Source organism: Lacerta agilis, chromosome 8 (genome assembly GCF_009819535.1).
Source record: "Lacerta agilis isolate rLacAgi1 chromosome 8, rLacAgi1.pri, whole genome shotgun sequence".
Classification (NCBI taxonomy): domain Eukaryota; kingdom Metazoa; phylum Chordata; class Lepidosauria; order Squamata; family Lacertidae; genus Lacerta; species Lacerta agilis.
The window spans coordinates 2,725,700-2,786,647 of NC_046319.1; the positions used below are offsets into that span (position 1 = coordinate 2,725,700).

Genomic DNA, 60,948 nt, shown 5'->3' on the forward strand with positions numbered 1-60,948 from the left:
TATGGGGTCACGAAGAGTCGGACATGACTAGACAACAACAACTGTTCCCAGGATTCTTGGGGGTGGGGAGTCATGTGCTTTCCACGTATGGTGTGTATTTGCAGCCCAAGTCTAACTTCCAAGCAAATAAGGATGAATAAACAAGTGCTAAGAATTTAGTAAAATACCCATAAAATTAGTGATTTCACATTCGTGCCATGAAAAACAAGTAACTACAGATTACGTACAGAGATCTTCCTCGTATCTCATTCAGTGTTTTTATTTCTCTCCCAGCTGTGCCCCCTTTTGGCCATTAGAGGAAGCCAAAGAGCTACAGATGGAGTAACTGGAAAAGCAGCCGCCCAGGTCTTTTAAGGTTGGTTCCAAAAATGGACGGCAGGGGAAATGGATTCTCATTCCGTGCCACAGAAATAGCAAAGCAGTGAGGCAGAAACACACTATAGCAATCTAGTTTAATGTTTCAGAGCACAATGAGAAACACCTAAACAACAACAGATCATGAAGTAGCAGGAGACTATCGTTGATTGAAGCCATTTGCAAGGGTAACGGGGCTGGTCTGACAAGGCCAAAGGATTTCAACAACACAAGTGTCAAATTAATTAGCATTTTAATAAACATTTCTTGGTAGCTCTGCATTAACAGCCCCCACTGTGTGTGGATAGCATTTTCCTTCTCTCCCCCACCCTCCAAGCTGCATTCTGAACCAGATAATAGATGCCAGTCTGCTGATGCAGCAGTGATAAGAACATGAGAAGAGCCTAACTGCTGGATTAGGCCCAAGGGTGCCCATCTAGATCAGCATCCTGTTCTCACAGTGGTCAGTCAGAGGTCCAAGTGGAACACCCACCTCCCCACCCACCCCTACGGCCACATGTGAATCCTCGCAAACTGGTATCCCGAGGCAGGCTGCCTCCAACAGTGCCTAGAATGTGTACCAGCCCTGGCCAGAAATGATCAGTTTGTGGAGGTTTTCTGCTGATTCTTAATTATCAATAGCAGAACTAGGACACAAATTTGGGAAATCTTGCTGTGAGCTTCCAGCTTTAGATGTACTTCAGATCTCTCTATCTCTCTACACATATGGGGAGGAGGAAATATTAGCTCTTGTGCTCTCTGTGGTATATATAGTAAGATGCAATGCCTTTGCTATTAAGGAGAAATGTTGGAGGGTATGGAGTAATGCGACTCCCAAGCCAAGGAGATAAGTAACTATGCAACCTTTAGAAGATGTCTGAAGGCAAGGTTTTACCATATGTAGTGGACGTGTCCAAAGGTAAAAGACTTCTGGGGAAAGATATATAATGAGATGAAAAAAGTATTTAAAAACCAGAAGCCTTTTTACTTGGAATAATAGGGGAAGAAATGCCCCCCAAAAACAGAAGATTCTTTTTGTATGCTACAACAGCTGCGAGGTTACTGCTTGCCAAAAATCGGAAAACACAGGACATTCCAATGATAGAAGAATGGCAGATGAAGATGTTGGACTATATGGAACTGGCTGAGATGACTGGACGGGTCTGAGACCAGATGGAGGAGATGGTGGAGGAAGACTGGAGTATATTTTAAAAATATTGTAATATTTGAAAAACAGAAAAGATTTTGGAAGTAAATAAAGGCATAGGTTTATAGTTAAAGATGTATGATTGAGAAAATTAAGGTTGGAAAGATAGGTGGTAAAAAGGAGGTTAATTCTGATGAATATTAAAGTTTAATAATGAATTTGGAAGACTGCTAAAGATGTAATACAATGAAATTCAGTAAAAAGGGATTTAGAATCATAGAATCCTAGAGTTGGAACAGACCACAAGGGCCATCCAGTCCAACCCCCTGCCAAGCAGGAAGCACCATCAAAGCATTCCTGACAGATGGCTGTCAAGCCTCCGCTTAAAGACCTCCAAAGGAGACTCCACCACACTCCTTGGCAGCAAATTCCACTGTCCAACAGCTCTTACTGTCAGGAAGTTCTTCCTAATGTTTAGGTGGAATCTTCTTTCTTGTAGTTTGAATCCATTGCCCCTTGTCCGCTTCTCTGGAGCAGCAGAAAACAACCTTTCACCCTCCTCTATATGACATCCTTTGATATATTTGAACATGGCTATCATATCACCCCTCAACCTTCTGTTCTCCAGGCTAAACATACCCAGTTCCCTAAGCCAGGCATAGGCAACCTTCGGCTCTCCAGATGTTTTGGCCTACAACTCCCATGATCCCTAGCTAACAGGACCAGTGGTCAGGGATGATGGGAATTGTAGTCCGAAACATCTGGAGAGCCGAAGGTTGCTGACCCCTGCCCTAAGCCGTTCCTCATAAGGCATCGTTTCCAGGCCTTTGACCATTTTGGTTGCCCTCTTCTGGACACGTTCCAGCTTGTCAGTATCCTTCTTGAACTGTGGTGCCCAGAACTGGACACAGTATTCCAGGTGAGGTCTGACCAGAGCAGAATACAGTGGTACTATTACTTCCCTTGATCGAGATGCTATACTCCTATTGATGCAGCCCAGAATTGCATTGGCTTTTTTAGCTGCTGCATCACACTGTTGACTCATGTCAAGTTTATGGTCTACCTACCAAGACTCCTAGATCCTTTTCACATGTACTGCTCTCAAGCCAGGTGTCACCCATACTGTATTTGTGCCTTTCATTTTTTTTGCCCAAGTGTAGTACTTTACATTTCTCCCTGTTAAAATTCATCTTGTTTGCTTTGGCCCAGTTCTCTAATCTGTTAAGTGTGATCCTGTCCTCAGGGGTATTAGCCACCCCTCCCAATTTGGTGTCATCTGCAAACTTGATCAGGATGCCCTCAAGCCCATCATCCAAGTCATTGATAAAGATTTGAGGAAGTCATATTATTAAGTGAGGAAAGATATGACTATAAAAAGTTTCTTTGTGTGTTAGTGTATTCGGTTATGTATTTTTAACTTTGTCACTGTAAGTATGTTTTAACTGTTCTGATTTGTTGAAAATGAATAATAATTTTTTTTTAATAAACAAGATGTCTGAAGGCAGCCCTGTATAGGGAAGTTTTAAAATGCTTCATGTTTTATTATGTTTTCAAATATGTTGGAAGCTACTCAGAGTGGCTGGGGCAACCCAGTTAAATGAGTGAGGTATAATTATTATTATTATTATTATTATTATTATTATTATTATTATATTGGATGTCCCTATTTTCATCGGAGAAATGTTGAAGGGAATGCTGATCTGGTACTTGTGGGTTGCAATTTGAACCCTTCTGGCTGTTGCTACAGCTCAACACAGCAGGAGATGCAGAACAGACACTTTGCTCTAAGGAGGAGGTCAGAGACCACCTTGGCCATGTGTCCTGGAGAACCTGCTCTCTGCCTTTTTTCTTTTCTTTTTTAAATAATTTTTTATTGTTTTATACTATACTACAACAAGAAAATCAAATGCTATTAGGTAATACCTAATAGGTATCTAAAGCAATTTGCCACTGTTGCTGAATGTAGGTTTTATTTTATTTGTTTTTATCTTATATTTTGGAAATGTACATCCAGTGTTTTTTTTCTTTAAATTTTTTTGGGGGCCCCAAGAGAGTGGGGCCCAAAGCTATAGCTTGTTTAGCTTATATGTAAATCTGACACTGGCCCTGACTGACTCCAGCTACAAATGCTGATCGGGGCAGCCCCAATAGCTGTGGTTCTGGGCAAGAGGAGGCATACGGTTGGGCAGGCTGGATAAGGGGCACGGACCACAGGCAGTTAGTGACTGTGAGTGTGTCAGCCCCTTCTCCAACAAGAGGAATTACTGTTGTCCTATCAACCAGCCTTTGGGTCTGTGGCTGCTGTTGCTGAATACCAGGTTGGCTCAAAGTAAGACCTCCCTCATCCATGATCTGATTACGGATGAGGAGGCCAATCTGGTCTATATCAATGGGTACTCAATGGGGCATCAGGGCAGACTTGAGGGCAGGAGATGGGGAGTTGTCGTGGTCCATAGAGGTTCCCCCTCTCTCTCCAGGCTCGCTGTCCAGTTGAGTGGGGGATCTAGAGTGTGTGTTCCTGGCATTGAGCAATTGGAACGTTTTAGGGATTCTGCTGGCATACCATCCACCTCGCTGCCCAGCGGTCTTCCACCCTGAGCTGACAGCTGGTCTTACTTTGAGCCAACCATCTTCCAACTACCTCCAGGCACTCACACAGGACCTTCACCGCCTTCACTGGTTCTGATTTAAAAGAGAGATAGAGCTGGGTGTCATCTGCATACTGATGAACACCCAGCCCAAACCGCCTGATAATCCCTCCCAATGGCTTCATCTAGATATTAAAAAGCATGGGGGAGAGGATGGAACCCTGAGGCACGCCACAAGTGAGAGCCCACCACCACTTTCTGAACATGGCCCAGGAGGAAGGAGCGGAACCACTGTATAACAGTGCCCCCAGCTCCCAGCCCCTCCAGACAGTCCAGAAGGATGTTGTGGTCAATGGTGTCAATTGATACTGACTATCATCAGTAAGAAAAAAATTAATTTTAATTTTTATCATCTACAATACAGTGGACGCTCGGGTTGCGAACGCGCTCCGTGCGGGAGGTGCGTTCGCAACCCATGGCATTCGCAACCCACGCTGCTGTGTCTGCGCATGCGCGTGATGCAATTCGGCGCTTCTGCGCACGCACGAGTGCCGAAACCTGGAAGTAACCCGTTCCGTTACTTCCGGGTTTGGCGCGGTGCGCAACCCAAAATCGCACAACCTGAAGTGGCCGTAACCCGATGTATGACTGTACTGTTTTATTTATTTTATGCTTTCATTTTATGGATTAATGGTCTCGTTAGTAAAATTCATGTTAAATTGCTGCTTTAGGGCTTGTTTTTAAAAGTCTGGAACGGATTAATCCGTTTTGCATTACTTTCTATGGGAAAGTGCGCCTTCGTGTTGTAACGCTTTGGTTTTGGAACAGACTTCCAGAACGGATTAAGAAGCAAGGCACCACTGTATATGAATTATTATTATTACTATTAGCCACTGATTTCATACCCTCCAACATTTCTCCAATGAGAAAAGGGATGTCCCATTTCATAATGTTCATTTTGCTATTTATATCCCACACATCTTATTGGATTGTAACTCTGGGCAACTTCCAACATATATAAAACATAATTTATTTATTTTTTTAAAAAACCTTCCCTATACAGGATTGCCTTCAAATGGCTCAGGGGTCAGATAACTCCATACCCTCCAACATTTCTCCAATAAAAATAGGGGTATCCTAAGGGAAAGTGGGACATTCTGGGATCAAATCAGAAACCAGGACGGCTTCTCTAAATCAGGGACACCCTTGGAAAATAGGGACATTGAGGGTCTGTGATTTCAGGGCTCCCACATGGTAATAGCCAGAACACTGTTGCCAAAAGCATTGAATGAGACTCAATGCTTGGCAAAGATCCATGATGAAACTGTCTGGGCAGGCCCTCTGCCGGCGGCCTCCGTTCCGAAGAACCAGCAAGTCTGTGCTGGTCTTCAGGAATGCTGGAGTCTCACCTGCATTTTCTTACCCAGCTGCTGCACGACACCAAAGTTTACACTAATAGGCTGCAGTGGAACTGGGCTATCCCACTTTGAATGTGCAAGAAATTTCTTTTATTTTTCTCACTTGCTTGGACTATCCAGCGATACACAGGCTTGAGGAATCCTGGCCCCTAATTAAAAATATAACACCTATTTTCCTAAGGAAGGCACATTTTGAAGGTAAATTCTTCAAACGTTTCAAACAGGTTTGTCTAGTGAAACTGACTCTCCAGCTTCTAGCTCTCTAATAATTCTAGGTTAATTTATGAATTGGTGAAAATAGTATTTGAAACCTGCATGCATGAACAGCACCGAGTCCACAATAAACTGCTGTGTTATGGTCCCCAGGCTCTGCTCATTGTCTCAGCAAGTTTAATGGTTGTCTTTTCATACACAGGGTTCCTCCCGACAACCTGATATGGAGCACTCTGATTTGCTTGCACAAAGTTAGGTTAGGTTGAGTCTTTACTGAGCATTCATTCCATTCTGTTTGCAGGAAGGCTATATGACAATAAGCATTCATCCTTAGTCCATCCTGATTTGCTTGCAGGTTGTTTATATGTCTTTTTCATCACACCCGCACCATATATTTAAAGCACTTTTATATGAGTCAACAGTCATGGCTCTCCCTGCCCCCCAGGAATCATGGGAACTGTAGCCTAGTTCATTAAGGGTGCTGACCTCTCAAACCCACAGCAAACTACAGTTTCCATGATTCCCTGTGACTGTGTGCTTTAAATGTACGAATAGTGTGGATGTGATCCATTAAGCATTTCAGTGCATTTCCTTCTCAGTTTCCTAAATGCATAAATTTATTTTTGTTTATTTAGGGATTTGTTCCACTAGGGTGACAGAGCGCTGAAATCCACAAACCTAAACTTCTGGTATACACTTAAATCCCTCCTGCAAGCTGCTAGCAGCCTGGAAGCGACCACACTGGTGTGCCCCCCCCCCAAGGCAACCATTAAACTTGCTGAGACAACGAGCAGAGCCTGGGGACCATAACACAGCAGTTTATTGTAGACTCAGTGCTGTCCATGCATGCAGGTTTCAAATATCATTTTCACCAATTCATAGATCAACCTGGAATTATTAGAGAGCTAGCTAGAAGTTGGAGAGTCAGTTTCACCAGAAAAACCTGCTTGAAATGTTTGAAGAATACAGTATACCTTCAAAATATACCTTCCTTAGGAAAATAGGTGTTATATTTCTAATTAGGGGCCAGGATGCAGCTACCTGCCTCTACAGTTGTGGCAACCAAGGGCGTGTGACCAGCTGACTCAGTGCAGTGGGTGAACAATCATAAGGTTTGGGGATAAGTCCTTGAATGTCTCCTGGGAAAAGCTCCTCATTTCCTTCCCCTCCACCCAGCGCAGCAGCCGCACCCTGCCCCATCCCACTAGCTGGGAAGCAGCGAGAAGCCTGCGAGGATCAAACTCGTCTGGCAGGTTTGGGGTTGTTGCTTGCTTCCCCCCCCCCTTTGTAAGCCTTTCAGCTGCAGACAGAGATGATCAGCTGAAGAGGGAGAAGTGGCCATGCCTCCTTCATGCCCTCTGCTTTGCAAGCCGGGCTTGGGAGAACTGATGGACAGCTGAGGACATCTGACTGCAAGAAAAGAGGCCGCTCCCCTTGCTGGTCCAAGGGAAGAAGAGTGTCACTGGGGAGATCAATCCCCTCCCATAGCTCTGGATCTTACCATCCACCTCTCTACTGTCATAATTTCTGGGGCTGAGACCCATCTCTGAGCCATGCAGGACGCAGCACTTTCAGGAGGCACCCATGGCTTTGGGACGCGATGTTCGCTGCTCCTGCTTTTGGCCTTTGCTGTCATTCTCCTGGATCCTGTCCACTCTCAGCAATGCTCCTTGGGAAGCCCTTCGCCCATCCTTCAGTTTGCTGATGTGGGTGCTGAGCAGCGGATTCCTGCCCACCATCGAGTCCCTGGATCTATGGATCACCTCTATGCCCTTGTCCACAGCTACCTTGAAGTTGTTCAGCAGAACCCATTCCCGACAGGTAAGAAAGCCGACTTCTCCCAGCCGTGGGAGCCGGGTGCAGTTGCCAGCAGAGCGAGAAACAAACGAGAACAAGCTGTAGCCTGACCAGGCCTTGCAGCTTCAAGATGTGCAAGAATCAGCAGATAAAACTTCTAATAGCACGAGGGTGAAACATTTGTCACCTGCTCAGATCTGCTGGCTAGGCTAGTTCTAAATCCACAGGAGGAGGAACTGGTTAAAAGAAAAGAAAGGGAAAAAAAGCAACCAGAGAGCCAAGGCAACAGAACGGCCTTGAGACCTTTGAGAGAAATGTGGGACCCAAGGAAAGACACACATTAAAGAAACTCCAGGCATTACTGCCACTGCAGGCTCTTAACAGCAGGTTCATTCTTCTCTGCTGGGGTGGCTAAAATGCCACACACACACACACACACACACACACACACACACACACACACCACCAGTGGTAGGTGCCTATCCAGCAAATTCAGGTTGTGTAATTAAAGTGGATTTGGCGCTGTGCAGCAAACCTGCTTCGTCCAAAAATGCAACTTTTTGCAGTAAGGAAAGTGACAAGAAAGTGCACTGAAAGTGTGGGATAACGATTGATGTGACATTGTGTAACTTCCCTGTAAGCAAATCAAAATGAATGCACAATAAAGAGGTCACCTGGAGGTGTCCTGAGGGTCCCTGCAGCCTGATCCAACATGTAGCAACTTCTGTGGGTGTTTCCCTTCTTTCCCCTCATCAAAACCCACCAGCACGCCTAGTCTGTTCTGTAGCCTACCTTAGGCAGACCCCAGCCTTATAGGAATCTGGTAGGGTGTTCATCTGGCAAAGGCAGATTCAGAGGAGTGTGACCAGTTCGCCCACACTGGGCATTAAAGGGGGTGCTGCAAACATGAAAGAATGGAAGGCAAGAGGCAAATCAATTCCTTCCACACGGCCAAGAAACACACTTTGATATTCATTCTCAACATTGCTCCTGACAGCAACATACAGTAATTGTTTTAACTATACAATTTCTTTTAAATTGCACCCTCACTTTCCCCCTAAATACCTTCTAGTTCAGCATACATTTCTCACATTGATTGATTGATTGTACTTCTATGTCATGTTTCATTCAAATGAATCTTTTGTTTTTCAAGCAATGAAAAACAATAACATAATAAAACATACTAGAACATCAGAAATACAGCATAAATCATATAAAATAATTAACAAATCATCAATAAAACAATTACAAACTATAAAACACTATTTACAAAACAGATGCTTCTTCTGGGAAGCTCATAAGCAGAACCCGAGTGCAACACCAGCAGTCTCCCCAGCTGGTATTCAGGGGCACATTACCTTTGACAGTGGATTTAGGATAGAATGGGATAGGATTGTAATGCAGATATTTCTCATATGAGGAGGACTGGGGTGCCTGAATCTCAGCTCTTTGGATTCAAGGCATATGTGGCAAAGCAGAGGAGGGAGTCCACCAATGTCTCTCATATTACATTGAAAAGCAATGGGCCCCTGGGGGTCCCGTCCCCCCTGCTGGCCATGTGCACATCGGCAAAAAGGAGGAAATGAATCACCAAAGAAGGGGGCACTGATTTGCATAAATTGCATGGAACAGATGCAAATTTAGAAATTATTAATTTAAATTAAAATAAGAGACATCTGACCCTAGCCAGGAAGATTGTGACCAGGTGATTGGTGTAAAAGGACACATGACCATCCTCTCTACCTGGATTCCTTTTAATAAATCAACTTGCCTGGGCAAGTAGCAAAGCTTTGTTTGTTCCACAAACGGAAGTTGACTGGGAGTTACCGGTAATTGCAAACTTGTATCTACTGACTGGGAGTTGAGTGGGAACAGGACTGAAGGAAGGGTGTGACAGGATTCAGTCCACAGGTAGCCAGCATGGTGCTGCCCAGATGCTGTGAACTTAGGGATGGACAAATATGTAAATTTCAGTTTCCCTCCCAGTTCTCCACATTTCCACATTAGTTGGTTTTTTTTTGTCCTCATTAAAATTCACCAGCATTTTAGTGTGAATTTTTCCAGTTCCCCCCCTTATGCAATTTTGCATTTTCTACACATTTTCACGGTGCAATTTCCACCAAGAGAGCACATTCTTGTATGTCATCTTCACTAACTTTTGCAGTTTCCTGCACACTTCCCACTTTCTTTGTACACATTTACTTGGCTGGAGAATTGCACTGCGAGATTCAGAAAAGTGTGCATTTCATAGGATGGCTGTGTTTTGGTCGGTGTATTGTTTCAGAAAGTGCGGATTAGGTTGGTTCACCATTAAATGCAAGCTGAGATGGATTTCTCTTCCTTCTCTATGTAAGCTACAGCTCACATAAACCTGGCCAGTGTTGAAGGGTTATGGAAGCTGTAATCCCCAATGTCTGGATACACCATATTGACTACCCCTGATTTAGACCCTCTGAGGTCCTGAACAAGGCCTAGTTCTCAAGGCCAAAGTATGTGAGAAGAAGGTGATGCACAACCGGATTGCCCTTTACCTTTCTTTGCAGCTATGGTGAGGAGCTGCCAGGTTGCTCAGGCAACACTGAGGGGTTAATCTCTTCTCCAAAACTATTTTTCAGAGCTAACTGCCCTCTCCTACATATTAAGGTAGATGCTAACACCCTAGTGGGTCAAAACAAAATAAAATATATATAAATCCTTCCAATAGCACCTTAGAGACCAACTAAGTTTGTTCTTGGTATGAGCTTTTGTGTGCATGCACACTTCTTCAGATACACTGAAACAGACGTCACCAGACCCTTATGTGAGAGAGTGGGGAGGGCTATTACTCAGAAGGGTGGTGGGAATGGGTGATTGGCTGATAGGTGATAGGTGTGGAAAACCTATTGACGGACTGTTAACGACTGCAATTGGTCTTACAGGAAAAAGCAAGGGGTGAGATGGCTAAAGATAGCTTTGTCATGTATAATGAGATAAGAATCCAATGTCTTTGTTCAGACCAGGTCTCTCCATGGTTTTAAGTTTGGTAATTAGTTGCAATTCAGCAATTTCTCTTTCCAGTCAATTTCTGAAATTCCTTTGTAGTAAGAGGTACTTTGAGATCTTGTATAGAATATCCTGGGATACTGAAGTGCTCTCCTACTGGTTTCTCTGTTTTGTGATTCCTGATATCAGATTTATGCCCATTTATCCTTTATATCAGATTTATGTCCATTTATCTCATTATACATGACAAAGCTATCTTTAGCCATCTCACCCCTTGCTTTTTCCTGTAAGACCAATTGCAGTCGTTAACAGTTGTCAACAGGTTTTCCACACCTATCAGCCAATCACCCATTCCCACCACCCTTCTAAGTAATACCCCTCCTCACTCTCTCACTATATATAAGGGCCTGGTGACTTCTGTTTCAGTGTATCTGAAGAAGTGTGCATGCACATGAAAGCTCATACCAAGAACAAACTTAGTTGGTCTCTAAGGTGCTACTGGAAGGATTTTTTTTTAATTTTTAATTTTCTTTTGACTATGGCAGATCAACACGGCTACCTACCTGTAACCCTAGTGGGTGTGGGGAATTGAGGAATACAGAGATGAGTTGCACCACTTAGCACTGTGGGTCGGGGTGGCTAATGCGCAGCACCTCAAATGTTGTTGGGCTATGACTCCCATCATCCACAGGCCACTGGTCATCTTGGCTTGGGCTCAGGGTCGGATTTAGGTTTCATGAGGCCCTAAGCTACTGAAGGTAATGGGGTCCTTTATATGTCTAGCTCTCCTTTGTCAACAACAAATTGTCTCTTTTTGTGTTGAATATATGCTATATGGTAATTTATGGACCTAATAATAATAATAATAATAAATTTTTATTTATACCCCGCCCTTCCCAGCTAAAAACTGGGCTCAGGGTGGCTAACACTAATTAAAATCACAGCAAAAACATAAACACAATCAATTTAAAATAACAGATTAAAATACAAATTTAAAAATTCAATATTAAAACTGCAGTCTCATTTTCAAATAACCCACCAATAAAAGAATGAAGCATAACTATCAAACAGAAACCAACCCAAAGGCCAGGTGGAACAGCTCCGTCTTGCAGGCCCTGCGGAAAGATGCCAAATCCCGCAGGGCCCTGGTCTCTTGTAATAGACTGTTCCACCAAGTCGGGGCCAATACTGAGAAGGCCCTGGCCCTAGTTGAGGCCAACCTAGCATCTTTGTTGCTCGGGACCTCCAAAAGATTATTATTTGAGGACCTTAAGGTCCTACATGGGACATACCAGGAGAGGCGGTCCCTTAGGTCCGAGGGTCCTAAGCCGCATAGGGCTTTAAAGGTCAAAACCAGCACCTTATATAGGTATCTAAAGCCATTTTATTTGTTTTTTATCTTATGTTTTGGAAATGTACATCCAGTGTTTTTTTTCCCTTTAAATTTTTTTGGGGGCCCAAGAGAGTGGGACCCTAAGCTATAGCTTGTTAAGTTTGTAAGTAAATCCGGCACTGCTTGGGCTGCTGAGAGCTGCAGTGAAGCACATCTGAAGGGCAGCACAATGGTTACTCCTGCTATAGGTGAATGATCATGTGACCGACTGCTCCTCCCTATGAAAATGTTCCTCTCATCTTGCACCTAGAAAGTTAGGTAGGCTAGATCCTGACATGCTAGTTTACCATATGAATGGTCCTGGTATGGAGGAACAACCCCTCATGTAAGCCAATGTAGTCACTGCTTGGGAGACAGGACTGCAAACTTGCACCTACTTGCCTGCATTCAGGAACTTACTTATGAGTAGACATGTTTAAGCTTGAACTGTTGAGCTCTAGTCCTATTCACACTTACTGGGGTTTGAAATCTGTACAAATTACTTCTGAGTAAATATTATCAGGATTATGGTGTGTGAGTGCAATTACAGTATATGCACACTTCCTTGTGAGTAAGCCTCACAGAACTTAGTGAGTGAATGGGTCAACAGCCTCTGTTGACAGAGTTGCTGTCTACATTTCCATGTCATTTCCATGCAAAAGGAGAGAGGCTCTAATAACCAAAAGGAACAGGCCCTTTCTCAAAGTGTGTACAATAAAAAGACAAATAATAGGTACCCACAATTAACCATAGTCACAGGAAGCTCCTCAGTGATTATGCTAATAAAAGAAAAACCAACAATTTGCTCTATTGATGTTATGAATGGTTGGGCTTCCCATTGCTTGTCAAGTTTAAAGATGGCAACTCTTAACCAGCAGCCTGGCAGGTTGACTGTATTCATGTTTCTTTTGGAATAAGGTACAGAATGCCAAGAAAACAATTTTTCAAAGAGAAGAAAGGGCAATGAAGTGGCTTGTCAATTTTGTAGGAAACGTGGTTGCCTTGATACTGTTCCGCATTTCTGGGGAGACGTTTGAAAGGCTAGATAAACACACTCCTACTGTTGCAATGGAAGGAAGTTATAATTAGTGTTAAGAATTTTATTTTTAAAGGTTTTTATTTTAAAAATAAGGTTTTAGACGTAAACAAAACTGGTGCCGAAGTGGATCTTCCCTTTACGGAGAGAAGCACAGGCCGTGGGCAAAGGTGTTGAGGGCTGGGTTGCTATGGCAGTGTTTGAAAATTCTGCACCTAATGTGTCTTATTCCACAGAGTTGCTGAGGGATGCCCTAAATGACCCACCGTCTGCCAAGACTCCACAGGTAAGGAAAAATAGGGGAGGGAAGTCCACTTAGAGGGGAGGAAGTCCACCATTTTGTGAGCTCAGAATCCATGTTGGATACCACAGTTTAGTTTCTTAGGTCTTTTCTTATTTATGTGCCCAGCTACAGTTCTGAGGCTTATGCACGCATGGCTTCCACAAGAAGGTTTTCTGAGACATGGGCTCAAGTGGAGGTATATTGTAGTTGGGGAATGACGTTTGGAGGCTCTGTAGGCAGCTGAAAGAGATTTGACATTAGCAGATATTTAAGAAATGGCGAGGACTTGGAGTTGGTGGGCAGTAAATCTGAGGATGTTGTAATAGAAGACATGGGAATCCTTCCCATCTCAACTAATCTAGGGTTGCCATATTCCAGGGATCAAAAACCCAGACCCCCACCATCAGGGCACACCCCCCCCCACCTGTCTTACCTTTGCTGTCTTCGGCCTCCGGCTCACGATGGGAGGCTGAGCAGCCCCAGGATGGTCACGCAAGGCCTGGCGACGGCCAGGAACAACACCAGGCCTAGCACGACCTGCAGCAGGCCACTCCAGGCCACCCGATGCCTGCTTCCTGTTCCGGGGCACTGTGTCTTTGAGCATACACGTGCCGGACAAACCAAAAACATAAACATAAAAATATAAAACAACACCCCCCACAAACCCGGACATTTAATTCAAAAATCTACCCAGATTGGGGAGGGGGGCTGCCCCCCCCAAACCAGACATGTCTGAGAAATTCCAGACTTATGGCAGCCCTAAATTAATTCCTTCCTAGGTGGACCTCCTCAAGTGCCACCCTCTAACCCAGGGGTCTGATGAAGTGGGCTGTAACCCACAACAGCTAATACCAAGGCTCTCCCTTGGTTTTGCTGCAAAAAAGCTATCATGGCGGACTACTCTGGAAATTTCTTCTCCTTAGTTCTCCATTGATAACATGACATATTCCAGCATAGAAGGAGTCCACATGTCCCCTCTCCAACCTGATCCTTCTTAACAATGGACATTTTTCAATTAAAATGAGAATCATAACTATGGCTACATTCACAACATACATCTAAAGCACTGTAATACCACTTTAAACTACCCCCGGTGAGTTCTGGGAGCTGTAGTTTGTTAGGGGTGCTGAGACTTTTTAGGAAAACCCCATTACTCTCCACAGACCTAGAATTCCCAGAGTTCCCTAGGAAGAGAGATTGATTGTTAAACCACTGTGGGAATTGTAGTTCTGAGATGGGACTTGGGGGTATCCTAACCACTTTCAGCACCCTTAACTGACTACAGCTCCCAGAATCCTTTGGGAAAAGCCACAAGTGTTTAAAGTGATATGATAGTACTTTAAATGTATGGTGTAAATATGGCCTCAGGGGTCACAGAAGCCAAGCAAGGGTGGGGGTGGGGGGGTAAGAGAGACCAGCGATCATTCTCTGAAGGACTCTTGCTTTCCTCTCCAGATCCTCCAGTATCAAACCGGATATATCATCTGTGCCACAATTGCTGTCATCTATTTTGTGGCGGTGCCCATGACCGGGTTGTGCCTCTGCTGCTGCCGGAAGCGCAGGCGCTGTGGCGGGCGGATCAAGGCATACCGCCGCTCCCTTCTCTGCCAGCGCAACCTCCTCATGTTCTGCCTGCTCCTGACCACACTTGTCATCCTGTAAGTGAGGACCTGAGCTAGTCCACGACATCCATGCAGTGGCAGGGTGGGGGCTGCTTGTGGGACTGACAGTTACATGGAGGGGGGAGGAGATGAAACCTGCATTGGCTTTCCCATTTCCTACCAGGCATATTTAGAGGTTCTGGGTGGTTGTTGTTTTGCCTACATAGCTTTAAATAAGGAATTAGTCCTTCCTGATTGTGTTGGGCTTCCATCAGCCCCAGCCAGCATGGCCAATGGTCAGGGCCAGGGAAGATGGGAGTTATAGTCTCAAACTGCCTAACTCTTGCCCACCAGTGCCTTAAGAACATAGGAGCATAAGAAGGATAAGAACTGGCCTGAATCAGACCAGTGGCCCATCTGGTCCACCATCTTTTTGTCTCCTCCTCCTTCCAGTTCTGTCCCACCTTTCCTCTGAGGAGCTGAAGGTGGTGTACACAGTTCTTCCCTGCTCCCCATTTTATCCTCACAGCAACCCTGTGCAGTAGACTAGCTTGAAAGACAGTGCCTGGCCCAAGGTCACTCACTCACTGGGCTTCATGGTTGACCAAACTCATTTGGCTCTTTAATGCGCCTTAAAAGCTTCACAGGTGGGGCTCCCTATAACCCACAGAGCAGCGTTCCCATAAGCCCCATTCCTTCTTCCCTTCCTTCCTTTCACAAACCATTTCCCCCCAGGTTTCTGTGCATCCTGATTTGTTGTGGACCAGTTATGCCAGCACTGTCAGTGGTTCAAGATGTTTGCAGAGACATTGTAGGCAGTGTTCCTCGTGCTTCATGTTAATTTAGCATTTTGGCCTTTGGCTAGTGAGTCAGGACTCTCAAGTGGACGATGCTGCAATTTCATGTGGATTTTAGAGCCAGCACCACCCTTGCCCTTTTTGTTGTGTAGGCTTTATTTTTAAAGGAGAAAAGATGTGTGGAATGGAGAAAGAAAAGACTAATGAGAAAATTGAAGCGCAAATGAGAAAGAAATGTCAGATCTGCCAAGCAGAGAATTGTCCCATATTGCAGGCTGGGGTTGGAGATGGTCCTCAGTCTGAGAAGGTTAAAGGCAGGCTTGGACCAACAGAGCTCTGTGGTGTAGTGGTTAGAATGCTGGACTGGGGAGATCAGAGTTCAGATCCCCACTTGGCCATGAAGCTCATCAAGGGACCTTGAGCGAGTCAGTGTAACCACAGGGCTGTTATGATGCTAAAACAGGAGTTAAGCATGTTTGCCACCATGAGCTCCTTGGAGGAAAGGGAGGGAAGTAAGTCAGTAACGTTGGAAGTACAGAAAACAGGCATGACATGAAAACTACCTGGGAGGCAGATTGCAGGTCCATCACCTGATGGCTGCAAATCAATGTGTGAATGAGCAATCACTCTGCCTGATAGTATTTCCACTCCACTATGTATACATGGATGCAGGTGGCGCTGTGGGTTAAACCACAGAGCCTAGGGCTTGCTGATCAGAAGGTCGGCGGTTCGAATCCCTGCGACGGGGTGAGCTCCCATTGCTCAGTCCCTGCTCCTGCCCACCTAGCAGTTCGAAAGCACGTCAAAGTGCAAGCAGATAAATAGGTACCGCTCCGGCGGGAAGGTAAATGGTGTTTCCGTGCGCTGCTCTGGTTCGCCAGAAGCAGCTTAGTCATGCTGGCCACATGACCTGGAAGTTGTACACCGGCTCCCTCGGCCAGTAAAGCGAGATGAGCGCCGCAACCCCAGAGTCGGACATGACTGGACCTTACGCCCAGGGGTCCCTTTATCTTTACCTTTATGTATACATGGAGACAGATCCCACACATTCAATTGCTTGCTAGTCATCCAGTATTCAGTAACCAAAACAAGAGACGTGCATAGTAGTCAGACAGAGGAGATCACTACTTATACTATGCTTGTACCACTTTTCCTGCAGAGGTGGTGTTATCTGTGGTTTTGCTGCCAATCAGAAGGTGAAAGAAGAGTTGGAGCCTGGCACCCGGGATGCACTAAACACCCTGCAGGTTTTGAGGCACCACATGAACTGGGTCCCCCGAGTAAGTTGGCAACACCTCTTGTCTCCTTCTCTGCCCATCTGCCTTTGCTATGAGTCATTATTGCAAGGAAATTTTGTCTCTTAACAAAAAACGTGTCTTAAAATGTGTATATTAGGGGAATGTGTGAATAAACTCTTTTTTAAAAATGCAGATTGATGTGAAAATGTGGCAGACTGAAATTAAGATGGCAAAATATGAGAAACTGAGCAAAACTGCTCTCTGTGAGAACAGCAGGTGATCACTGTGGGCAGATCCACACCATACATTTAAACCACATGAATCACCCCCAAAACAGAATCCTGGGAATTGTAGCTTGTTATAGGTACTGAGAAATGTCGTCCTGTGAGGGATAAATTCCCATAATTCTTTGGGGGAAGCTATGTGCTTGAAATTTGCATTTGGTGTGTTTTTAATGTATGTTTTGGAGCTGCCTTAAGACTAGAATTCGAATCTGCCATGGTGAAGTTGGATGTTGCATGGCATCTGTGTGTGTCAGCCACTGGTTCAGATGCAGAGACGTTCCCCCCCCCCAGCCCGTCCCACCCACCCACCCACCGGCTGCTTCTGCTGCTTCCACTCTGAGAAAGTGGAAGGATAAGGCAGCCTCTGCATAAGATACAGTAGGTTGGCTTGCTGGCCACCATCGTGCCTGGCAGCTGGCTGCTGCTGCAGCAGCAGCAAGGCTCCTTAACTGCTTGTGTGCTAATGTGAGCTGGCAAGCGGGTGTCCTTGGAGACACAAATCCAGGGCACTCTGAATGTGCCACAATCTTCTTCTGCAGCTTACAGTGACATGTCCCCTTTGCAAGCCCAGAGCAGAGAAAAGGCTGAGAAATTGCTCTGCAGGCTGAGAGAGATATCTGTGGCACCATGGGGTGGTCCAAAGGGTGACAAGGGGTTGCTGAGCAGTGGGGCAAGCTGCAGAGGATAAGCTTCATTAACCAGAAGTGGGTGATGAGCCATTTGGGAGAGGAGTGGTAGGGGAAGATTTAGCTGGCCGAGAGTCATTTTAAGTTGCTGTTCATACACAGCATTAAATCTTAATGGGTATTTTATTGTTTCACCTTGTTATTGGGAGTTTTAAAAAGATGTTACTTCCCTGACTGGGAGGAGTTGAACTAGAAATCAGATAAGCCTGCACCGAACATTTTCTACTTAGATGCCACAAACCTACAAGCTTTTCATGGTGTCATTTAAATCTGGCACCTACCACATAGCAGGAAAGAGAAAATGTGTATTTGCAGGGGGGGGGGAGAGAATGCATTTTTAGGATGGTGTAAACAACAAAATGCTTCTAGTTTAGCCTTGCTCAATATGATGCCCTCCAAATGTTTTGGACTCCAACTCCCATGAGTCCCAGCTAGCCTACCTTGAGCTGACTGGGGCTGATGGGAATTGGGGTCTAAAACATTTGGAGGGCATCGTATTGCGCAATGACCCACCCCAGTCCACAATAGAAAGAAATGCAGAGAGGAGAAACTTGAACTCCAAAGTGTGCTGGAACTAAGAGGGTTTTGTTACAGCTTAATGCATTTTGGAATGCGGATGCGGGTAGCGCTGTGGTCTAAACCACAGAGCCTAGGCCCTAGGGCTTGCCGATCAGAAGTTCGGCAGTTTGATTCCCCGCGATGGGGTGAGCTCCCATTGCTCGGTCCCTGCTCCTGCCAACCTAGCAGTCCGAAAACACGTCAAAGTGCAAGTAGTAAATAGGTACCGCTCCAGCAGGAAGGTAAACGGCATTTCCATGCGCTGCTCTGGTTCACCAGAAGCGGCTTAGTCATGCTGGCCACATGACCCAGAAGCTGTACGCCGGCTCCCTTGGCCAGTAACGCGAGATGAGCGCTGCAACCCCAGAGTTGTCCACGACTGGACATAATGGTCAGGGGTACCTTTACCTTTACCTAATGCATTTTGGAAGACAGGATCTTTCCTTTGCAGCGATCTTAAACTTTAAAACTCTGTAGAATAACTGAAACAGCTTGCACAAATATCCCTGCCTATCCTGAAGAAGGAAGCTGTGCCCCTAATGCGGTGAACTATAATAATTCCTTTTGGTGGGCACTTTTGAAAGTATGCTTGTCTTTTTTGCATACTTGCTGGTTTCTATGCCTTTCTCCTGGCTTTTGGTGTTACATTTCAGTCAGTCCCACCCTCTGTTGCTTGTAGGAGAAATAACACTGGAAGCAGTAATCACAGATTTCCCACGTAATGACCAGTTAGTTCTCAGATGCATGAATATGACAAAGCCATCTTTCTCTGTGAAAGCTACTGCAGTGATTGATTTGTTTGTCTTCAAGGTGCTGCAATATTCTTTGTCATTAAGAAGGAGGGGGTCCCATCAGTCAGCCTACGTAAGGCTAAAGAAAATATGATGTGGCAAATCCACAGTCAGGAGCCCCTACGTTCCCCACCACTTCCACATGCAAAACAGCAAGTTTGCCTCCAGACTATTTTGCAAGTGCAATTCAAACACATAACAGAACTTTAAGTGGCGGCTAAATGTACAGAAGAGTGTGGGATGGACAAATGATTAACCGTAAGGCAAGCTAAGGATGGAGGAGAAATTTAATTCAGTTTGTACTTAAAGGCAAACATCTAATTCATACTTTCTGAAACAATAACTTCTCTGAATTTTGCAGTGCACTTCTCCAGCCAAGTAATGTTCAAAAGAGCATATTGGGTGTGTGTGCATAAAAATGCATGTATCTGTGAGAACAACGTACAAAAATACATTATATTGGGGAAATTTGCATTGCAAACATATGCATATTAGGCAAAATCACATTGCAAAAAAGTGTATAATAAGCAAAACTGCATGAATTTTCATGACGACTAAGAAAAAGCTCACATTCTGATGTGCAAATGTGGAGAACTGAACTTACCGGTAACATTGGAAAGATGAGAAACTGACATATTCACTCATCCCGACCACAAGCAAATCAACATGAATGCTCCTTGTCATGTGACCTCTCTGCAAACATTCTCCAAGCAAGGAGCCACCACAGAAAAGGCCCGCTCTTGTGTTTCCACCCTCTGGGCCTCTCGTGGAGGAGGCACATGAAGAAGGGCCTCAGCCTTTCCCCATCAAGTGACTTGATAAATGCTAAGAAAACTACCAAAGCCACATTTATGTTCTTGTATAACTATCCTGGGCTGGGGAGCAGTGGTAAACTTAAGATACTCCCAGACAGTGCAACACAACTACTGGTAGGTCTGTGTGTGCACACATTGTTTTTTCAAAGAACAAATTCTGCATGAAATTCAGCTACTGACACCACACTACTGCCTACAAATAACAAAACAAAATAAAAATCTATCCCACTTGACAGACTGAAAATGGACTGTCGCCAATTTCATTACCAAGTCAAAAAGTCAGCATCCCTGTTGTATTTCTTGACATTCTCATTCTGCAGAGGTTCTGACTTCCACAAAGAGACTGGGAAGTTTCCTGTGAATACAGCCACCTCTCTGCCACCTTTCTAGTTGTCACTTTGCCCTCTGGGTTGAGTTTTGAAGTCACAGAAGCATTTGTACCTCATCTGTGTTTTCTACTGGGGCACATGCAGCCTGGCTTCGAAATGTGTGTCGTGGCAGCATGCTGGCTCCTGCTCTGCCAAGGAAGCAAAGAGGCAGCGATGGCTTTAAAGGAGGATTGGGCAAATTCATGGAGGAGAAGGCTATCTGTGGCTACTGGTGGGTATATCCTGAGGGATATGTTTTACCTCCACAGTTGGAGGCTATAACGCTTCTGAACGCCAGTTGCTGAAAACTGCAGGTGGGAAAAGTGCTGTTGCACTCATATCCTGCTTGTGGCATCTGGTTTGCCACTTTGTGAATGGGATGTTGAACTAGATGGGCCACTAGACTGATCCAGCAGACCCTTCTTAAGTTCTTAAAACTTGATTTATACGGAATGTGGACCACCTGGAAAGCCCTTACCGATGTACAGTACGTATCCCACACAGGCCCATTCACGTTCAAATGCACTTTTCACATGCACAGACTGGTTCACTGGTTCACATGGAATGTCACCCTGCCAGTAGTGCCCCTTCCTGGGTCACTGAATAAGCCAGCATAGGTACCAAGTGCAAGTACTGTAAAGCTTCACTGGCTTCCCGCTGGACCTTATGGGGCTAAGAGCTTACACCTCTGTGTCTCTTTTCAGCTTTGCAAGAAGACAAAACAAACAGCCTAGCCCTGGGGGTTTTGTGTAGCAAGCGGTCAAGGCTTGCATGGGTTCAGAAATGAGGTCTGATGCAAATCTTTCCTGAAAGATGCCAAGTTGTGAGTTGAGCTCTTATTTCAACCCTTTAAAAGTCTCTCTCTCGTCCTCCCACCCCCTGCTATAGGGAGTTCAGCTGACCGTAGAGCAGTTTACAGTCCCAAAACAGCAAATCCTCAGTGACCTGAACAGTAAGTTGCCATTGCTGTGTATATTTATGTTTGTCACACATTGATTTTTCACATGTAAGTCTCATATATATATATTTCAAGTGTCCGCGAGACTTGTGTGAATGCAACAGGCTATTATATGCAAATGTCTGCAGAAATGCCCTCATTGGGCACTCAGGAATGGGTCCGGCTCCTGCTTGAGTGTACTCTCAAACCAAACATTTAATGTGAGTGGGGTTTGATGGTTTGTTGGTTTGGCACAAGCAGTAAGATAAGATGGAGAAAAGGCTCCCATGGGTGCTATTGAAAACTTTCTTCTGAATGCAGAGAGCAGCTTGGGGGTGGGGAAAATGTGTCAATGTCTGGAGAGTTTGAAATGTATAAACCAGTCTTCATTAAAGAATGGATTTCAGAGCAGTATGTAAAACTACATTACATAAATTTGTTATCTGTATTTGTGTATTACCCAGTAACTGATATTCTGTGATTAGCTAACAATGAAATTTAAAACCACAAATATTAAAACAAGAGAACAACCAAAGCAGAATAAAACAATCACAGTGAGAAATAAAATAAGTAAAGCCAACAAGAGCATTACAGCTGTACCGCATAAGACATCTTCCTAGCTAGGCTGAAGAGGTGGGAATTGCCCCAGATTTGACAGGGGGTGCTTTTGTGTTTTTCAGATGTCAGCTGGACCATTGGCACCACCATCCACCTCCTGCTCAAGGGGAATGTCTATTCTGCCATGGATGCCTTGAAGGCCAGAGGGCAAGGTAAGATCAAGACTTGTCTCAGGCTGTTATGTTTTAACTCTCTTAGGGCACGACACTGTGGCAGCTTTCTGCAACCTGGTGCCCTTGATGTGGCTTGGACTACAATTCCCATGAGCCATGCACCCTTCAGCTGTAGCATCATATGGCCTTGCTGGCTGGCGCTGATGGGAGTTGTAATCTAAGCCATCTGGAGGGCACCAGGTTGCGGAAGGCTGGTTGATAATGACACATCCTACATGGTTTACACCTTCAGTTTACCAAATGATACCTGCAGTTCATGCAAGATGGATGCACTGTCACCCCTAAAAGGCTTGCATTACAGGTGCCTGTCCCAAAGTGCAACTAAATAAAATAAAAAATAACCCTGTTTGGACAAATGAACAAACTTAGTTGGTCTCTAAGGTACTATTGGAAAGAATTTTTTATTTTGTTTTGACTATGGCAGACCAACACGGCTACCCACCTGTAACTGGACAAATGTAGTAATCTATTGTAATGGGGTTGCCTTTAAAGATGGTCAGGAAGCTTCAACTGGTTCCAAGTTATGGCCAGCAGAGTCCTGGTGGGTATACAGTGCTCAGCTTCAAGAATAGCTGTATTATACAAGCTGCACCGGCTTCCAGTTTGTTTCTAGGCCCAGTTTAGAGTGGTGGTTTTAACCTTTGAAGCCCTAAAGGGTTTGGGATGACTACTTGCACCCGTACCATCCTGCACACATACCAAGATGTTGTAAAAACATAAGCCAGTGACCCATCTAGCGCAGCTTCCTGTTCTCACAGTGGCCACACAGATGCCTAGAGATGCAAGCAAGCAAGACCTGAGTGCAGCTGCAGGGCCCTCCCCTCCCGTGATTCCCAGCAACTGGTATTCAGAGGCAGACTGCCTCTGATGGTGAAGATGGAGCATCTGAACCAGACGCCCTCCTGGTGTGCCCACCTCCTGGGTCTATGAGGGCACCTCTGGAACTGCCTCCCCACAGAGCTGTGGTGAGTGCCATTCAGAGGGCCTGAAAGACTCGTTTGTTTTCATTGGCCTTCCCCAAATAATGTTTTGTCCCATTCACTGGATGGAGATTGCAGTATTATTCTGTTATATACTTCTGAGCCTGCTTCTGTTTTCATGAATCTGCTTTATTCCTGTTTTGAGCAATACTGACACAAACACACTTGTAGTTCTTATTGTCATAAGCCACTCTGGACGGACATACACTGACAAAATAGCATATTTATATGCTATTTATTTTTGAAAATAAGATAACCCAAGAGTGGAATTTACAACCTATTGTGAGCTAGGGTTGCCATCCATCCTGTATAACACAGGATTGTCTCTTATTTGAATGCAAAAGGCTATGTCCTGTATTGATTCAATACAGGACACAGTTTGTCTTGTATTCCCCGTTTCCACTCTGCTGCTGCACACACACTCTCTCCCCCTGCTTCTCACTTCTTTCTTTTCCTTTTCCCTCCTCACTCCCTCTCCTCATCTCGTCCCCCCCCCCCAAGGAGGACCAAACCAGGGCAAGGCTTTCATGCTGCTGCTTGCAGTTCCCTGGAGCTTGGGCTGGGGGAAAGCGGCCATCCGCAGAGCTGCAGCCTGGGAGCACTGGGCCCCATCCCTCAGGCTCTGGGTCTCTAGAAACAAGAAGTTTTGTGCAGGTGCAGCCCAGAAGCCCCCATTCCAAACATTGTTATCCACATGACATTTGAGGGGGGGAAGAGTAGCTCCCCCACAAGGCTTGCCATCCCCCCTGTCCCCTAATATTTGTTTCTGTCCTTCAGAATTTAACGTGTGGAACAAAGCTCACCCCCCCATCAGAATTTGCTCATTTATTTTTTGCCCTGGCCTGCATGTATTGCTGTCCAGTACCGTACATTAGAACTGCATGTGAAAGGGTGTGTGAAAGGGTCACATGTTTCAGCACCAGGTGGGAAAAGAATTTGCCCCCAACCTCCCGCTGCCTGCCTGCCTGCCTGCCGCCATCCTGTCTTGTATTTTGCCAGAACAAAGGTGGCAGCCCTAATGTGACCTTTCTCTTTAAGACCTACAGAACTCACTGCACCATTTGCAGACTCTCAACAAGACTGTGGAGGCCCTGATCCAGCAGCAAGATGAGCTGGAACCAGCCCTGAAGGACAGGAAGCAAAGCCTCACTTCCCTCCTGGAGGATCCAGGCTGCATCTATTGCGCTGGTGCCCTGAGCCAAGCTCAGAGTTTGGAGCTGGGCACTAACTATCGCAAAGTAAGTTCACCGAGAGGCTGGGCCCCTCCAGGATAGAGATTGTTGCTCCAGTACAAAGGTGCCTTTAAAAGGGCCACCTGTTCTCCCATGCATTTCTGATGAGCAAAATAAACACAGTTGTGTCACTTCTTTTGGTGCACGAAAGCTTGTACACTTCAGCAGGATTTGGGCCAGTAACAGATGTTCTGTTTCCTCTGCTGTATTTCTTTAGGTCATTTATAGACTTGAATTCATGTCACATTTCCTTTAGCTGTGTTGAGAGTTCATGTTTCCTGTCCAGAAGTGTGCTTTCTTCTTCTAGGACCTCTTTAATGAAGAACAAGCTTCCATGCCCAGCTTGGCCATCAGCCCCACATGTCACACTAATTTCAAAAGCTGATGGTGCACAGAACTGTGGGTTTCAGAGTCAAAGTTTTCGCACAGGAGAGATCTGTGATTGGATCTCCCAAGTCTTTTTTGAAAAAGGGGGAATGCATACAGCCCTCCAACGTGGATTGAGGCAATGTACTGACCTGCATGGTATGTTTCCCTCCATGATGGAAAAAGCAGCTCCATATGTGTATGCAAAAGGGTAGTCACTCTCTGTCAATGCTGCTACCAGGGCCGGCTCAAGACATTTTGCTGCCTAATGTGAAGGACAAGATGGCAGCTTCAAGCCCCAAGGCATAGACAGAGGCGAGTTGGACTGGTGGTTGACTCTTACTCCAATACAGGTGAAAGGACAGCATCTTCCACTGCACTTGAGGGGAGCAGGCTACTGTAAGGGGTTCAGGGCAAGCCACAATGGCACTCACCACTCTGCACCTCAGCATCTGCCATTGGAGGCAGCTGCCTCATCCTTCCTCATCACAGGGCCAGCCCTGGCTGCTACCCAGTCTGATTTTAATGGGGATCTGCTGCTGCATTTATCCCTTTAAAAACACACAAAATATCTGATCACACACCTGCCACCATCTCCTCCAGTTGCACCCTTGTTTTCCACACCATGGCTGTGGCCCTCCAGATGTTGTTGGCCAACTCCCATCAGCCCCAGGCAGCATGGCCAATGATGACGGATTGTGGGAGTTGAGATCCAGCAACACCTGGAGGGCCGCAAGTTCTCCTCTAGGTCACAGACTTCCCCAACCGGGTGCAGGAGCTACTGGGGAGGTGGAAATGAGAAGAGGGATGCCTCTTACCAGTTGAGGAGCCTTCAGGAACCTGGTGTCCTCCAGGCCTTTGGGTCTACAATGATGTGCTGGCTGGAGCTGATGGAGTTGTAGTTCAAAACATCTGGACGGCACCAGGTTATGGCTATAACTGTAGATAAAGCTCCGAATTTTCCATGAGCAGGGGGGAATACAACTAATGAATATATTAATTGAAATGCACACAATTTTCACTTTATTCTCCACTTCCAAGCACTTGTCTTTTATCGGTGGTTTGTTCCCTCAGGTACCTTCAGTAGAAAAGGTTTTGAAAACCTTGCATGGGCTTCCCAAGGCTAATTTCTCTGAAATGGTTCGCCGGGTAAGTAGTTAAAGAATCACGGAGTGAGAAGAGACTTCTGCTTGCTCTTTAGCAAAATTCACACTTGGCCCAATGTGTTAAGACATTTTGGTTTCTGTGCTTCTAGGCCAATAACAGCTTCAACTCTATCCCAGGACTAGCTCTGGTGAAGATGGCGGACGTTGTTCAAGGTGAGTTAAGCCCTTCCATGCTCATGCTGAGGGTGAAGGGCTGTAGCTCAGTGGTGGGGCATCTGCTTTGCATGCAGAAGGTTCCCTATTCAATCCCTGGCACCTCCAGCTAGGGCTGGGGAAGACTCCTTCCTTGAAGCGCTGGAGTGCCGCTGCTGCCAGCCAGAGTGGACAAGGCTGAGCCAGATGGACCCAGCAGGAGGCAGCTTCCTATGTTTCCCATGCTAGGTTGGAGGCTATAGTTGGTGTAGATTCATCTAGCCAGGGCTTAATTTGAATTGGGGGCTTTGGGGCATGGTGCCAGGCTTGCTTTTCATGCCAGTGCCCAGCCCAGGAACATGTGTGATGAGAAACCGCAAACCTTGCTTGGCTCCTCCGTCACCTGATGTTCCACACTTGCCTTGCAGAGCTCAAGGAGGAAATAGAGAAGGCCGCCCAAAAGTTGCAGTCCATCATGGACGACTTTCCGATCTCAGATCACACCCGTCCCATGAATGATGCTCTGGTGAAGGCTGAGAACAAGAGCCGGCCCTATTTTTTGGAGGCGAAACGCTACGAGAGATACAGGTAAGAGGGAGCTCTGTGCTTTGCGCGCAGGAGAGACGGCGTTCTCCTATGCATCCTTTTGAGCCATCCTCATGACAATCTGCTTCTCATTCTACCCTTCCCATCTACTCATCAAGTCCAACCATTATGCTGTAGTGGTTAGAGTGCTAGAGCAGGACCAAGGAGAGCCAGGTTCAAATCTCTACTCAGGCACAAACCTTGGGGTGGCCTCTGCCTCTCAGCTGAACCTACCTCACAGGGTTGTTGTAAGGATAAAATGGAGATGGAGAACCCATTTATGGCACCCATCTTGAGCTTTATAGGAGGAAAAGTGGGAGATAATGGTAATAATAAAGATAATTTTAAAAAATCTGTTGGCCAGTTAATTGCTCACAAAAATACTTTACAAATCATAATGACAATACTTAGCATTCATAGAGTGCTTAAGAACATTTAAAGCACTTCAGTTACATTTATTTATTTATCTTTGTAAAGATCTACGATGCCTTTCTGCCAAAACGTGGCTTCCGCAAATCATAAAAAATAATCAGTAAAATACAGTAACCCACAAGGGAGATTTAAAAACACACATACAGTTCAAAGCAGAAGTGCAACTGTTATAATTAAGAATTAGAGATAGAGATAAGAAAGGTTTTAACCAATAAGCATTATTATGACTGTGAATTACACTGGTTAAGAAACTGCTAAAATAGATTTATTAAGTACGCAGATAAGGGAATGGGGGAAGTCCTATAACAAGATTAGAAATAAGGATATAAAAATTAGAAAATTTTGTTTTTATCTTTTTGCATTGTATTGTTTTTTGATTGTTTTTATTTTTCTTTGTTTTGTTTTGTATGTTTTCCTTTTTGTAGTGTAGTTATGTTGTTGTGTATTTTTCTATTGTGTGTTTTGAAAAACCCAATAAATTCTATATATAAAAAAAAAACAAAGCAGAAGTGCAACTGACCAGGAGAAGCTGTTTAAAATAGCAGTGCAATTAACTAATCACAAGGGCCAATGCAATCCAACAGCGACAGAATAAAAAACTCAACGTGAGCAGCAATCAAAGGCTTATCACTGAAGGCTTGGGGAAACAGGTCAGACTTCACCTGGCCCCTGATAACAAAAGATGCTCCAGGGCTGGGGAAACTGTGGCTCGCCAGGTGCTGCTGGACTACATCTCCCATCACCCCTCTCCATTGGCCATGCTGCTTGGAGCTGATGGGAATTGAAGGCCAACATCTGGAAGGCCAGGAGGAGGAGGAGGATTTTCATTTATGAACTGCTTGCCGGTATATGCCAAAATGGCTTCTAAGCAGTTTACAAATATAAAACCAATAAACAATTAAATGCACAATCACAAATCATCAGGGGCATTCAGATATCCTTAATAAAACATATAATATTAAAAATAACACAAACAATTAAAAAGCATGGCAAAGCTTTTAAGAAACCAGCTGTAACAATAAAACCAGAAGTTCATTTATGGAGAGCCCCTTGCTTACAAGCCACCCAGTAGAATCCAGGTCTGTGGGCAAACAGGATGTACAGTGGATTTTGGATTGCTTATCTCCTTATCTCCTCCAAGCCTCACTGATGTGTCCCCCACCCCACTTTTCTGTCGTCCTCAGGTGGCTTGCAGGTGTCATTGCCTGTACCGTCATCTTGCTGATCGTCTTCTGCAACTTCCTGGGGCTTTCCTTTGGCACATATGGGCTGGTCTTGCGAGAGGATCCCAGTGATTATGAGAGGAGGGGAGAAGCTGGAGCCAGATTACTCTTAATGTAAGACACGCCTGAGTGCTGAGTCCTGGGCACGCCTGAGTCCAGCACAGAGGGTTGTTTCCAAACTCTGTTCCAGGGTGACATGGGATCCTTCAGGAGGAAGCGTGGGGTATAAATTCAGTAAATAAGAAAAAAATAAAAGATTAGTGTTCAGCAACGGTACAGAGAGTGTTCTTGTGGTGGGGAGGAGGGAGGGAGGGAGGGAGGGTGGTCAGTCAGAACTTAGTGGCCAAGATGGCCATCCACAAGTGCTTGCCATGACCTTCAGGGGATCCAGTCTGAGGGTGCTCTGAAAATGGTCAGTGTTTGAAGAAATGTGTCTATGAGGAGAAATTTGCACTCAAATGCCGGTGACGTTCATGTGATTTTTATTTTATTTTTTAAAAAATGCAACTTGATTCAGAGATGTGGAGAGCTGTTCTTAATAGGAGGGCGTGACTTTCTCCCTGTCTTTCCTGTTACAGCGGAGTCGTCTTCAGCTTCCTTTTCTCCTGGCTACTGATTCTCTTGGTCTTCGGCACCTTCCTGCTTGGGGGGAACGTCCAGACCTTGGTGTGCAAGCACTGGGCCAATCAGGAGATCTACAGGGTGAGTTTGTGTGCATGGAAAAGCAGACAGTCTGCCCAAGAGTTGCAGGGGAAAGATGCCACTTAACAGATAGTTGGGTTGAGCACTCAGGGCACTTCCATGCAACATTTATTGTGGATTTGGGGCTGTTCATGTGTGCAGGGTTTTTTTTTTACAGTGTCCACACACTATCCTCGTCAAAATGCCATTCCATATTTTCACCCATTTGATTTGGATTCACCAATATCACATTGTTTTTTTTACTTATCCAATTTTTCCTGGAAATGGTACTTGCTGGCACCTGTCTGCCTTGAGAGACAATGGAGTGTGCCTCTGGGGGTGAAGTCAAGCTGCTGCATTAGCAGCAATGAAGTGACCTCCCCAGGGCGCAAGCCAGGACAATGCTTCTGGAGGTCCTGGGCTGCCCAGATGACAATACCCCCTCTCAGCCTCGCTGATGTTGTCCAAAGGAAAGCAGAGGAATCCTTCTTGGCAGGGGGTTGGACTGGATGGCCCTTGTGGTCTCTTCCAACTCTATGATTCTATGATTCTACGTTTGGCACCAGCTTGGCTGCAGGAGTTGCCGGAAGGAGGCGTACAAGGCGCCATCCAACCATCTTAGGGGCTCCACTCCAGATTTTTGTAGGCTTTACTCTTTAGCCTTTTCTTCTCCCAAAGATGTCCCGCTAGGCAGCGGAGGCAGGGGCGTCGCTGGGGAGGGGCGGTGGGGGCGGTACGCCCCCAGTGACAGGGTGAAAAGCGGCGGGTGGGGGTGACAAGCGGCGGCCCCTCCCTCCACTCCCACGCGCCGCCGCTCCCTCCGTCACCCAGCAGCACATGGAAGGGGTGCTTTCCGCCGCTTTTTTTCGGCGGGGGGGGGTCGACCAGCGAGGGAGGGTGTCACGCTTGTCACCCCTCCTCGCTAGTCGACCCCCCCCCGCCGAAAAAACCCGCGGGGGGGTGGGGAAAAGGAAGCAGAGCCGGGGCTTGAATGCAGAGCGCCGGCTCTGCTTCTTTTTCCCCCTTTTCGCCGCTTTTTTCGGCGGGGGGGGGTCGACCAGCGAGGGAGGGTGTCATGCTTGTCACGCCCTCCTCGCTAGTCGACCCCCCCCGCCGAAAAAACCCCGCGGGGGGGGGCGGGGAAAAGGAAGCAGAGCCGGGGCTTGAATGCAGAGCGCCGGCTCTGCTTCTTTTTTCCCCTTTCCGCCGCTTTTTTTCGGCGGGGGGGGGGGGGTCGACTAGCGAGGAGGGTGTCACGCTTGTCACGCCCTCCTCGCTGGCCACCACCCACCGCCGAAAAAAAGCCTCGGAAAGGGGGAAATTCCCCCTTTCTGCACCCACGTGCGTCGTGACGTCATGATGACGTCACGGCGCACGCGTCGTGCCCCTCCCCCAGGGGGGTTCCTCTGCGCTGCCGCCGCCCCCAGCAGCGCAGAGGCTAGCAACGCCACTGAGCGGAGGTTTAGGATCAGAGTTTCCTCTCCTAGATGGGCTCCCTTCCCAGGTTAACAAGCCCCCTCCGCCCCTCACTTTTCTCTACAGCACATGCAGAAACTGTCTTGTTGACCTTTGAGCCCACTCTTGGTCTCATCTGCTCAATCTGCCAGAGCCTATCTTTGCATGCAGGAGAAGTCACCGAGCGCTTGAGACCAACTGGCTACCCTCACCAGTTTAGCCAGCCAGTTGGAGCCATTTCTGGGGTGTGGCTGCTGCTGCCTGCTAGGTGCCAGCTGAGCACAGGGTAGAGACCAAAGATGGGCAGACTCCTCCAGAAGGAGCACGGTGTGTCCCCCACCACAGGTACTACCCCCCTCAATACCCCATATACCCCATGGAAATGGTAAATCTGGATAACATAGGATGGCATTTTCATGAGGATGACATCATGTGGGTGCTGCACAAACTTGCATGCATGAGCACCAGTGAGCCCAGGATAAGGTTCCATGTGGAAGCACCCAGATTCACTCTACTGGATTTGGGAATGTGAGATCTGTGATTAGGATCTTCTGTAGTCCCCGACCCCTTCCGAGCAGCTGTGTATGGAACAAAGGAAGCTGCCAAAACCTGAGTCAGCCCATTGGTCCACCTCTTCCCTAATGTCTACAATCACTGGGGGCTTATCCACACTTACCATTGCTCTGCTCTTTTCAGGCATACTCCATGCTTTAAAGATCATCCTTTCCCCATGAAAGCTGTTCTTTAAATTTCAATCAGAGCAAACAGCAATCCACAGAAAACCCAAATTGATGTTTGCTCTGATTTAGTGCTAAAGAGTGGGGTTTTGTTGCGTAAAAAATTAATAAATTGCTGTAGCATGACATGTGCCTGGAAAGAGTGGGGCAAGAGGTAGGTGTGGATAAGCCCTGGAAGTGGCTCGGCCCTTCCTGGAGATGCCAGGCATTGAACTTGGAACCTTCTACCTGCAATGCAGATGCTTGTTTTTGATCAGGGAAGTGGCCTTGGCAGTCGGGTTGAGCTCGCTCCCATGTTGCAGCAATGCCCTCAGCTGATGCTTGCAGATCATCGAATAAAAATCTAACAAGCTGGATCTCCCCTGCCTGCTAATTCTCTTTAGTAATGAAACCAATGTGCTCTTACACCAATTCCATTAATTCCCGGTGGGGGGTTGGTGTTGTTGCAAAAGAACTTCCACAGAGATTTTAGTTCTTGTGCCCAATCAACCCAGTTCTCATTCTGCTTCTTTCAATGCAGAAGTTTGGAACCTCAGGTTTCTGAGCCTATTTTCCTGGCCCTTGGAAGTCTCCCCAGGCCACACCATTTACTGCTCCCGCTTTGCATTCTCCTGGGTGTTACTTGCTGGACTGGAATGTGTCTTTAAACTCTGGTGTTGTTTCTTGATTGTCCCGATGAAGGATAGAGAGGGGTGTTTTCCCACTGATGTAGCAAAGCTGCAGAAGCTTCTGTGGGGCTGGACCAGGAGGGTAGGCAAGAAACTAGTTCCCCTGGCAAATACCAGTTGTTGCCCAACCCACAATTGCCTGTTGACAGGTTGGAGGAGGGGATGATTAACCTGTTGTAGCCAGTTGCTCCCTGAAAATGGCCCTCCTTCGGCATTAGTGAGGCTGGGAACCCCATTCACAAAAACTTGCCATCCTATCCATGCTTAGCTCAGGATTCCCGCCTTTGCTGAGCACAAAGTCCTGCGCAGGCGAGATTGGCCTTCCCTTTCCTCCTCCCTCTGGCTTTCTCTGTGTGTCACCCAGGAGAAGGTGCCTGCTATGCTGTGTAGAATGATCCAATTAAGCGATCTCTTGGCCCTCTTCATTCTTTCACCCTCCGGCACAACGGGCACAAGGAGACCATGCCAATGAATGAATTAAATCTCATCAAATAACAATTAACACTTGATCTCCATCTAGAAGGGAGGTGCCTGCCACTGCCTTTCAGCCAACTGCAGGAAGAGGGGTGGAGGGAAAGAAGCAGGCTAGGGCTTTCTTTTGTACTCAGAACTCACAAAGTGGAGCAGAGATATCGGATTACTGTCAGCATGGCCAAAACTCTCCCAGGCAACCCAGCTCAGTAAATCCTTTGTACTTGGGGAAAGTGTTACAGTAATGGCTAAAAACAGCAAAGAGTCCTGTGGTACGAGAGTCACTGTCATTTATACAGGTGTAGGAAACCTTCTTGAGCCCAAGAGCTGTATTCCCTTCTGGGAAAGCTTTGGCAGGCCATGTCCAGTGATGGGCAGTGCCAGAGGCAAAGTGGGCAGAGCAACAAATGGGCATGTTGCCTTTGCCCAGTAGGCTACTTTCTACACACACACCTCTCTCTCCTCCACCCAGGCAAGGAAGAGGCATGATCAGTTCCAGGACACCTTTCAGCCAAGCCAAGAAAGAAGGGTGTGAAGCAGGACCGGAAAGGGTTGGGGAGAGTAGGAGTGGCCTGAGCAGAGTTCAATGTTTCAGATAGAGTGTCCAGGAGGGATGCATTTGGTCCCCTGGCCTGAGGTTCCCCACCACCAATACTTATTTAGTTCAAAAAATGTATAATGGTAAAGAGGCCCCTGACCATCAGGTCCAGTCGTGTCCGACTCTGGGGTTGCGGCGCTCATCTCGCTCTATAGGCCAAGGGAGCCAGCGTTTGTCCGCAGACAGCTTCCGGGTTATGTGGCCAGCATGACAAAGCCGCTTCTGGTGAACCAGAGCAGCGCACGGAAACGGCGTTTACCTTCCCGCCGGAGCGGTTCCTATTTATCTACTTGCACTTTGACGTGCTTTTGAACTGCTAGGTGGGCAGGAGCTGGGACCGAGCAACGGGAGCTCACCCCGTGGCAGGGATTCGAACCGCCGACCTTCCAATCAGCAAGCCCTAGACTCTGTGGTTTAACCCACAGCGAAAAATGTATACTTGATGGTAAAGAACTGCAAAGCAGTTTACAAAAAATGTAAAACAGTAAGATTGTCAGCAAAAAGAATTAAAAACAATTTAAGACTTTCAGAAAGCAACATAACAATATGCTAAAAACAGATTACATTTTGCATCAACTTTCTAAACATCTGGATAGGCTTGTCTAATGGAGACACTTGCTTGATATCAATAGGCAGGGAGTTCCAAAGTGTAGGTGCTGCCACACTAAAATAAAGTAGTAGTAGTAGTAGTAGTAAACAACAACAACAACAACAACAACAACAATAAATGTATTTATATGCTGCCCATCTGGCTGGGTTAGCCTAGCCTAGCCACTCTGGGCAGCTTTCAACAAATTAAAACACAGTAAGATATCAGACATTAAAAACTTCCCTAAAGAGGGCTGCCTTCAGATGTCTTCTAGAAGTCAGATAGTTGTTTATTTCCTTGACATCTGATGGGAGAGCATTCCACAAGTTAGGTGTGACTACTGAGAAGGCCCTCTGCCTGGTTCTCTGTAATCTCACCTCTTGCAGTGAGGGAACCACCAGAAGGCCCTTGAAGCTGGATATCACTGTCTGGGCTGAATGATGGGGGTGGAGACGCTCCTTCATGTATGCAGGGCCAAAGCCATTTAGGGCTTTAAAGGTCAGCACCAACACTTTGAATTGTGCTCAGAAATGTACTGGGAGCCAATGAAGATCCTTTAGGACTGGTGTCATATGGTTCCAGCAGCCTCTCCCAGTCACTAGTCTGGCAGCCATGTTCTGGATTAGTTGTAGTTTCTGAGTCACCTTCAAAGGTAGCTCCACGTAGAGCGCATAGCAGTAGTCCAAGCGGGAGATAACCAGAGCATGTACCACTCTGGTGAGACAATGTGCAGGCAGGCAAGGTCTCAACCAGGCAAGGTCTCAGCCGGCATACCCAATGGAGCTGGTAGACAGCTGCCCTGGACATAAAATCAAGATCAAATTCTTGCATATGTAGAACGGGTATTATGTGGGACTTGTGGCAGTTCCAGTTCCACAGATGGAAGTGGCCGAGTGGGCATATATGGGGTAAGGTGATCTCACAGGTAAATTGGCCCCAAGTTGTTAAGGGCTTTCTGTACTAATAGTAACACCTTGAATGTTGTCCAGTAGCAAATTGCCAACCATTGCAGCTCTCTGAGCACAGGTATTATATGCTGACAAGGCCTCACTCCTAGATAGAGATATTTGGGTAAGATTTTGTGGACCAGATCTCACTTCATCAGTTACACACAGTTGGTGGATTGATGAATTGCTGGAAGTTTGCAGTCACCTTTACATCAAACATTGTGGGGAAATATGTCAGCAGCAGCAGAACCAGTGCGAGGATGACTCTCTCAGGAGTTTGTGGGAAACTTTGTGGGTTGGCAACAGAGAAGATTCAGATTAGGCTACATATGGCTCCTGTCCCAAAGGCCAGAAGCACCATCCAAGTCCTTTGGCAGGAGTGGGCCAGGCCATGGGCAGCAGGAGCTCAACCAGGCATGGTCTTCTCCAAATAGGTGTTCTTGCGGTCAAGGGCTGGAAGAAGCAGGAGGCCACACTGTTGTGGGCCTCTAGAACTAGCTGGAAAAGGGATATCTAAGGATCATCCCTGCACTGGTTTGTTAGCGTTAATTGGCTCTAGATGATGTTTTGCTCCTCTTTCCAATCTCCAGTTCATTGACATGCCTGGCAACTTGCCTCCTTCCATGAATATCACTGAGCACCTTGGCCTGAAGAAGAGCCTCAAGATCACTTCTGCTTATCAGTGAGTGTACCTGCTGTCAGGCTACTCAAGGGGCATTTGAGTACACAGGACATTTGGGGCTCTGTCCTTGCTTCCTACTGAGATGACTCTAGAGCAAGGTCAAGAGCGTTGTTGATCCTAAGGAGCTAAAATTAAGGATTTATTTGTTTGTTTAAGCAGTGCATTTTTTTCTGCTATCTTTCTTGGAATGTATTGCTGAGTGCTTCTCTGTAAATAAGATTGCCACATCTCCAGATGTGATGTGATTTGGAGAATGGGACCCATGTTTTTGAAAAGCGATGTGAGCAACAGCTAAGAACACACATTGAGTGGGATGGAACTATCAAGCAAGCCAGCAATATTGTGGGATGCTGAAAGGGGAGGGAAGGAGGGAGGCAAGGTTGACCTGTTTCCACTCCTTATTTCAGGCAATGTAAGAATGGGGCTGGTCTCTGGGAAGTTCTGCAGCTGGAGGACAATTACACCCTTGACAAATATCTCCAAGTTTCCAAGGTAAGAAGGTTCCTCTGCTGAACTTACATCTCTTCTTCTCCCACTCAGTCACAGAGCCTCCATGTCATCAGAAATCTTCAGGTGACTGTAGCAGCTCTCATTGCTGACGGCTGCTACAAGCACCCTTTTGGCTCCTCTCATAGCACTACTGCTGTCCACATGCCTGTTTGCTCATCCTGCCTCCCCCCCCCCTCCTTCCTCGCTGCTGCTGCACAACAAATCAGACACCACTAGAAGGCAAATGAGTGAAATAGTGGGTGGCCCCAGTACTCAGGAACGTCTCCTGTGTGAAATGGCTGTAAGATGGAGCCATTAAAAAAAAAAAAAAAACTTAGTTGCACTCTGCCCTCAAATTATGTCACTGTGTAGATTTACCCAGTTGGCATTCATTTGTTTCAAGCTGCATAATTGCAGTATTTGGGAAAATATGGGGTTTTGTTGCTTGGCGTTAAACAAGCAAACAGGAAACCTCCCCATACACTCATCCCATAGAACAGCAGAGGTGTCAGATCTGGCTGGGATAAGGCATGCCTCTGTTTACATCTCAGTCAGGTTGTAGCAACAGGCTCTTCCTGAGGCTGCCACTGAAGATCGTTCAGGCATTTCAGCTGGTTCAGAAAGCTGCAGCCAGGCTGTGAACTTGGGCAAGTTACATGAAGCACATGCCTACTAAGTAGGGCTGGCCCTACCATTGGGCAGAATGACACAGTTCCCTTTGGTGACTGTTCCTCTTGAACCCGTGGCCATTCTCCTCTGTTGAACACCAGGCGTCTGTGTGATAGGCCCATCATATACGTGGGACAAGAATAAGTCCATTTCATTTCCATGCAGAATTTTAAAGAAAATTCATTTGAGATGCATGCGGAAACACACAGTTGCAGTTATTTATCCAAAGTACTTATGAGGTGGTCCAAGGGCTACAACGCTGCCTCCATTTGTATAAAATGTTTTTTTCCCCTTTTAAACTTTCAAAAGTAGTTAATCCAGCCACCCACAGCCTGGAGCGCCAGCACACAGGGATCCTTGCTGCCATATACTTAGCACACAAATAGAGCAAGTGCCCCTGGCAGCAGCTTGATTGTGTTCCATCACTTGGGGGGGGGGGGGCTTGGATAGGAAAAAAACAGGGCTGCCCCCATGTTTCTCCTGTACAATTACTGAGTGCCATTTTTGCATTTAAATTAAAAATCTTATCTTATTTTTGTAGGGTTTTATTGTTACGGTTATTTTGATTCTTATTTATCATGCATTGTATTTTATTGTTTGTCACCACAGGCATAAAAAAAAATCAAATACAAGGTTTAAATGTAATCAGTAAACAAACACTTTGTTTTGTTTGACCAAAAATGAACTTTGGGACTGCCCTCGCCCCCTCAGATAAGCCACTCCTTCTTGCACGGTTTATTAATTTTGACCACAAAACCAAATTTTGGTTTAATCTACGCATAATCTCTGAACGTAATTCAAGGTTCACTGAAACTACTCCCATGAGACTTGGACTCAAATTAGGTGTTATGAGGCGTCCTGTGATTCTTTCCTCCGTTTAAAAAACAGCCAAACCCTAATACTCAGAGCAAGCTCAGCAAGGTGCAGGTCTAAGCAAAAGAAGGAGAGGCTGCTTAAGCCATTCCTCTTTAGTCCAAGATGCTTTCTCAGTTGCATAAACATTGGTTGTATCCATGCTACTTACACTCAGAGTAGACCCATTGAAAGTAATATACATGGCTAGCTATGGCCCATTAATATCAGCAGGTCTACTCTGAGTAGAAGTTAGCAAGATGCAGTCCTTGGGGTTCCTGCATTTTTCTCCTCATGGGTAAAAATAGCAGCTTGGGAGAGAGTACTTCTGAGCTGGGATGACCGTTCCCCACATTAAATGGGGAGTGGCTTTTGCGTGGTCGCACGCAGCCCCCTTGGATCCCAGAGCGGCCCCTGCCAGTTCGGGCTGGCGTCGCCTTCCCCAGGATGGATACCTGTGGTCTCCGCCTACCTCAGCCAGCGTCCAATCCCGCCTGGGGGAAGCGTTGCCAGGGGGGTTGGCCAGGTAAGGGGAGGGACCACCCAGCTCACACAATAGAAGGTGTAGCTTACCTGGGAAGCGGCAGTCAGGCTCCAGAGCTTCTCCCACCCTCCACTCCCTCAATTATTTTGCAGGTTAACCTCTTCTCCACGGGTACACAGGCGCTGCTATGTCAAGGCAGCTGTTGAAGGGCTGGAAAGGAATTTCCCTGCATTGGCAGGTTTTGCCTTTTGTCACAACTTTGGCGGTTTCAGGCCTTGGGCAGAATCCTTTAGTCATCTTCCGAAGTGCGGCTGCGATACCAGGGTTCCCGTTAAAGGGGTCTAGGGGGGAGGCATTGACCATACGCCAAGAGGTTGTCATTGCCCTCCCCCTCCAGCAGCGGTGAACGGGAGGCGGGGCGCTCTCTGCTTGAACATATGTTCTCCAGAGCCAGCCCAATCCCCGCACATTCTGGATAACCCTGAAGTTTCCCAGATCCCCAGCTGGGGGCTGGGAAGGATAAACGCCCAATGCCTGAGCCAAGGTCTCCCTACATCTGAATCTTAATAAAGTTGTGGCCAATTTTAATCCCATAGCACGTTGTCTCATGTCATTATTCCACTCAGGGGTCACCTGGGGTTTGGGGGACTCCGCCTGTCCACGCAAAATGACTGGAGGGAGAGGAGTAAGCAGCCTCTCCCTGCCTGCACTTTTCCCACTCAAACCATTAGATTATCTAAGCCAGGCTTCCTCAACCTCAGCCCTCCAGATGTTTTGAGACTACAATTCCCACCGTCCCTGACCACTGGTCCTGCTAGCTAGGGATCATGGGAGTTGAAGGCCAAAAACATCTGGAGGGCCGAGGTTGAGGAAGCCTGATCTAAGCTGTTTTGGGTTAAGAAAAGAAAATAGTAGGTCAGCATATAGAATGGAGGGGTGGGAGGCTGGAGTACAATCACATCTTGCATAAGGGGTTATGTTCCAGGGATGGTGCATCGATGCAAAAACATACTCAAGCCACCCTCTTGGAACCACCCCCGTGGGACTATCCTTATCTTTCCAGAGCTGTGCACCAAGCGGGCTCTTGCCCCCTTGCCTATCAGGCTTTGGGATGCTCTCACAAGATCTTGTGCGGGCCTCTGAGTTCCCATGAGAGCACCATAGGCCCACTAAGCAAGGCAGAGAGCTCAAAAGCTCTTTCTATACCAGGGAAACTCTCCACCGTCCATGCTTTAATTTGTGCAATTTCAACCAGCTGGCCTACAACCATGTAAGGTCTAAATTGCACGAGTGAGCTGCAATTGTTCTGTACAATAACATGCAATATATAGGAAATAAAAGAAGTAAGAAAAATGAAATTAAAAATCACGCAGCATCTAGCACAGCATGTTAGAATTTCTGCAACAGGCAGGAAAAAAACATTGAGCGGTCTGCCAAGAACCTCAGCAATTTTCAAGTGGTCTGCGGTGGGGTAGAGTTTGGGAACTTCTAGCCTAGGATAATCCCTTCTGCTGTCTTCTGCCCTCACCTGAACCTTGAAGGGAGTGTTTTGCTCCTTGGGCTACAGGAAATTGTGGAGAGGTGGTGGGAAGCACCCATGGGTTGCAGTGGAGTTTATCTTGAGTCTGGTCTTTGGGATTTTGGGTCCTCTTTTGGATGTAAGTAATGGTGCTCACTTATGCCACCTTCCCGCCTTTTGCTCCAGTACACTGCAGAGTTTCAGAAGCGCTTGGACAATTTCAATATCCGCTTTGAAGACATCGTCCTGTTAAATGCAGAAGGGAAGAAGGACCTGGAGACTTTCCGAGACAGCAGGATTAACCGGGTAGACTATGCAAACTTCAGAGCAGAGGTGAGAGGGAATGTGTGGGAAGACCCATCCCTGAAGTATGGGCAGGCAGATTCAACAGCAAAAGCCCTTTCTGTCTCTTGTTTCCTCCATCAGTTGCTGAGAATTCGCCAAATATTATTTGGGGATGCTTTAAATACTTGAAAATAATGCTATAGCAATGCTAAGTGTTACTCTTGCTGCTACTCTTTGTTTCTAGATGCACAACCCTGTGGTGAGGACAAACATTCAAGATTTGGCCGTGGAACTTGAGAGACTTAGCAAGGTTCAGGTAGGTACCCTCAGCTTTATTAAGGCCTCATCTGCACTGTACCTTTAAAACAATATTTAAACACTTTAAGCAGTTACGACTTCCCCCAAAGAATACTGGGAACTGTAGTTTGTAATCGGTGCAGAAAGATGAGAAGACTGGAGGGGAGGCCTGATAAAGGTGGCAGTTTAAGTTTTTTACCCCCGAGAAAAATTTAATAAAATTCTTTTTTTAAAAAATAAGTTTTTTACCCCACTTCCCTAAGCACTATCAATGCACCAACTAACCTTATAGACAATGAGCAACAAATAAAGAAACATGCAGCCTGGCAAGCGACTCATCTCTGGCAAAAGACTTTTTATCGTTTATGATTTTGTGGTTTAATCTCGTTTTACCAAACCTGAGCGTGAGCAAAGATGACATAGAAAAAACTTATAGATGAGGTCAGTGCTTGCAATCTAACAACAGATCCCAGAATAAAGTTTACACTGACTGAGCAGCTCCAAAAAGTAAGTGTGTGTGTGTGCGCGCGCTCCAGGTGGGCTTTCAGCTTATAGCGACTGTGGGTGGTGTAGAACATAGAGCTTCTATGCATGCAGAGGCTGAAGAAATCATGCATTTATTTCCACCCCCCCCACCCCGTGAAACTGATAATGCAGAGAGAGAGAGAGAGTGACTCCTCAGAGGAAGAAGCTGGTTTAAAGTGGCAAGAGAGACAGGGACCATGAAGACGCATCATTTTCAAAGAACGGAAACACATTATCTCACTAGGAGTAGAAAGAATTGCCACAAATGCTCACCTGATTCGAGACTGTAGGAAGTATTTCTGCTTCTTGATTTCTATTTTCTTTCTTTACTTCTTTCACTTGAGCAACAAATGATAACTTTAAAGAGATTAAACAAAAATTAAAAAAAAAATAGTTAAGTTTTGTTTTTTTTTTTTTTAACAGAATTTATTGGCATTTTCACAAAACAACATAAACCCAACCCCCACACCTACAAATATCAAAACAAACACAAATACAAATACACATACACATAATGTCAGGATTCTTCTTCTTATCTGTATATCTTACTATAGAAAAAAAAAAAAAAAAAAAAAAAAAATTCTAGTTCCGAATCTTGACACTTGACTTCCCCCGCCTATACACCTTCGGTTTTAATACAATACACTTTCTCCTTAACATCTTTTCTCCATAAAAGTTTAACTTATCTTGATATAGAAAGAAAAAACACCTTTGTCTTATCTTTTGCATTATAACCTAAAACTTAACCAAATATTCTTAGAGCTAAACTTATTTCTTCTATCATTTAGCATGCTGCTTTTAACTTAAATTCAATATCTCCTTACTTATTTAAAATAAACTTATTTAACAAACTTCACACTCCGATTTCGGATACCATGGCAGACCATCTATGTTATACAATGATTAATTCAACCCACTCCCCTTTTGTCCATTGTCTTCTCCTGTCTTTCACCAGAACCGAATCCCCTATTGTATGCTTCTGAATGTCCACAGATCCAGGTTACAACCACAACAAACCCTGCATCGAGCTCCAAGATGTTCATCCTCTGCATTCTGAGCTTCTCCGAAGCTTTGTACCAAAATTCTTCTTCTTGTAGAAATCTTAATTCTCTGTCCCTCGACCCCGAGCTGCCACCTCGGAATCTAGATATTAAAAAACTTTCCGTTTCAGGGTTTCTGCCACCCCCTGAAAACAGTCCCTGTTCCAATCGGATTTGCTCTGCCATCTCAGACCATCCTTCCAGCACATCTTCCAGCTCTTTGCAAAAGTCTGTTTCCATTGAGTAGATTTTTTGGAAAGCCTCCTCTGTGGAATACAGATTATTTCCATTTATAATCCCACACAAGACTCTTAATTTTCGATTAGCCAGCTCCAATTGAAAGACAGTGAGCTTTTCCTCTACCTCCCAGTCCTTCTGTGCCAGCATGAGCGCAAAGTCCAACATCTTCGGGGAAGGGAGGTGGGTATCAAATTACATTTCCTGTCTTTTTCCTCCTTTGTCTCAATTTTCTCCTGCGCAATTCCAAATCGCCGCCATTTCTTCCGAAGCCAGAGTATAAAGACCAAAACTTCAAATGGAGATATTTTTCCTCAATTAACCCCTGAGAGGGAATCTCTACAGAGTCAGTTTTCAAATTCCAAGCACTTTCAAGTGATTAGTGTAGCAGCAGTCACTTAAAGAGTTAATTCCTTCCAACCCCCGAAGGGAGAGAGGCGGGCTGCCTTTTCTTTTGATCCCAGAGCTTTTCCCGAAGTACAAAGAGTCAGTCAATTACTCACAGCTTCTGGTTTCTTAGCAACTTCTTAATGACAGGTAGAACAGAGACGCTCCTCACGGACTTTGCCGCCGCATGTAAACATCCCGGTTGGGGCATATCCCCTGAAGCCCGACTCCGTGGTCCCTTCACCCCCACTCCCCCCTTACAGGGGGCGCGGGGGAAGGGTTCGGAGCACAACGGGCATAGCCGGGGAGCCCAGGGCGCGGGACGCTCTTCCCGCTCCCCAACCAGAGCCCTGCATGCGGCTGCAGGGCTCCTAACCCCCGGGATGAACTGGGTGCCTCGCCACCGAAGCAACCCAGGACCATCCGCAATGGCGCCAGCCGCCGGAAGTCAAAAAAAAAAAAAAAATAGTTAAGTTTTGCAGGAGTATGCGTGATTGGGAGGAGGGTGCAGTTAGTGGATTGACCCCTGGTTCAAGGGTTGCCAGTACCTAAAGTACTGGGGAGAGATGATTCCCACTCCGGAGTCATTTGCTGTGCAATCAGATTTGAAGTTTTTGTTATTTGAAGTGTTGGTGTTTTCTATACAGTTTTTGTCACGTTCAACCACAACTCTTCTATGCCCTTGGGGTTTTGCGGCTTTATGACACTTGGTACTTCATATCCCCAAAATGAAAGAATTTCATAACTGTTAATTGTAAAAGTTAATGGGGAGCCTTGATGAGCTAAAAGTCCTATCTTTCAATGTGATTGGTCTGGGTAAACCAGATAAAAGCCAAAGTTGTTGCAACAATCCTTAAGCAGGAGACACCGGTGATTACATTCTGTACTTGCGTATCGAGGACCTCAAGTCTCTCCCCCAATGAATTGACACAGGAGACATAATTTTTGTTTGGGTTTTTGGCAATAATTTAGGCCACAACTTTATTTAAATACAAATTCGGTGAGTGGTTGCGTAGGCATTGGTTCAGACTACTGTCCTACCGGGACAGAGGCTGGCCTAGAACCAGCGATTGGGAGAATGCCGTTGAGGAGAGTTAAGGAGCGGGGGGATACAACGCTACCCTCTCCCCAGAGGTCCCGGGGACTTGGCTACGGCCCTAACCCCTACCGGGGGCTTCGGACAAAGCATAAGAGTCGCCGGATTCCTTTAACGGAATTCCCAGCATCATCATGATTCTGGTTGAGTACCGCCCGAACCAGCAATCCACACAGGAACCAATGCCTAACCGCCAACCTTACAAGTTGTGACAAATTGCTACTGCAGTAGGCAAAACCAAATGGCAACAGCCAATCAGCCAGATGGACAAATTCCTACTGGGCCCCTGCTACAAAGCAGACGACCCCATGACAGGCAGTGGCAAGGTGAAGCGCAGAGGCCTAAGAAAAAGAGGGGGGGCGGGATGGGTGATCAGAAGCCGAAGCCAAGCGAGAGATCACCCTGCGTGCAGAAGAATATATAGGACGCTAAGCTGTCCATCACAAATTGCTACATTTTACTTTGCCCAGCAAAGCCTCACTGACCTATAGCTGCTACAGCTGGCTGCCAGCCCCACCCCCACTGGAAGGGAAGGGATATGCCTTGCCAGGTCCTGATCGCAACACGTGCTCTTACTCAGGGTAAAACCCGATTTGCAGGAAACATGTTGTAAGCTATCTACAAATAGGTTATTATATCTTATTATATCTACAAATAGGTTATTATATCTTAAGGGCTATCATGCACAAATACTGCCTACCCTACAGGGACATCAAAAGCAAGGGGAGTGGGGATATTAGTTTGTAACTTGTCAAACTTTGTTGTGAGAGGTGTTATGCAGGATGTTAATGGCTGTTTTGTTTTTGTTAAAGGTGACTTACGTGCAAATACTATAATTATTGTGTCAATCTATATAGCCCTAATATAGGACAGATCTCCTTCCTAAAAGAAACACGACAAAAGCTAGCAACTTTCCAAGAAGGGGTGGTGATTTAAATATGATATGAAATGTGATATACAGCTTGACAGTAATATTTCTAAGCAAGGTGGTTGATATGTTGTGAGTTATAGAATCAATGAATCATAGAATTGTACAGTTGGAAGGGACCCCAAGGGTCATCTAGTCCAACCCCCTGCAATGCAAGAATTTATATTTTATGTGTGATGTGAAAAAAATGAAAAATTATTTTTTCTTAAAAATAAAAAAAAATTAAGGGTGCTGGAAGATGTTAGAAGGCAGAGATACAGTTCTCAGAGTGATTTAGCAATTGTACCCTCTTTGCAGGGAAATCTGGGAAATCTGTGAGGGGAATAAGGAGTCTCATAACAACTCTTAGCACCCTTAACAAACTACAGCTCCCAGGATCCTTTGGGGGAAGCCATGACTGAAGTTGTGTCATAGTGCTTTGAATGTATAGTGTGGATAAGGCTTAGGTCACAAGGGGAGGAGGAGAGCGAATCAAGGGAACTTTTCGCGAATTCCCACCCTTGCCCTCTAGCCAATCTGAACTATTGGTGTTCCCTGCAGAACGACAGAGCCCTGTTTGAACGACTCACTGAAGAAGCTCGGAAGCTCAAGGAAATTCAGAATACGAAGGTCCTTGCAATGGAGGACCTTGTGGTAAGTGTACAACATGTCACAGCAGAGAACCCCACCCTGGGCCCCTGCTGTAGACGTCCTCGTTTTTCAGGCTTCAAGCTGAGGATGTGCTGAACCCCTGAACTGAATCTTTTCCAGCCTTCCTTGAAATTCCTCAGACGGTTTACTTGATTACACTCCCGCTCCCACTGCCCCATGTTTGCTGCAAATTTAGCTTTAGCCAATATTTGTAGCTTCTTCATTGCTGTTTTTATCATTATCAACCCTAGTATAGGTGAGCACTGGCTATTTTCATTGCATTTATATCCCACCTGTTTCTCCAAGGAGCTCAAGGTGGCACACATGGTTCTCCTCCGCATTTAATCTGCACAACACCCTGTGAGGTAGGCTAGGCTGAGAGGCACTGACTGGCCCAAGGTCACCCAGTGAGCTTCATGGCTGAGGGATAGATAGATAGATAGATAGGTAGATGTTTATTCGGCATTTGCGCCCATCTTACAATACAAAACAAAACAAACAAACTAGAATCAAATAAAATAATGGCACCGTACAAGCCACAAATAAGATAACACAACTCACAAGGACCAATATTAACATTTCTGTAAAAGCATATCTCAGAGAAATTTTAAACTGAGGGAGGATTTGAACCCTGGTCTCCCAGGTTTTAGTCCAGCATTCTAACCACTGCACCACACTGGCTACAGGTCAATAGCATACCCTCCAACATTTATCTGATGTAAATAGGGACATCCTCTTCTACATCAGGAAGCTTCTCCCCCGTTTGATCCCACAGCACACATAGATGTCCCATACATGTCTACATTGGTCACCTTGAGCCAATTACAACCTCTCCGCTGAACTTACCTCACAGGATTGTTGTAAAGAAAAAATGTGCGAGGGAAGGTATCATGTACAACACTTTCAACAGATAAAGGGAATGAACTAAAATTTTAGCTGTAGGGTGCCTTGAGTCCCTGTCAGGGAAAAGGAATAGGTAATAATAATGAAAACTGTGAGACTGATCAGGAACATTCCAGAGAGCAAATCCTCCTGAACTTAGTGGGACTTACTTCTGAGTAAAAATGCTTAGGATTGCAATGTAAGGCTGCAGTGCACAGTCTTTACCCAGTCACCTGGGAGTAAGCTCCATTGAATACAATGGGACTTACTTCTGAGTAGACAGTGTATGGCTCCATTTACAATAAAGGAATAAACATTCCACACATATCCTAAAAAATGGTTGGCTGCTGAATCATTGCAATTGAAGAATCTAAAGTGGATTGGATACATTTTCCTTCAAAATTATAGGAAGGGCTATGTTTGCCAGTGCCAAAAATTTCCTTCGTTTGGTGCAGGTGCAGGTATTTCATTTTCAGTATAAACAAGAGTCCATTTTTGCACCTACAAACACACACATATACACACACAAGCATGCAGCAAAGGCTCCTGTTTCCAAAAAGGACAGGGATGGGGGTCCTAATCTCTCCACCACTTTTAATTGTTATCCAAGATGTGGAGGGGAGGAAAAAGCAAAACGGGGGCATTCTGGGATCAAATCAGAAACCAGGATGGCTTCTGTAATTCCGGGACTATCCCTGGAAAATAGGGACACTTGGAGGGTTTGCAGTAGGCAGGTTAGAGACTTTAAATACAAACCTAGGAATGTGCTCAACTCCCTTGAAACATTTTTTTAGTCTTAAAATTCCTCAGAAGTTTTGCCTGAGACAGTCCATGCTTCTCAAAAAAACAACAACTTGCTTTGCTTCATTTGTAAGCCAGTCATACCTCTAAGCCACGCGATGTGGCTTTGGCCCACATGACTTCTCTTCCCAGAAGAGCATTAGAAATACCACTGCAGGCATTCCTCAAGTACTAGATGTGGAAAGACTCCAAGTTGTAGGCTGCAAATTTGGTTTTAGGTAAGGTGAATGTGAGAGTTCTGGGTAGAGGGGAAAGCAAAGTATTCCACAGATCATGAGGGGAACGGTTCTTTTATGGGGTACGATTCACCTGTTCATTTTCTTATAGGCAAAGCTGAAAGAAAGTGTCGATTACTTATCAACGCTGGGACCTGGCTTCCAGGTATTATTATAGGTTATACAGCTGGAATGGTGTTCATTGGGGTGCTAAAACTCATTCTCCAAGAGAATTCTCTAGGTCTGTGCTATTCTAGTATGTCACCGGTAGTTTTAAATCTGTTTATGTATATAATATATATGAGCATGTTTCTGAAACCTCCAGATATATTCTTTTTTGAGGTTGCTTGAAGGACCTTGCTTTTCTCTAAATGTGAGTCAGCTTGCAAATTTAAACACAAGACTTCCTCTTTTTTCTTTTTATTTGTCCATTTGGGATTTAGAAATACCAGAATAATCCTATTAGAACCAACACACCAGAACCTGAATGAGTTCTGAAAAAAATCAACATCAGTATTGTGGGTGACCAGATTGAAAAAATGCAACATATTGTATTTTCAGCACTGCACTATCAGCTTCTGCTGCCTGTAGTTCTTGTTGGTGGAAGAGAAGCTACATAGCCTTTGGTCACTTCCAGACTGTCACTGTTTTTGAGGTGGTGTTGGTGGTCTCAGTTGCAGGCCAGCAAATTCCAGTTGTGCAATTATAGCTTGATGAAACATTACCTAATCTGCCCACAAAGAGATCAGAATGAATGCCTAACAGGCTGGTTGTCTGGAAGTAACCTTTTTCTTGAAATACACATTTTATTCTAGTTTTAAATGTAAACTGGAAAGAATACCCACCCTTAAGTCTCTTCTTCAACAAATCTTGTGCAGCAAGGAGAAAAAACAGTGGAATTCTCCAGGCAGTTGGTTTACTGAGCATTCATCCAGCTTTGCTTGCACAAAGTTTATGTGGAGTTTAGATATAACAAGCATTCATTCTGATTTATTTGCAGGAAGGTTATATGGCACTGCAATGAGCATCCATCCTGCATTTTTCCTGATTTGCTCACAAGTTGTTTAGAAGTCTTTCCATTAGTCATTTGCTCACCTCACACTTTTCAATGTGTTTCACCATAACTTTCTCAATTGCAAAACATTTTTTAGTGTTTTAAAGTAGATTTGTTGATACTTGGACAACAAGTCAACATGTCTCTTTAATTGCACAATGCTGACATTCTGAAGACGGCCTGTGTTTCCTAAGCAACTCCCTGCCCTGCAATTTCTGAGCTGAGAAATTTAATCTGTGATCCCATTTCTAATTAGTTTATCTACTAATTAAATTAGTTAAAACTGGCAACCCTGTTGTGCAATCTGGAGCAGGTCTACTCATAAGCAACACGCACTGAGTACAGTGGGAATAACTCCCTAGCAAGTGTGTTTAAGATTGCAGCTCTGGTAAATGTATTAATGGCCACCATCATCTGTAGCATAAATTGCTTATGCTTTTTGCTTTGTTGGTTCCTAATTTCCAGATTTTGTAGACATTGTATCTTTTCTTCCTGCTTCTTTTCTTCCTTCCAGTATCTTCAATAACCAGCAAAATGGGCTTTGCGTGTGTATTATCCATACCATCGCCGTCTTAATGTATTAAAATCCAATTGAAAGGAACTCTTCAAGTTTCTAAGCAGCATGCAGTGCCTAGAAGCCCTTGCTTCTATGTAAATCACCATTGAGGGATTTCAGCAGGCTCATTCTGTAACTTCCATCTTTCAAGGATTGTGACTGTGACAGGGTAATGAAGTGTAATCTAAATTCCACCACAAGCATTTTGCAAAATTATGCACCAACTGGAAAGGTTGCTTGGGGGTATTGAACCATAATTACAAAGATAGGAAACTCCTTTCGATAAAAGAAAAGGTTCTGCATTTCCTTCGTGTATATGTCAAATACAGTATGTATTTTCTACACAGAAGGACTTTACTGCTACAAAAGAGTGTGAGGCCCAAGTGTAGGCTGCCATGTGTGCTGGGGTTCTATTATGCTTGTTTTTTTGCTGTATTAGTGCGGGTGGTGATGGCTTGTGACTGTGAAACACAAACATGTGTCACCAGCGGGCATGATGATCCACACCTGCTTTTGCCAACCTGGCACCCTTCAGATGCTTTGGAGAACATTTGGAGGCACCAGGTTAGCAAAGGATGCATTGGAGGGAACCAAGGAAGAAACTGACAGAGGTTCTCTCGGCATTGCAGTGCTTCTTGTCACTTTCAGTTTCAGCCTGAGATGCAACAGTCCTGTTGCTCCCGCAGGAAGCAGTGACGGCCACCAACCTGGTGCAAATTCATGGAGGAGAGGCCTGTCAATGGCTGCCAGCTACAGTGCTAGCTCCTCAGAAAGCAATGTTTCTGAATACCAGTTGCAGGAAACCATAGGAGGAGAGAGTGCTCTCGTGCTTGGGTCCTATTTGCACGTTTCCCACAGGCATATTGGTGGCCGCTGTGGAAACAGGATGTTGGACTAGGTGGCCCAGCAACCTTTTGTGACGTTCTTATCATCTGTCAGCACCTCCCCATGTTGCTAAACTTTCTCCCTGCTTCCCCGACAGGCTGAGATAAACAATACCGAGTCTCAGATTGGCCTTATTGAGAAGATGTTCCCCATACAGACTCGGAAAATCCTAAGGCAGGTGAGTAGAAGGAGAGGTGATGGCATTATTCAGCATATTTTGTGGCTGTAACAGAGGGTGAAATGTAGGTGTGCATTTGGTGTGCAAGAGCAGCAGCGGTGCTATCGATTTACCTCCTTCGCTGTTGAAATGGTACGTGTGTCTTCAGCCAGAGGGCTGCTGCTCCACATGCCATTGTTCTAGGAGGCACACATGACACCGAGCATGTTCTGCAGCAAGGGAGTTCAAGTGAGCAGGAAACATGCCATGCATCAGGTGCTGCGCACTTCTGCATTGCACCAGCATATCCTGCTTGTGAAGCCATTTAATTAGCCACTATGGGAAAGAGTACTGGATTAGATAGTAGGAGAGAAACTTGAAATTGAGCCTGCCTGCCTGGTGGTTTCGGAAACAAGACACCAACCAAAATCAGCATTTTTCTAAATTTTGTAATGCTGTTCTCCAGCCAAGTAATGTCTACAGAAAGGCATATACTAGGGTAAAGTGCATGAACATGCATGGTGGCAAAAAACCCATAAAAATGTATTATATTACTGAAAGCTGTGTTGCAAAAATATGTATTTTGGGGGAAATTCACAGCAAAATTATTTTTTAACATTGACCTTTTTTAACTGATGCTACAAGAATTGAATGTATGACTGCAAAGGTGAGAAATTGAAAGCAACTGAAATTTGTGCCTCCCTACTAGACGGGAGGAGGCCTGTTATATTCCTAGACCCTGCCACAAAAGCTCTCAGTCCAGAAACACAAGGAAGGGGAGATTGGGAGGGAAGCGGAAAAAGGTGTTGTCGACAGCAAGGGTGACCACCATGGAAGCCTCACCCTGAATGGAAGAAGAAAGGGAAGTGAGAGAATGTGGAAGGGAATAATAAAAAAATGCAAGGTGGGAAAGCAAGGGGAAAGTTAGGTTTCTAGAAGTTTTCTCAAGGAAGAAAAACAGAAAGTCAGTTGGATGTTTGTAGGAAATGTGTGTGCATTAGAGGTAGAAGAAACCAGGACTAACCAAAGCTATATGCTGTGTGTTCTCAAAGCACACCTGGGCTGTATGAAGCAGCACTTAGAGTTGCCAGGTGTATGTCAGCTGCCCCACAGAAGCAGCTGAGTGACTTGTCCAAGGCCATTTAGTGAATGGATGGCTGAAAAGGGATTTGAACCTAGGTCTAATGCTGATCATTTGATGGCAGGATCTGTGTTAAAATGTTTTTTGCAAATGGGCAATATGTACAGTCTGGAACCTAAATGTGAACTGCAACCTAGCTAACAACCTATATTTGCAACATAATTTTTTTGTGTAGGAGTGATCTTCAATTTGCAAGATAATGCATAATTGGTGGAGGAGCAGGGGTGGGGCATCTCTGATTACCCTCTTGGGAAGCATTGGGTGGAGTCCTTCAACCTGCATCTCCTTTTTCCTCCAGGAGCTGGATTGCTTTGTAAGAAAAGAGGTGGGGTACGTCTCACAGTACCTGAAATGGCTGAAGAGCGTGGTAAGTATGAGATTCTTTTGCACCTGAGTGAGATGGTGCTGAACGAAAGTGGCAGCGACCACTGGACAAGCCTTGCCTTGGGGTGGGGTGTTGATCAGGTGTATTAGAAGGGCAAGATGTCTGTTGTGGGAAATGCATCACGAGGGCAGAAGAAGGGAAAGTCGTGTATTAGTGAAAGGGTCAGCTGGATGAAGCCAGCATAGTTCAGGAAAGAATTTGCTTGCATGGAGGCCTCTGGGACTTATTGGAGGCTTGCAAATGCCAGTTGTTCATTCATTGAGATTTTTAATTAATTCACCAAGTCTCAAGTTGTAGTTTAGGCAGAAGTAGGTGGGCTGCTTACCAGTAGGGATAGGGGTGAGGTGGTAGGGAGATTAGCTCAGTGCTAACACACCAACTCCTGCCAACCTAGCAGTTTGAAAGCAGGTCAAAGTGCAAGGTAAACGGTGTTTCCGTGCGCTGCTCTGGTTCACCAGAAGCGGCTTAGTCATGCTGGCCACATGACCCGGAAGCTGTACGCTGGCTCCCTCGGCCAGTAAAGCGAGATGAGCGCCGCAACCCCAGAGTCATCCACGACTGGACCTAACGGTCAGGGGTCCCTTTACCTTTGCCTAACACACAACAGGAGCACTAGATTGGTTATGCCATGTGTTTGCACCACTGCAACCACCCTACTGCCTCACCTCTTCCTCTTTGCCTCCTGATAAGCAACCAGGACCCACCTGCTGGGAAGCTGGTGTTAGTGGATCTGCTTCACCTGGTAAGCAGTTTCTGAGTTTTGGTGAAAAAAGAGTGTAAGAAATCTACTCACCTGTATTCTGTCTCTGGCCACTTCCATTCCAGGTGACCTGTTTTTAAAGCAGTGATTCCAATTTGTTTGTGAGTTAATAGGATGCTTCATCAAGCAATTGTTATCCCTCACTATCCAGTGCACTACCCTCTCATTTTCCTTAGCGCAAATATCCAGGTTTTTGGGGGGTGGAACAGGTTTGTTGCACAAGAATAACAACTTTAATAGTGCAAGCTGAATTTGTCAGTATGTGACTGAATCCTGCCCCAAAATAGTGACAGCCTGGAAGCACCCGGTGAGCCTCATTGGCTCCATGCACCGCTTAAAGTAAACAAGTTGTGATATGAGCAAGCAATCCTCCTTTTCTGTTCCAGCTAACTGAGGATGTTGCATCATGCAAACCCTTCTCCACTGCTCTAGACAATGGCCGGGTGATCTTGTGTGATCGTATTGCAGATCCCTGGGTAAGTGCTCCAGATAGTTCCTCTACCTAAGCGATGCACAGCTGCTGTCTAAAAATTTCTGGCTCTCTTCCTCTCTGCCTTTTGCTTGATGTGTTTCCTCAGATCCAGGGTGTGGCTAATCAGGCCTCCCCGCTTGGCCTATGAGGTTGTGACAGGGCAGGTAAGGAAAGGGCTAAGGACCCTCTGCAGGCATGCCAGGATCAGGGCCCCCACATCCTCTGGACTCCCAAGCAGGGACTGCAGCCACTCCTGACAAAGCCCTATCCTGACTCACGATTGCTATTGTTTTCCAAACAAGGTGGCAATGGACAGCCTTCATCAGGGCAGTTCCCTGCTTTGATTGAATCTGCGCAGAGTGTGCAAACCTGTGGGAAGCAGGAATGTACATGAGCAGCATTTGGGAGACTTGCACAAAGCTCACTCAGTGGTTAGACTGTGTCTGGTCTTGGACATTTGTTATAGGGAAGGGTGTGTGTAGAAATTAGCCGAGATGGAGCATGATTGCTGACAGCAGGGAGTCCCTCTCAGCATCTAACGCCTCTGCTCAGAGACCTGCACTGGTTGCTGATTCAGTGTGTGCTAGTATAGAAAGCCCTTCACCACTTGAAAGCAGTTTACCTGCGAGATTGCCTTTCCTCCACATGCACCCGCCTCAATCTGTGGAACTGGCACCATTTCAGGTTCCACATAATACTCATTACACACTTGCAAGAAATTGATCAGTGTGGCAGAGCCCTTTTTTCTTTAGGCACACCTATCCAGACATTCTGGCAGCAGAAGCAGTGTGTTTTAATCTGATTTTAGCATATCGTTGACATTGATTATTTTTTTTTGAATGCTTTAAACAGCTGCTTTCAACAGTTTATACTGACAATTTTACTGTTTTATTTGTTTTGTAAACCACTTTGAGGTTTCTCTTGACAGCCAAAGGGTATATGAATTTTATGAAAGAACGAAATACTGTATGAAAGAAAACTTTGCATTTGGCGATCTGCCCACTTTTGCCTCTGGCAAGTGTTTGCAGAAGCTGGCCCAGAAGGGAATGAGGCCCCTGGGTTGGGAAAGGTTCCCATCCCTGCCCTCCATAGTAAGAGGTATTTTGCCAGCCATGGTGTCCATGTCTTCCCAGAGGATGGAGCTGGAGCCCATCACCAGGGTTTGTCTCTCTGTGTTTCCTCCCCCAGAATGCCTTCTGGTTCAGCCTGGGCTGCTGTGCCTTCTTCCTCCTCCCCAGCATCTTCTTCGCCATCAAGACCACCAAGCATTTTCGTCCCATCAGGCACCGATTAGTGTAAGTGTTGGGCACAGACGCAGGGTGGGCCTTGGGGGCGGCCTTCACGTCCAATTCAATTCATCTGCTTATTAGATAATTTCTACACCAGCCTTTGCTGTACAACCCCCTGGGTGACGGCCAACAATGAAACAGCATGGAGAAGAAAAGATAAAAGCACAGAAATAGCAGCCATAAAACCATATTATTCGGCATGGCTGTAGCTCAGTTAGAGGCTGTGATGGGACGGGGACAGGGGGTTCCTGCAGGGGTGAAATTGGGAGCAGGGACCACAATCCAGCACCCTGTGAATGACCCATCAGGTGCGGAGGCCTTATGGACACCCCCAGTGTTTCCTCCCACTCTGTTAAACAGAGAATAAAAGTCACTGGTTTATAAGAGCCACATGTGTCAGCCTGTTGCCATATATCCCATGGCCTTATTTAACCTTTTTAATCAATACCTGTTTTATTAGCCTTCAAACCTTTTACATGCCAGGTGTTCTACCGTCCCTTTTAAAGGTCAGTGTTGCCTCTGTAACTCCACTTAGGTCAGGGGTAGGCAACCTAAGGCCCAGGGGCCGGATGCGGCCCAATTGCCTTCTAAATCTGGCCCGCGGACGGTCCGGGAATCAGTGTGTTTTTACATGAGTAGAATGTGTTCTTTTATTTAAAATGCATCTCTGGGTTATTTGTGGGGCATAGGAATTTGTTCATTCCGCCCCACCCCAAAAAAAAATTTGGTCCGGCCCACCACATAGTCTGAGGGACGGTGGACCAGCCCACGGCTGGAAAAAGGTTGCTGACCCCTGACTTAGGTGGAGACCATCATACAAGTCAATGCAGTATAAATTATCTTCTCATGAGGCTGCTTCCAGGCTAGTCTTTGGAGACCCTCCTCTTTTCTTGAGGAGACGAGCAGGTGGCAAATTTGAAATGTCACTTTTCTCCCATGTTGTTTATGGTGGTAAATAATCCAGCCAGCATAGGCACCCACCAATCTATGCATTCCCTAGAGAGCTCAGGTAGAAGCATCTCTTCTTCAGGAGCTTAATTTTATTTTATTCCAGGTAAAGATGGTAACGAGTAAGGCTGCTTGTTCTTGAGCTCTGTGATCTGTTTTAATTTGTTTTTATTTTATAAAGTTTTAAAGTCATTTGGTTCAGCTGTTGATGTTAATTGCAACATGCAGGCATGGAGCAGATCTGTGTTAATCTCTTTTACTTTTGCTTTCACTTTTACGTGTGCTTAAAAGCCATATACTGTATGTATTTTAATTGGAGGACAGGGACTGGGATAGCAGTTGTTTTGGCACAGCAGTTAGCATTTAGCTGATAAGGAATGTTTTTTAGAAGCTCATCCTGACTAAAGGAAAGACTTCAGTTTCCAGGGGAAATTATAGAAAACCAAATTATGATACCTTTAGCTCTCATTTAAGATACCATAATTGGCTAGAAAACATCCAGAATGGTCTTAACCCTCTTTCCTGGAACCTGGCATGTTGGGGTAATAAAGCTAAGGATTTTATTTGTATAATATGGTTGCAAGAGAATTGGTTTCATTAACTGAACCCTGCCTCCACATACACACTAACTGTTGTTATAAGAAAAAAATCTGCCCTTATTCCCTTTTGGGGTACACAAGAGCCCTTGTAAAGTCCTTTGCAGGTTCTCCATCAGTAGGAGTAAAAAACAGAGGCCAACCAGAGAATAATTAGAAGCAAAGCAGCTAGTAAGCTTGATCTTTATTGTTCTGTTGCAACAGGGTCCCTTCCTCACACACAGGTGAGCAGGGAAGAAGAATCCCAAACAAAGGGCTGCCTGTCCTTAAAAAGACATTTTTTTTAAAATCCCCCTTGGAGTCCAGCTCCACCCCCCACCCCAGAAGCACCATCCATAAATCAGAGAAGAGGTGCAGCCCAAAGCCCACCCCCCAGATACATCACACCTTGTTGTTGTTCAGTCGTTCAGTCGTGTCCGACTCTTCGTGACCCCATGGACCAGAGCACGCCAGGCACCCCTATCCTCCACTGCCTCCACTGCCCTTGTTTACCTTCTGTCTGCCAGTTTGTGATAATGCCTTATCTGATTGCCTTTTCTCAGTAGCCTGGCCATTCCTTTGAGATGGTAATCTCTTTTAATTCCTGGGCAATTGGGAAGTTCTCTCACCACTCCCTCCTTGCAGAGAAACATTTGGTAACCATTTGGTCAGTTTTGAGAGTCAAAATGGTGTCAGGACTGTCTGCCTCAGACATGTGGCCTTGTTTGCTTGGAACACTTATGAACACTTGTTATATATATATAAAAGACCTTAATATTCTTACAACACTGTCAAGGGACTGGCTGGACAATGAGGAGTGGTGGGAGACACCAGCCGGGGAACCCCCAAGGGAAACCCCAGAGGAGGAAGGCTCAGAGCCAGGGGATTAGCAGTGGGACACTGAGGAGAAGTCAGAGGAAGAAGATAGGTGGGAGGAGGCGTCGGTAGCCGAAGAGGCAACAGGTTTAGTGAGCAGGAAGAGCCTGCCACAGGGAGCAGTTCAGACTCTGAGGCTGAAGGAGGGGAGTGCGCTGTCAAGAGGCTGTTGAAGGAGCCAGGGAGTTTTTCTCTCCTGCTGTGACAGTCTCCCCTCCCCTCTGGTCTCCAGGAATGCGCAGAATAATGAGGAGAGCAGAACAGAGGCCAGAGGTGCGCAGGCGCAGCTTGAGACGGCTTGGGAAACACCCAGGAAAGGAGGAGACTTCAGGGTTTTGGAAGGCGGGGACCTTCAGTCCCAGCAACTGCTCATAGGGCAAGACCAACTGGGAAGGGTTGCTGAGACCCCTAGGCAGGGTTTTATTTCATTTCCTTGAATAAAGCGTTAACTTCACTGGCATCTGAGATTTGCTGACATGCGTCTTACGCCAGCCCTGACACAGGGTTATAACATTTTTAGCCAGCCAGCTGTTAATAAATGTTAAAAGAGTTGAGGAAGTGGGAACTTGACTTCCTTTATATCACTTGATTGGGCAGGGGAAGTTTGCATAGCAGATTCCGGAATTCAAAATAATTATATTTTGCCAGCTGACCCATGTTAGACGCTGGAGGCTGGACTTGATGGGGACAATTCTTGTGTTAAGTGAGTCCCATACTCATAGATAGCTGATAGGGTGAGTGCATATTGTAGGCTTGCCTTACAAATGTTAGTTTTGATTGAAATGTATTAATAGTTTTTTAAAGCCTTTTTCTGGGCACCAATCCACAAAATTAAATAAACCAAATATTAAAATACATATACAGTACAACATGGATGCTATGAAGAAAGGAAGATTAGAGCACAATAAGAACGTCAAGTATATTCTTCCAACCAATGTAATTTCCCTTCTTTTAGCTTCGTCGTAGAATGCAGAATTTCACCTCTCCAATAGTGTTATGGTTCTCTACCTGGGTTAATATCCTTTTGCTTTATCTTTTGTATAATTTCCTTAAGGGGTTGGCATTTAATTGTGCGTAGCATCACCTTGGTTTCACAACAGACCTTGTAAGAAAAAGTAACAGTAGCTCCCTGGTGATAGGATCCGGTACCTAGTTCTTGAGAAAGGGGTGTCACTTCTCCCCAATCCTCTCATTTGTGTTTTGTTTCTTCCATGTTGTGTCTAGCTCTACTGGATCAGAGGAAACTTACCCCTTCCATATCCCACGAGTCACGTCTCTGCGGCTGTGAGCATGCGTTCAGATATCCAGGTGAGAGAGATGTGCGTTCTCTGGGGATCTGTGACCCCTGGGCTGTTCATGCACATGCCCTTCCCTCTTTCTGCCACAGGATCATCAAGTGCAAAGTTGCCACAATAGTTTAGAGAACAAAACTTCTGGGCACATTCAGCTTTCCCAGGTTAAGCTCTTAAAATTACAAAAATGGCACCAAGGTAATAATTACTGCTTAAATACTTTCCTTGCTACTCTCTAGGCATTTGGAAGTGCCTCAGATTCCCGTAGATAAAACTAAAATATTGTGCTCACTGAATCTCTGAATGGCAAGAGACTCCACCAGGTAATAATAATAAAAATCTTTTATTTATATCCTGCCCTCCCCGGCCAAAGTCGGGCTCAGGGTGGCTAACATCAGATACATAACATTGGTATAAAATCAAACAATAATTAAATTACCTCCTAAAAACATCTCAAAATCAAATTAAAGTCTAATTAGATGGCTTTCCACAGGGTTAGGGTTGGGAACAGTAAGTTCTCCACTGAACTGAAATTTCAGCCTTCACGACATAGGAAAACAGCCAAGTGAGCAGCTATTTTGGTGGAGGAGGGTCAAGATATTAACCGATATGTATGAAATTTCATATATAGCTATATAATCCCTAGTATAGTAAGATAAGACCTTTGGAGCAGGCATTTAAAAAAAAGTTTTTTATTAACCGCCCTAGTAGGGCAGTAATTGTTCCTTGATAATTTGTCACCCCCCCTCCATTATGGAACATGGGGCGGTCCACCCCCTACGCCCCCCTGGCTACACCCCTGCCAGTAAGTACGTTTTTCTAAAGGTAAAGGGGCCCCTGACCATCAGGTCCAGTCATGTCCGACTCTGGGGTTGCGGCGCTCACCTCGCTCTATAGGCCGAGGGAGCCGGCGTTTGTCCGCAGACAGCTTCCAGGTCATGTGGCCAGCATGACAAAGCCGCTTCTGGCGAACCAGAGCAGCGCACGGAAACGCAGTTTACCTTCCTGCTGGAGCGGTCCCTATTTATCTACTTGCACTTAGACGTGCTTTCGAACTGCTAGGTGGGCAGGAGCAGGGACTGAGCAATGGGAGCTCACCCCGTGGCAGGGATTCGAACCGCTGACCTTATGATCAGCAAGCCCTAGACTCTGTGGTTTAACCCACAGCACCACCTGGCACTGGTTTTTCTATTGGATTCTAAACCTCACAGGCCTGTAAGGGACCCACTGATACCATCCAATCCTATAACAATCCCTCCAACCCTATGACAAACTAGTTTTTCTCTCTTCTGTTAATAGTACAACAGATGAAAGTGAGGGCGAGGGGCATTTTGCTGTCTAGGGAACAGAGATAAGCACACAGAACCTTTAGGGGCAGCTGTTCTTCTCTGCACCTTATCCTGTTAAATGGCAGCAGTCGTGTCAGGCATGCTCAAATAACCCAGCTGGAGTTTCAGACTCAGATTCCTGATGCCTTTCAGAACTCTGCTAAAATCAATTTGGCCTGTCTGTCTGTCTGTCTGTCTATAGAGCCCCTCACCCAAACCACACTCATGTTTTTCACTTGCAGGAATCACCATGGGAAAACGGCTGGATCCTTCCAAGGGTGGCCCCCCGTGCTGTGTGGAGTTGATACTGAGATCTTCATTAAGTGACTTCTCTTTGGACTGAAAACTTTTTATCCCATCGCTGTTACTCATCTCATCACAAATTTGCTTTCCTTCCAAGTATCCCTTGCTGGTCCTCCTCACTCAGAGAGAGCGAGTAAATTAGTAGATGATGGCAAGGTAGTTGGTGTCCTCTTAAGCCTTTCTGTTCCTGGTATGAGGCCTACATGGCAACCAGAACCTTTCCAAAGGGGGAAGGCATTCAAAACTCTGCTGCCTGTTTCACCACTTGGGAAGTTACTTTTTAATAATAACATAGATGAGACTGAGAAGGCATGGAGAGTTCTGTAGATTTCAGTTCTCACAGTTTCTCGTTTTTCAAATTTTAAATTCAGTTCTCCACATTTCTGCAGCACTTTTTTTTTTTAAAAAAAACCCACATCATGATAAATCATCAGCATGTTAGTTGATCTCCCCCTGATAAACATAATATTATATGCAGTGTGCTATTTCCCCTAATATATGCTTTTTTGTAAGCACTCTTTCTTGGAGAACTGCATCACAAAATTTCAAATACGTGAGAATTTTGAGGCACAGCTGTGTTTCAGTTTGCATATTAGATTCAGCTTTGAATGCATCCTGAATCAGTTTCCTCCTCCATTTCTAGGGTAGGATGAATCCCCCACCTAGCAAGCAACAAGAACTGTGGTTGTGCTGGCTTGGGGTGTCTGCGGGAGTTGAGAATTCCACATTGTCAAAAGTATCCATCTCCCCACCCCCACCCAAATCAAAATCTCAGATTTCAATTTAAGAATCTTTATTTATATAAGAAATGGAGGAATGTGGGATGAAGCAGAAAACTGATAGGCACCAGAGGGGGGGGGGAGAAACAAAACAATTTATTCCCTAACCTAGCCTAGAATACGCAGCAGCTTCCAGGGTCTGAACCTGAGACCTTCTACATGCAAGGCAGGTGCTCAACCAGCAGCCACTGAGCTATGTTCCTCCCCTGTGTTCTCCCTCTGTGATGCTGCCTTCCATGTATGCACAAAGGGGTAATGCAGTGCTTATTTTTAGCAAAATTCTCTCTGCATGCCACACCAGCAAGAAGCAATTCAGGCACTGCTTTCCCCTGGTGCTATGCATGTAGGAGTGTTGCTAAAAATAGACATGTTGTTCTGTCCTTTGGATGTGCATGCCTCTGCCTGTGCCACGCAGAAAGAAAAAGGCCCGCTCCCACGTATGCCTGAAGCTCCTGCCATCTGAGGCCTTTGGGGACAGTCTTGTGTATAATAATGGCTGCAATTTGCCCCAGTCGGTTTGGGAACGTTGGACTGTTAATAAATAACGCACTCTTAAAAGATGTGGCTATCAAAACTTTGTGTTGCATGTGTGTCTTTGATGAAGAGCAGGGGGTGACTCAGGGAAACCCAGGAATGTAAGAGGTTGTCTCATACTGAGTCAGACCAGTGGCTCATCTAGCTTAGTATTCTCTACACTGACTGGCAGCAGCTCCCCAGGGTTTGGGACAGAGGACTTTCCCTGCCCTACAATAGGGACTGAACTTGGGGGTTTCAGGGAGCTGAGGTCTTCTCCCCTCAAGATGTGGAGAGTGTCCTCTGGTTTCAGTCATCCTGTGGTGAATAGTTCAGCTGCTTAAGCACTCAGAGTTTCTTACTCTGTTCACAAGCAGGTTTGGCAGATTCAATCCAGAGAGAAGTTTGTCAGGCTCAACTTCTCCTTCTATTGCATCATTATCAGGCAAGAGAAGAGAAGCCTGCCATTGTTCTCTCTTGAAAAAAATTAATTTGACATAGCCTTGAGATTTTGTTAAAAATAAATGTCATACCAGGATGAAGGCATAACAAGTAGCCACGAACAAATTTCTCAATAAAAAATAAAAAATAAATAAATCCTTCCAGTAGCACCTTAGAAACCAACTAAGTTTGTTCTTAGATTTGTTCGTCTTAGATTTCTAAGAACAAACTTAGTTGGTCTCTAAGGTGCTACTGGAAATTTTTTAATTTTTAATTTTGTTTTGACTATGGCAGACCAACACGGCTACCTACCTGTAACTCAAATTTCTCAATGTATATCAAAAATATAACCTCCACTGATTAATCTGAAGAACAGGAAAACCCATGTTGTATTGAAATTTCTATTTCACCTATCAGTAGCAAGCCAGAGGTGCTTTTGTCCAAAACATGCGGAAGGCACCAGATTGGTGAAGCTGGTTTGCAAAATCCAGAAGTCACTTGTGAGTTGCTAGTGCACCAGTGCCTTCCTGCAAATAAAGCCGGGCAATTAGAAATACAAAATAATCTGGAGGTAACTTTAAATGGGGATAATTTCATAAGCATTCCTAAAGTAGTTTAGATCAGGCTTCCTCAACCTCGGCCCTCCAGATGTTTTGAGATGTTTCCCAGCATCCCTGACTACTGGTCCTGCTAGCTAGGGATCATGGGAATTGTAGGCCAAAAACATCTGGAGGGCTGAGGTTTAGATGAAGGATCACTACTGATGTGTGCAGTCACACCCTGCTTTTACATTTGACAAAAATTCTTGCTGAGTTTTTTAAAACAAATAAAATTAAAAAATTCTTTCCAGTAGCACCT

At 45.5% G+C, this 60,948-nt stretch overlaps 1 protein-coding gene across 1 annotated transcript; it reads left to right on the plus strand.

Annotated features, from left to right (window-relative positions):
- Window positions 1-7,014: 7,014 nt before the first annotated feature.
- On the plus strand, window positions 7,015-59,211 carry PROM2 (prominin 2). The gene is made up of 24 exons (XM_033159038.1): window positions 7,015-7,541; window positions 13,144-13,193; window positions 14,646-14,848; window positions 16,748-16,868; window positions 21,217-21,280; window positions 21,946-22,035; window positions 24,075-24,274; window positions 25,709-25,783; window positions 25,890-25,953; window positions 26,361-26,520; window positions 28,134-28,286; window positions 28,751-28,874; window positions 34,909-35,000; window positions 35,408-35,492; window positions 39,200-39,346; window positions 39,543-39,614; window positions 44,349-44,441; window positions 46,449-46,502; window positions 48,929-49,009; window positions 50,428-50,496; window positions 51,661-51,750; window positions 52,935-53,041; window positions 56,659-56,742; window positions 58,297-59,211. Exons 1-23 carry the CDS (start codon window positions 7,274-7,276, stop codon window positions 56,720-56,722), a joined length of 2,526 nt encoding a protein of 841 aa, XP_033014929.1. The 5' UTR covers window positions 7,015-7,273; the 3' UTR covers window positions 56,723-56,742; window positions 58,297-59,211.
- Window positions 59,212-60,948: the final 1,737 nt, after the last annotated feature.

Excerpts from the sequence above, each read along its gene's own strand:
- PROM2 (XM_033159038.1), top strand. The coding sequence starts at position 7,274 with ATGCAGGACGCAGCACTTTCAGGAGGCACCCATGGCTTTGGGACGCGA. Across the intron at positions 25,954-26,360 it reads GATGGCGGACGTTGTTCAAG|AGCTCAAGGAGGAAATAGAG; the intron begins GTGAGTTAAGCC and ends CTTGCCTTGCAG. Across the intron at positions 28,875-34,908 it reads CCAATCAGGAGATCTACAGG|TTCATTGACATGCCTGGCAA; the intron begins GTGAGTTTGTGT and ends TCCAATCTCCAG.